The sequence below is a fragment of the Nothobranchius furzeri genome, chromosome 5 (genome assembly GCF_043380555.1).
Source record: "Nothobranchius furzeri strain GRZ-AD chromosome 5, NfurGRZ-RIMD1, whole genome shotgun sequence".
Lineage (NCBI taxonomy): Eukaryota > Metazoa > Chordata > Actinopteri > Cyprinodontiformes > Nothobranchiidae > Nothobranchius > Nothobranchius furzeri.
The window spans coordinates 589,673-661,761 of NC_091745.1; the positions used below are offsets into that span (position 1 = coordinate 589,673).

The 72,089-nt window shown below is 41.6% G+C and overlaps 2 protein-coding genes across 2 annotated transcripts in view; both read left to right on the plus strand.

The window, feature by feature from the left end:
* Positions 1-2,633, plus strand: part of btbd17b (BTB (POZ) domain containing 17b) — a 6,125-nt gene extending 3,492 nt beyond the window's left edge. The window contains exons 2-3 of the mRNA XM_015948380.3: positions 787-1,069; positions 1,417-2,633. Coding sequence (XP_015803866.1) covers positions 787-1,069; positions 1,417-2,491 — 1,358 coding nt within the window. The 3' untranslated portion in view covers positions 2,492-2,633. The remainder of the gene's footprint in view (positions 1-786; positions 1,070-1,416) is intronic.
* Positions 2,634-4,700: 2,067 nt separating this feature from the next.
* On the plus strand, positions 4,701-50,181 carry LOC107378273 (dual specificity mitogen-activated protein kinase kinase 6). Its single transcript, XM_015948381.3, has 12 exons — positions 4,701-4,947; positions 18,899-18,965; positions 24,753-24,801; positions 24,879-24,992; positions 26,509-26,628; positions 26,705-26,821; positions 37,557-37,608; positions 37,701-37,828; positions 37,991-38,068; positions 49,288-49,427; positions 49,657-49,702; positions 49,911-50,181. The coding sequence occupies exons 1-12, from the start codon at positions 4,929-4,931 to the stop codon at positions 49,986-49,988; spliced, it is 1,008 nt and encodes a 335-aa protein (XP_015803867.1). The 5' UTR covers positions 4,701-4,928; the 3' UTR covers positions 49,989-50,181.
* Positions 50,182-72,089: the final 21,908 nt, after the last annotated feature.

A 72,089-nucleotide genomic window follows, 5' to 3' on the forward strand; every position in this document is an offset into this window, starting at 1 on the left:
CACTATCTAGCACTCGTCCCAGGGACTCCAAAAAGGGTGGGTACTCTGAACTGATATTTGGCCCATAAGTACAAACAACAGTCAGGACCCGTTCCCCGACCCGAAGGCGCAAGGAAGCTACCCTCTTGTCCCCCGGGGTAAACCCCAACACACAGGCAGAGAGTCTCGGGGCTAACAAAAAGCCAACCCCAGCCCTCCACCTCTCACCCGGAGCAACTCCAGCAAAGTAGAGTGTCCAACCCCTCTCCAGGTCTCGGGTTCCAGAGCCAATGCAATGTGTCGAGGTGAGTCCGACTATATCTAGCCGGTACCGCTCAACCTCTGCCACAAGCTCCGGCTCCTTCCCCGCCAGCGAGGTGACGTTCCATGTCCCAAAAACTAGTTTTCTTGTCCGGGGATTGGACCGCCATGGCTCCCGCCTTGGTCTGCCACCCGATTTGCATTGCACCGGACCCTTCATGTTCCTCCTGCGGGTGGTGGGTCCACAGTTGGGGGGGGGGAAGGATGTGCAATTCAGAATTATTTTCTGGCACACTCATTTCAGCTGTGGTTTAGCTGTGCTTTTCCAGATCCTGGCGTGTCAAATATGATAAAGAGTTACAGAGACATGTGAATAATGCTGTGCAATCTATCCATTTTTGAGTCTGTAAATTAAGTATTCTTCTCCTATAAGTGCTTTGCAAAAGTTTGAAGCAGTTTAATTACATTCTGCAAATGCTACATCCACATAGAGGTTGTTATGTTTGTGTTTCTGACAAGTTCTCTTTTACACGTTTTTTCATGCAGCTCCACTTAAGCAGGATGTATTGGATAGCGGGTCTACTGTGCTCAATCACTCCATGAGTTTGGTGCATCGGATGGAGACCCTCCTGGCCATTGGCAACAGCAGTGATGTTAGTCTGCGGGTGCAAACCATCAACACAGATGAGATGAAGGTGATCCAAGCCCACAGCTTGGTTCTCAGCCTGCAGAGTGATGTGTTTGAGGAACTGCTGCTCAGCCGCAACAGCAGTGCTCTGGTTTTGACAGAGTCACCAGACTGTGCAGCAGTCTTTGCCAAATTTATCAGGTGAGAGGCATCGTAGGATCTAAATTTCAGTTTGGCGTTGATTTATGAAACGAAACAACCCTGACATCGTAAAAAAAACAAGTGGAGCTGGTTTTAGATAGTTACTTGTCTAACAAATGAATATTGTTGCTATTCACTCAGCATCTTGGACTTTTCTCTTCTATTCCAAGTGGTGCAGTGTTCCATCATGTAAAGTACTCTAAAATTACACTCGATGTTCGGAGCTTACAGTCTACAGGCAGAAAGTGTGGGTTTTGTGCAGTGACTCAGCTGTGACTTAAAAAAAAGCTCAAATGAAGTTTGCCGAACAATTGTTATCTTTTTATTGTTGCTTTTGTCTTTTCTAGGTATTTGTACTGTGGTGACATCTCAGTACGGCTAGATCAGGCTAAATCGCTACACATACTGGCCAGCAAGTACCATGTGTGGGGTTTGCAGCAAGGTCTGACCCAATATATGACTCAGCATCTGTCCAGTGATTCACCCACAGGCCATGTGGTTAGCTGGTACAGCTACGCACTACAAATTGGAGACAATACCTTGCGGGACAGCTGTCTGCAGTTTCTGTCCTGGAATCTGTCCTCTGTGCTGCAGAGTGGAGAATGGATCTCCATCAGCGAAAACCTGCTCCTGTCCTTGCTCCAGCGCTCTGACCTTATTCTGCAGAGTGAATTAGAGCTCTATGAGGCTCTGGAGGGCTGGATTGGCCAGAACCAGCCAGACAGCACAACAGTGGAAAGTGCACTGAGGGCTGTCAGATATGGCATGATCCCTCCACAGCATCTCTTCCGCCTTCAGAAGCAGTCAGCCCTCATGGTAAAGTATTATGAGTCAATCAGTGATCTCCTCTATCTAGCCTTCCAGTTTCACTCTGCCTCACCTATTCAACTGGCCAAGTACTTTGATGTCAACTGTAGTATTTTCACTCCCCGTAACTATCTATCCTCCTCCTGGGGTTCTCCGTGGCTCATCAGTAACCCCACACGAGATGACCGCAGTTTCAGTTTCCAAACCCAGCTTGGCCCCAGTGGCCATGACTCGGGGAAGAGAGTGACGTGGAATGCCTTGTTCTCCCCTCGCTGGCTCCCTCTCAGTGGTAGGTCAACTTACACTGAACTTGGTGCCATGCAGCCCTCTCGCACTGATGGGGGTCGACCTCGCATCATTGTAACCCCAGCCACCTCTAGCCCAGACTTTGCTGGTGTAAGTTTTCAGAAAACAGTGATTGTGATGGCAAAACAGCAGGGAAAAGTGGTTGTTCACGATGTCTACAACTTCCACCAAAGTACGGAGGAAGCTGGGGATTTCCTGAAGGATGCTGACCTGCAGCGCCGGACATCAGAGTACCTAATTGACAGCTCCCTTTCTCTGCACATTGTAATCAAACCTCTCTACCACACCCTTCTAGTTGCCAGAAAGTAAAAGCTGTAACTTCACCTTCAGTTTTTCACTAGCGATGTGCGTTCAGAAGAAGCAGGGGAACCACTGCCTCTTCTGCCATTAATACTAATAAATATTTATAATGACCACTGTCCAATGGCCACCGACTGGCCTACACATTAGTCTTCTGCATGATTTCAACATGTTTGTTGTCAAAATTACTGAATTTAAACATTTACTGTTCCAGTACATGGCAGAAGCACGTGGGGAGACAAAGACAAGTGCTGCCTCTGCTCTGACGGAGCTGCACGGCACACACTAACTGATGATGGTGGAGCACCCCATACACTGATACAGGAAATTTGATGCATGTCCACTGTTGCCTCGCTCTATATTGCAAATATACGTGTTATATTCCACATGTGCTGCACATGCTGGTGTTCCACAGTCTGTCTAATATATTTTGTGACTGAGTGTGACATATTTAGTATTTCTGAACAGCCATAGGTACGCAGAAAAAATGTGCCCGGGGAGGCAGAAAGTACCCTGCCTCACTGATAGGAGCAGTGCTGAGCCTATAGACACAGATGGGCACTACCTGCTTCTCTACACACATGGCGAGTGTGACGCTCACAGGTCTTTGACAGTGAGCTGATTTATAATTGCTCTGACAAAATGGAAGATTATGGCTCACAACTGAAGTATATATTTAAACAGGATTTTCAGTTAAAGAGGAGATGTTAGTGGATTATTTTTGCAGAAGATTATTTTAGAGAAGTTAGGTGCAGAGACTTCATACACATAAAGGAAAAATCATACACAATTTTCAAGTGTATTACAAGAGAGCTCTGCCAGTACATTTTTAAATTACATTTCCAATTAAAATACATTTTTTAAATTCTAATTTGCCCTAACTTTAATCTGTTTTGTTAATGCTAGTGCATTGCTAAATATTATAGAATTGATTAATGCATAATTAAGAAGTTTTAAAGCAACTGATTATTTCACTACGGGTCAAAATTAAGAATAGCTTCTATTTTGGGATCATATATTTGCATGTCTAACTCCAGAGTAGTCAGTAGCTCTGTGATTAATGCATCACTGTCATTCACCCACTCATATCTCAGCACATGTCAGGTCTGTGACGCTCATTATTTTATACAAATTTACTCTTCCAGCAGTTTAGTATGGAAGAATCTGTGAAAATAAATGATTCTGAGGTTATCATAGTATTGATGGTGGGTTTTTTCTTCAGTAGTTTGTGTGCTAAGAAACAAACAAACAAACAAAAAACGTGTTGATTTATTTATTGCGTAATAACTTTCCTTGAACTTTAATAATCTATGTAAGGTTTAATTGTGTTTGAATATTTGTGCTAAAAGTGTTTCACGTTTAAGACAAACATTTGTTGCTATTACTCTTTCCTCTTCACAGCAAAACAGACTTTGTAGTTTATGTAGTTTGTAGATTACTCTATAATCTTCCATTTAAATAATGGATTTGTAAACATGTCAAACATTTTTTTCTACCCTGGGAAATAGCCTAGTGCAACATCCACATTTCAAGCTGCAATTTTATTGCTTTCTTTCCATATGATATTTTATTTGCTTTTGCAATTGCATTTTATGTTATTTTTAAGTTTGTATAATACTGAAACAAAGATGTAAAAATAAAGCATTATAAAAAGAATACTATTGTTGACTTATCAAATGTTAGATATGCAGTATGAAAGAAGGAAGAAACAAAAATATATGATTTATTATTAAAAATCATCTTCTTTGCTGATGGAGAAAGTTGTTTTCAAATCTTTACACGAGTACAATTTACAAAACACAAAACCAATTTAAACTGGAGTCAGATATAGATTTTGTTCTCCCATCAAAACGAATCTGCCTTCAGACAAAAAACCACAACATGTGGTCTGGTTTTCAGATATAAATATTTTGTGGACAAAGTGTTGTCAAAAATAATCAGATCACGTTGCTTGTCCTCCAAAATCAGCACGTTTAGTACTGGTGCTTGATATCCAGATACGAAAATGAATCTAAAACAAATTGATGAGCTATTTTTCTTCCATTCAAAGACCAACCAAAATCAAAAGGATTTGTTTAAGTTGACAGAGAAAGTTCTGGTACTACACTTCCCACGAGCCTTACCGCTTGACAGGAAGTACGTCAACACGTCGACGACGCTTCAGCTGTCAGACTTTGGCCACCCAAGAGGGTTTTGTTAGCAAACTAAAACGCGAACTGTTCGGCACTACTTCAAAGTTGTGCATCCTTTTGTTAATCGAGCTTTGAGCGCGTTAGCTACTTATTGGCACACTAACCTTGCAGGAGGCGCCCTGTTGTTTTAATCGCTGTTAGATGTTGCTCTGCAGAGATCCTGAGCGGGTGTGAGAATAAAGGCAGCTAGGGAGGGAGTAAAAAAGGCAAAAGTCTTTGTGCTTCCCTTCCCCCTCATCAAAGCAAAAAGGGAAATGTCTGGCCCTAGAGCGGGTAAGTGTCTTTATTTTTTACTATTGTAAAGCCATCCTAAATACTTTGAACTAGCGAGGTGCAACACGGGAGAAAATAGGCGAGCTAGCTTAGTGTGAGAAACGTAACCTTGCCCGGGGGAAACGTGCATGTTTTAAGAAGGAAACGAAGCTACCCAGCATGCGTTTCCTGATCAGTACACAAAGTGTCCAAACAACCTGATTATCGGGCGTAATTCGTTAATTACGCGTATGTTGTTCTAATGGTTAGTTTGAAGTGCTTTTAGATGAGCGGTGGGGTGTGCTTGCACCACTTCGCCGAGGTTAGCTTAGTCCGTTCCCACAGCAGTTAAAGCTTTTTGCCGAACTAATTTGAGCCAACTTGTTCCTCAGACAAGACTTGAGTTACTACCCCTATACACTGCTGTTTGAAGGCTTACCCCAGAGTCGTTAACTGTACTACATTTTCCACGTTGGATTTCATATATTTTTTAAATATTTTCAGAGTTACAGCAACACCACTAAAACAGTGTTAGTTACCATGTTACTTTGTTACATGCACATTTCTAAAGAAGTCAAAGAAAAAGGAAATGAAAACAACACTTCTTGGAAAATCAACGTTTCTTCCACTGCGTCACACTCCATGATTATGATGATGTCAATTTACATTTCAAGTTCACCGCTTGTGATGTTACACAATCATACTAGCGTTACCATGGTCAGGAGGACTCGCTGCTTTCAAAGAGCTGGGCAGGCACCGGCAGCCTTTGGCCTACCGTGGCATGTTTTGACATGCAGCTCGAATGCCGACAGCTGCCTCTCTTTGTTGACGGGTTTTTGGCTGCCACACAGGTTCTGCTGCTGTTATAACAAAGCATGTTTTAATGAATTTTCCGGAGTGTTTGTCTTCATTTGTCTCTGTCTACATGTGATCATAGCATTGCTGCAGCATTTTAGAAGATTGGGTTATGCCTAACAGCTCTGATGAGATGGCGTGGAAGATTATCTTCATGAGTGCCTTGCCTGTCTGAATGTGGACATCCTCTAAAACCTGATTTACTGTATACTTCTCATTGAGTTCCGCAACGGAGAGTCGCCAAGGCTTTCACCTGCGAACTTCTGCGCAGGCAGCTGTGCGCAGGCAGCTGTGCGCAGGCAGCTGTGCGCAGGCAGCTGAGTGTTGCAAAGCAATTCCCCGTCAGGACAACAGAGGGCAGAGCGCTCTTCTGTGGTATCCTGCCACCATAACACTCAAGTATCCAGTCCCCAATAGTGTATTTACTTATGTGTTCTTATGTGTATATGTCAGAGACTTTATAACATGGAAAAAATAGGGCTTGTGATCACACGTGATTACGCATAGCACTCTGGGATGTGAACGGACACATTGGAAGCTTGACGAGTGTAAACAAACCATGAAACAAACGGTACTATCACAGAGAAGAAGCTGATTTGGGTGAAAGAAAGTGTTAAACAACATTATGAAATCCCAGAAAGGATGCGGAATATACAGGGATATGTTAAATAAAGAGGTTGGGGACTGGTATGTGGACAAAATTAGTGTTCGAAATGGTTTTGATCCATATGAAAAACCCAAGACTGGAGCACCAATCACATATCCTGCTGCAGTTCTGCATAAAGGACATTTTCGTCTTTCTTGTTTATGTTGTGAGCAGATGTAAACGTCCTGATGATGGGTAAATGTTTTATTTGTTGGTTTTTCTAGTAAAAATCAAAATTGCCATCCCACAGAAGTGTAGGAGCAGACGTGTGGTGTGTGTCAGCACGCCCACATGTGTGTGTGTGTGTGTGTGTGTGTGTATTTTGTCTGCATGTCGCAGTTGAAGGAAAGAAACGAAGTATAAAAACGTACACCATCTGTAACTTACCCGAATGAAAATACTTCGGATTAGGGCTGCACGATATTAGGAAAACCTGCGATATTCGATAACAGTGCTTAATATTGCGATATCGATATTACTCACGATAAATGAACAAATACTAAAGTATGCAGTGTTGATGTCGTCTGGCGTGTGACGTCTGCTCTGGGTTCAAAGCAAACAAAAACTAATGCATGAATTCCATTACAACATAACATTTTTATTGCAAAAATATGCAGCTGCACCTGCTGCTGTATTAGCAGCTGCACCTGCTACTGTATTAGCAGCTGCACCCGCTACTGTATTAGCAGCTGCATCTGCTACTGTATTAGCACCTGCATCTGCTACTGTATTAGCACCTGCATCTGCTACTGTATTAGCACCTGCATCTGCTACTGTATTAGCAGCTGCATCTGCTACTGTATTAGCACCTGCATCTGCTACTGTATTAGCAGCTGCACCTGCTACTGTATTAGCAGCTGCACCCGCTACTGTATTAGCAGCTGCACCCGCTACTGTATTAGCAGCTGCACCCGCTACTGTATTAGCGGCTGCACCCGCTACTGTATTAGCGGCTGCACCCGCTACTGTATTAGCGGCTGCACCCGCTACTGTATTAGCAGCTGCACCCGCTACTGTATTAGCAGCTGCACCCGCTACTGTATTAGCGGCTGCACCCGCTACTGTATTAGCGGCTGCACCCGCTACTGTATTAGCAGCTACACCCGCTACTGTACTAGCAGCTGCACCCGCTACTGTATTAGCAGCTGCACCCGCTACTGTATTAGCAGCTGCACCCGCTACTGTATTAGCAGCTGCACCCGCTACTGTATTAGCGGCTGCACCCGCTACTGTATTAGCGGCTGCACCCGCTACTGTATTAGCAGCTACACCCGCTACTGTATTAGCACCTGCACCTGCTACTGTATTAGCAGCTGCACCTGCTACTGTATTAGCAGCTGCATCTGCTACTGTATTAGCAGCTGCACCTGCTACTGTATTAGCACCTGCACCCGCTACTGTATTAGCAGCTGCACCCGCTACTGTATTAGCAGCTGCACCCGCTACTGTATTAGCAGCTGCACCCGCTACTGTATTAGCGGCTGCACCCGCTACTGTATTAGCGGCTGCACCCGCTACTGTATTAGCAGCTACACCCGCTACTGTATTAGCAGCTACACCCGCTACTGTATTAGCAGCTGCACCCGCTACTGTATTAGCAGCTGCACCCGCTACTGTATTAGCGGCTGCACCCGCTACTGTATTAGCGGCTGCACCCGCTACTGTATTAGCAGCTACACCCGCTACTGTATTAGCAGCTACACCCGCTACTGTATTAGCAGCTGCACCCGCTACTGTATTAGCAGCTGCACCCGCTACTGTATTAGCAGCTGCACCTGCTACTGTATTAGCAGCTGCACCCGCTACTGTATTAGCAGCTGCACCTGCTACTGTATTAGCAGCTGCTACTGTATTAGCAGCTGCATCTGCTACTGTATTAGCAGCTGCACCTGCTACTGTATTAGCAGCTGCACCTGCTACTGTATTAGCAGCTGCTACTGTATTAGCAGCTGCATCTGCTACTGTATTAGCAGCTGCACCCGCTACTGTATTAGCAGCTGCACCTGCTACTGTATTAGCAGCTGCTACTGTATTAGCAGCTGCATCTGCTACTGTATTAGCAGCTGCACCTGCTACTGTATTAGCTGCTGCTACTGTATTAGCAGCTGCATCTGCTACTGTATTAGCAGCTGCACCTGCTACTGTATTAGCAGCTGCACCTGCTACTGTATTAGCAGCTGCACCCACTACTGTATTAGCAGCTGCTACTGTATTAGCAGCTGCACCTGCTACTGTATTAGCAGCTGCACCCGCTACTGTATTAGCAGCTGCATCTGCTACTGCATTAGCAGCTGCACCTGCTACTGTATTAGCAGCTGCACCTGCTACTGTATTAGCAGCTGCACCTGCTACTGTATTAGCAGCTGCACCTGCTACTGTATTAGCAGCAGCACCTGCTACTGTATTAGCAGCTGTACCTGCTACTGTATTAGCAGCTGCACCTGCTACTGTATTAGCAGCTGCACCCGCTACTGTATTAGTAGCTGTACCTGCTACTGTATTAGCAGCTGCACCCGCTACTGTATTAGCAGCTGCATCTGCTACTGTATTAGCAGCTGCATCTGCTACTGTATTAGCAGCTGCATCTGCTACTGTATTAGCAGCTGCACCCGCTGCTGTATTAGCAGCTGCACCCGCTACTGTATTAGCAGCTGCACCCGCTACTGTATTAGCAGCTGCACCCGCTACTGTATTAGCAGCTGCATCTGCTACTGTATTAGCAGCTGCATCTGCTACTGTATTAGCAGTAAAACAACAAACTGCATGCATGCAGTTTCTCAGTGACTTTAAAACATCACCTCCACCATAAAACTTTTTCTGATGCTCCAAATACAGAAAAACATCCCTTACCAGGGTTTTCTGAATAAATAAAAAAATCTGAAAATAAGTTTAGGCTACAGCCCTCCCATCCCAGTCCCACCCTGCTAAAGAGGGCGTGGAAAAGTTCCCCCACACATCAAAGTGATTTTTCATTTATGAGCTTTTATAACCTTGTTAATCAGGATAGTTGATTTGCTGCTGCACATAAGCTGTCAGTCAGAAGCTCTGCTAGCCGCTTATCTTAAGAGGAGCTAGTTCAATTTGTTAGCTTGTTATCAGAATCATAGTTGCAGTTTCATCATCTGAGAAACTGCATCATCTTTTGCCTTGGCCCCCAAAATGTCTTGAAACGGCCCTGGGTGTGTGACTGAGTTGTGAAGGTGATCTGAATTGTATCAGATGTATAAATATTACATGTGTATAACTTATTGTTTTTACCGGTAAAAATGTGGAGTGGAGATAAATCTACCTACATTTTACTTTTCAACACTTTGTTTTGTTTTCTTGTTTTTATTGAACTATTTTCCTGTCCTGTCTGTCTCTCATCTTCCTGCATCTCCTCTTAATTCTCCAGAAAATCTGTTGCCTGGATTCTTACCTTTTCACCTCATCAGTTACTTTTGAGCAGATCAAAGGGATCTCCTGACCGCAAAGCGGAGTGCGCGTTTTCGATGCTGCGTGAGTGAGGTGACATCACCACAGCACAGGTGATGAGCTCCGCAGTAGCGTGCTTCAGGCACAAATAAGACAGAAAATAGAGAACATGTGCAGACATGAACGATCGTGTGCTAATTATAGTTTTTTGGTTGCGCCACTTTGAGAATGGACCGTGCGCTGAAAGCAGCTGCCTGGATCGCTGCGCAACAATGTGCTGTGCCGCTCTCTGCTCAAAAGAGTCCAAAAATGATATTAATGTTGGGGGTTATTAGGAGCGAATAATTAGTAAGTTTTAACTTACTTTTGGATTCTTCAATAAATTCTGTAAATATGGGAATATTTACTGATTTATTAATTAAGATATTCTTAGATATCTTCGGGGCACCACCCTTTAATTAGAAAGGGAAATGAATCCAAAACTCTTATCAGTCTTTCTTGAAATTCGTATAATCCTTGGAGCAGAGACTTCTCTTCGACACAACAAAGCTACTGGACACAAAAATCTGAATTTTATAACATTTAATTAACAATTTGTCAAATGAATAAACAGTGGAATAAATGAATAATAACCGTGTGATATGATTGAAGATGGATGTGTTTGCGTGTGATGGAGGATTTATGAATGGGGTCCTTTGTTCTCACAAAGGAGTAGTGTGTGTGTGTATGTGTCCCTGTGTATGGATTCAAAATGGAGTCTTGAATACAAGATGGCTGACCCCTTTGTCTGGCTAAAGTGTGGGTGGCAACTTGCACTTTAACTTCCAAAGCACTTAGAATCAGTAGTAACTTAACCTTAAATCACTCAAAACATTTCAAAGGATCATGAAACAACACAAAAGATTAATCACAAGTTAATATCTTTTAGTTTCACCACTTGGCCATAGTAGGAAACATTTAAAGATATTCAAACAATGATAAATAAGCAGTTTATTCTTTCAAAATGACCCGACGGACGTGTTTGGGACGAAAGAGGAAAACACGAATTAATATCTTTTAAGCAATAGCGCGGTTTTATTGCTTATTCTGGACTATAGAGGAAACGGAAGAAGGAAAGAGAGAGAAGGAGATGAGTTTCTGATCACCAGAACAGTGAAGCGTCCCTCACTGTTTGATTTGACGGTTCTCCGTGTTTCTCCGCAGTTTGGCGTCGTCCGTCGGTTTGATGGTTTTCTCTGTTGTTTCTCCCCACGTGTGTTTCTCCAACGGGCTGGACACAAAGAGAACGACGTTTCTTTTGTGCTGAGTTTGACAACTTACAGCGTCTCTGAGAGCTGGATGGAGCTCCGCTCGTTCCCAGTCAGGTCCTGATGGAGTTGGAGTGTAGTTTCCAGCAGTTCCGTGGGCTCAACTTGGGCACTTAGAGCTTCCGCGTACTCAAGGGAGTCGGAGCGTTCGACAAGCGTGTCCTTACCGCCAGGTATCCTGGGCAAAAGAACGAAGTTTCTTTGTCTTTGTTGATGATTTATAGCTTGAGTTCACGGGAAAGCGTCCATGAGCTCCCGCAGAACGTGTTTCTGGTACTAGGCGGTGACATCATCCCAATGCTTCCGTGTGCAAAGCATCATGGGAAATGAAGTTTCTTGGCGCTGATGTGATTATTTGCTTTTCAGAGCAATTTAAGCACAGTCATTTTGGAGAAAATCACTGCATAGTAATTTCCTCATGAGGTCAGACCCTCAACATAATATAGAAAACCTTTTTTCCGGCTCCCCGGATGTGTAGGATATACAGCTCCCCCATAATTCGATCCCTGCTCCTGGATGAAAAGCCGGACATTTTCATCAATACAAGAACCCGCATTCCGGACACCCGGACAGAAAGTGAAAAGTGGACAAGTCCGGGGAAAACGGAACGTACGGTCACCATAGTCCTCATAAAGCGGGAAATTGTAGATAAAGTATTGTGCTCGTGCCCTGGGCCCTTTAGAGTTCGTGGGCCCTGGGCAATTGCCCAGTTAATCCGGCCTTGGGCGGAACCGGTTCGCAGCAGCGCGAACCTTGCGCTGATCTGCCGGCTCTCCCTCGCGCTGATCTGACTTGATCTGCGCGCAACGGCGGGCGGGAAGGGGAGGCGCTTTTGGGAGAGTTGTGAGACACAACGAATCGATGACGCAATCCGTTGCCAACGCTTTTAGTAATCGATTTTCATCGAATTTATCGATTCGTTGTTGCAGCCCTAGATTTAAGCGATGTTAACTGTTATTTAACATTTAAACTTATTTTCTGATTTTTTTATTTATTCAGAAAACCCTGGTAAGGGATGTTTTTCTGTATTTGGAGCATCAGAAAAAGTTTTATGGTGGAGGTGATGTTTTAAAGTCACTGAGAAACTGCATGCATGCAGTTTGTTGTTTTGCTGCTAATACAGTAGCAGGTGCAGCTGCTAATACAGTAGCAGGTGCAGCTGCTAATACAGTAGCAGGTGCAGCTGCTAATACAGTAGCGGGTGCAGCTGCTAATACAGTAGCAGGTGCAGCTGCTAATACAGTAGCGGGTGCGGCTGCTAATACAGTAGCAGGTGCAGGTGCTAATACAGCAGCAGGTGCAGGTGCTAATACAGTAGCAGGTGCAGCTGCTAATACAGTAGCGGGTGCAGCTGCTAATACAGTAGCAGGTGCAGCTGCTAATACAGTAGCGGGTGCAGCTGCTACTGTATTAGCAGGTGCAGCTGCTAATAAAGTAGCGGGTGCAGCTGCTAATACAGTAGCAGGTGCAGCTGCTAATACAGTAGCGGGTGCAGCTGCTAATACAGTAGCAGGTGCAGCTGCTAATAAAGTAGCGGGTGCAGCTGCTAATACAGTAGCAGGTGCAGCTGCTAATACAGTAGCGGGTGCAGCTGCTAATACAGTAGCGGGTGCAGCTGCTAATACAGTAGCAGGTGCAGCTGCTAATAAAGTAGCGGGTGCAGCTGCTAATAAAGTAGCGGGTGCAGCTGCTAATAAAGTAGCGGGTGCAGCTGCTAATAAAGTAGCGGGTGCAGCTGCTAATACAGTAGCAGGTGCAGCTGCTAATACAGTAGCAGGTGCAGCTGCTAATACAGTAGCGGGTGTAGCAGCTGCTAATACAGTAGCAGGTGCAGCTGCTAATACAGTAGCAGGTGTAGCTGCTAATACAGTAGCAGGTGTAGCTGCTAATACAGTAGCGGTTGCAGCTGCTAATACAGTAGCAGGTGTAGCAGCTAATACAGTAGCGGGTGCAGTTGCTAATACAGTAGCGGGTGTAGCAGCTGCTAATACAGTAGCGGGTGTAGCAGCTGGTAATACAGTAGCAGGTGCAGCTGCTAATACAGTAGCGGGTGCAGCTGCTAATACAGTAGCAGGTGCAGCTGCTAATAAAGTAGCGGGTGCAGCTGCTAATACAGTAGCAGGTGCAGCTGCGAATACAGTAGCGGGTGCAGCTGCTAATACAGTAGCGGGTGCAGCTGCTAATACAGTAGCAGGTGCAGCTGCTAATAAAGTAGCGGGTGCAGCTGCTAATAAAGTAGCGGGTGCAGCCGCTAATACAGTAGCGGGTGCAGCTGCTACTGTATTAGCAGGTGCAGCTGCTAATAAAGTAGCGGGTGCAGCTGCTAATACAGTAGCAGGTGCAGCTGCTAATACAGTAGCAGGTGCAGCTGCTAATAAAGTAGCGGGTGCAGCTGCTAATACAGTAGCAGGTGCAGCTGCTAATACAGTAGCGGGTGCAGCTGCTAATACAGTAGCGGGTGCAGCTGCTAATACAGTAGCAGGTGCAGCTGCTAATAAAGTAGCGGGTGCAGCTGCTAATAAAGTAGCGGGTGCAGCTGCTAATAAAGTAGCGGGTGCAGCTGCTAATAAAGTAGCGGGTGCAGCTGCTAATAAAGTAGCGGGTGCAGCTGCTAATACAGTAGCAGGTGCAGCTGCTAATACAGTAGCAGGTGCAGCTGCTAATACAGTAGCAGGTGCAGCTGCTAATACAGTAGCGGGTGTAGCAGCTGCTAATACAGTAGCAGGTGCAGCTGCTAATACAGTAGCAGGTGCAGCTGCTAATACAGTAGCAGGTGTAGCTGCTAATACAGTAGCAGGTGTAGCTGCTAATACAGTAGCGGTTGCAGCTGCTAATACAGTAGCAGGTGTAGCAGCTAATACAGTAGCGGGTGCAGTTGCTAATACAGTAGCGGGTGTAGCAGCTGCTAATACAGTAGCGGGTGTAGCAGCTGGTAATACAGTAGCAGGTGCAGCTGCTAATACAGTAGCGGGTGCAGCTGCTAATACAGTAGCAGGTGCAGCTGCTAATAAAGTAGCGGGTGCAGCTGCTAATACAGTAGCAGGTGCAGCTGCGAATACAGTAGCGGGTGCAGCTGCTAATACAGTAGCGGGTGCAGCTGCTAATACAGTAGCAGGTGCAGCTGCTAATAAAGTAGCGGGTGCAGCTGCTAATAAAGTAGCGGGTGCAGCTGCTAATAAAGTAGCGGGTGCAGCTGCTAATAAAGTAGCGGGTGCAGCTGCTAATACAGTAGCAGGTGCAGCTGCTAATACAGTAGCAGGTGCAGCTGCTAATACAGTAGCGGGTGTAGCAGCTGCTAATACAGTAGCAGGTGCAGCTGCTAATACAGTAGCGGGTGTAGCAGCTGCTAATACAGTAGCAGGTGCAGCTGCTAATACAGTAGCAGGTGTAGCTGCTAATACAGTAGCAGGTGTAGCTGCTAATACAGTAGCGGTTGCAGCTGCTAATACAGTAGCAGGTGTAGCAGCTAATACAGTAGCGGGTGCAGTTGCTAATACAGTAGCGGGTGTAGCAGCTGCTAATACAGTAGCGGGTGTAGCAGCTGGTAATACAGTAGCAGGTGCAGCTGCTAATACAGTAGCGGGTGCAGCTGCTAATACAGTAGCAGGTGCAGCTGCTAATAAAGTAGCGGGTGCAGCTGCTAATACAGTAGCGGGTGTAGCAGCTGCTAATACAGTAGCAGGTGCAGCTGCTAATACAGTAGCAGGTGCAGCTGCTAATACAGTAGCAGGTGTAGCTGCTAATACAGTAGCAGGTGCAGCTGCTAATAAAGTAGCGGGTGCAGCTGCTAATAAAGTAGCGGGTGCAGCTGCTAATAAAGTAGCGGGTGCAGCTGCTAATACAGTAGCAGGTGCAGCTGCTAATACAGTAGCAGGTGCAGCTGCTAATACAGTAGCAGGTGCACCTGCTACTGTATTAGCAGCTGCTAATACAGTAGCAGGTGCAGCTGCTAATACAGTAGCAGGTGTAGCAGCTAATACAGTAGCGGGTGCAGGTGCTAATACAGTAGCAGGTGCAGCTGCTAATACAGTAGCAGGTGCAGCTGCTAATACAGTAGCAGGTGTAGCTGCTAATACAGTAGCAGGTGTAGCAGCTAATACAGTAGCGGGTGCAGTTGCTAATACAGTAGCGGGTGTAGCAGCTGCTAATACAGTAGCGGGTGTAGCAGCTGGTAATACAGTAGCAGGTGCAGCTGCTAATACAGTAGCGGGTGCAGCTGGTAATACAGTAGCAAGTGCAGCTGCTAATGCAGTAGCAGGTGCAGGTGCTAATACAGTAGCAGGTGCAGCTGCTAATACAGTAGCAGGTGCAGGTGCTAATACAGTAGCAGGTGCAGCTGCTAATACAGTAGCGGGTGCAGCTGCTAATACAGTAGCAGGTGCAGCTGCTAATACAGTAGCGGGTGCAGCTGCTAATACAGTAGCGGGTGCAGGTGCTAATACAGTAGCGGGTGCAGCTGCTAATACAGTAGCGGGTGCAGCTGCTAATACAGTAGCAGGTGCAGCTGCTAATACAGTAGCGGGTGCAGCTGCTAATACAGTAGCAGGTGCAGCTGCTAATACAGTAGCGGGTGCAGCTGGTAATACAGTAGCAGGTGCGGCTGCTAATACAGTAGCAGGTGCAGCTGCTAATACAGTAGCAGGTGCAGCTGCTAATACAGTAGCAGGTGCAGCTGCTAATACAGTAGCGGGTGCAGCTGGTAATACAGTAGCAGGTGCAGCTGCTAATACAGTAGCAGGTGCGGCTGCTAATACAGTAGCAGGTGCAGCTGCTAATACAGTAGCAGGTGCGGCTGCTAATACAGTAGCAGGTGCAGCTGCTAATACAGTAGCAGGTGCAGCTGCTAATACAGTAGCGGGTGCTGCTGGTAATACAGTAGCAGGTGCAGCTGCTAATACAGTAGCAGGTGCAGCTGCTAATACAGTAGCGGGTGCAGCTGCTAATACAGCAGCAGGTGCAGCTGGTAATACAGTAGCGGGTGCAGCTGCTGATACAGTAGCAGGTGCAGCTGCTAATACAGTAGCGGGTGCAGCTGCTAATACAGTAGCGGGTGCAGCTGCTGATACAGTAGCAGGTGCACCTGCTAATACAGTAGCAGGTGCAGGTGCTAATACAGTAGCAGGTGCAGCTGCTAATGCAGTAGCGGGTGCAGCTGCTAATACAGTAGCGGGTGCAGCTGCTAATACAGTAGCAGGTGCAGCTGCTAATACAGTAGCGGGTGCAGCTGCTAATACAGTAGCAGGTGCAGCTGCTAATACAGTAGCAGGTGCAGCTGCTAATACAGTAGCAGGTGCAGCTGGTAATACAGTAGCAGGTGCAGCTGCTAATACAGTAGCGGGTGCACCTGCTAATACAGCAGCAGGTGCAGCTGCTAATACAGTAGCGGGTGCAGCTGCTAATACAGTAGCAGATGCAGGTGCTAATACAGTAGCAGATGCAGCTGCTAATACAGTAGCAGGTGCAGCTGGTAATACAGTAGCAGGTGCAGCTGCATATTTTTGCAATAAAAAAGTTATGTTGTAATGGAATTCATGCATTAGTTTTTGTTTGCTTTGAACCCAGAGCAGACGTCACACGCCAGACGACATCAACACTGCATACTTTAGTATTTGTTCATTCATCGTGAGTAATATCGATATCGCAATATTAAGCACTGTTATCGAATATCGCAGGTTTTCCTAATATCGTGCAGCCCTAGCCCAAAATGATGTTCTCACTTTGATGAACGCAGTAGCGGGTGCAGCTGCTAATACAGTAGCGGGTGCAGCTGCTGATACAGTAGCAGGTTCACCTGCTAATACAGTAGCAGGTGCAGCTGCTAATACAGTAGCGGGTGCAGCTGCTAATACAGGTGCAGGTGCTAATACAGTAGCAGGTGCAGCTGCTAATACAGTAGCGGGTGCAGGTGCTAATACAGTAGCAGGTGTAGCAGCTAATACAGTAGCAGGTGCAGCTGCTAATACAGTAGCAGGTGCAGCTGCTAATGCAGTAGCGGGTGCAGCTGCTGATACAGTAGCAGGTGTAGCAGCTAATACAGTAGCGGGTGCAGCTGCTAATACAGTAGCGGGTGCAGCTGCTAATACAGTAGCGGGTGCAGCTGCTAATACAGTAGCAGGTGCAGGTGCTAATACAGTAGCAGGTGTAGCAGCTAATGCAGTAGCGGGTGCAGCTGCTAATACAGTAGCGGGTGAAGCTGCTAATACAGTAGCAGGTGTAGCAGCTAATGCAGTAGCAGGTGCAGCTGCTAATACAGTAGCAGGTGCAGCTGCTAATACAGTAGCAGGTGCAGGTGCTAATACAGTAGCAGGTGTAGCAGCTAATGCAGTAGCAGGTGCAGCTGCTAATACAGTAGCGGGTGCAGCTGCTAATGCAGTAGCGGGTGCAGCTGCTAATACAGTAGCGGGTGCAGCTGCTAATACAGTAGCGGGTGCAGCTGCTGATACAGTAGCAGGTGCACCTGCTAATACAGTAGCAGGTGCAGGTGCTAATACAGTAGCAGGTGCAGGTGCTAATACAGTAGCACTTGCAGCTGCTAATACAGTAGCGGGTGCAGCTGCTAATGCAGTAGCGGGTGCAGCTGCTAATACAGTAGCGGGTGCAGCTGCTAATACAGTAGCGGGTGCAGCTGCTGATACAGTAGCAGGTGCACCTGCTAATACAGTAGCAGGTGCAGGTGCTAATACAGTAGCAGGTGCAGCTGCTAATGCAGTAGCGGGTGCAGCTGCTAATACAGTAGCGGGTGCAGCTGCTAATACAGTAGCGGGTGCAGCTGCTAATACAGTAGCGGGTGCAGCTGCTAATGCAGCAGCAGGTGCAGCTGGTAATACAGTAGCGGGTGCAGCTGCTAATACAGCAGCAGGTGCAGCTGGTAATACAGTAGCGGGTGCAGCTGCTGATACAGTAGCAGGTCCAGCTGCTAATACAGTAGCGGGTGCACCTGCTAATACAGTAGCAGGTGCAGGTGCTAATACAGTAGCAGGTGTAGCAGCTAATGCAGTAGCAGGTGCAGCTGCTAATGCAGTAGCGGGTGCAGCTGCTAATACAGTAGCGGGTGCAGCTGCTAATACAGTAGCGGGTGCAGCTGCTGATACAGTAGCAGGTGCACCTGCTAATACAGTAGCAGGTGCAGGTGCTAATACAGTAGCAGGTGCAGCTGCTAATGCAGTAGCGGGTGCAGCTGCTAATACAGTAGCGGGTGCAGCTGCTAATACAGTAGCAGGTGCAGCTGCTAATACAGTAGCGGGTGCAGCTGCTAATACAGTAGCGGGTGCAGCTGCTAATACAGTAGCAGGTGTAGCAGCTAATACAGTAGCAAGTGCAGCTGTTAATACAGCAGCAGGTGCAGCTGCATATTTTTGCAATAAAAATGTTATGTTGTAATGGAATTCATGCATTAGTTTTTGTTTGCTTTGAACCCAGCGCAGACGTCACACGCCAGACGACATCAACACTGCATACTTTAGTATTTGTTCATTCATCGTGAGTAATATCGATATCGCAATATTAAGCACTGTTATCGAATATCGCAGGTTTTCCTAATATCGTGCAGCCCTAGCCCAAAATGATGTTCTCACTTTGATGAACGCTGTCCAAAAATAGTGATGTCTATTTGAAATGTTTTGACTAGACCTGTAACATTAAATGAACTGTCCTGTCTTATTGAACTCTGATGATTGTTTTGAAACGGCAACAAACATGGTGGTATTAGTTTCTTATTTTTATTTCATTAATTTATTTTATTGTCTTCCAGTGAAGAAGAGGAACCCTGGGCCAAAGCTGCCCAGAGATGCGTTTATACCTCCAGAGGCAGTTCCAGCGTAAGGATTGTTGCTCTTCCGGGGAGGGGGGTTCATACGCTTGCACCACCCACCTATTTATATACATCACTTTATATTGCTGATGCATATAGTGCTCAGCAACGAGTACACACCCCTTTAAGAAGTATGAATTTAATCAGTAGCTCAATGAAAAAAGAACAATTTGCAGAAATTTTCAAGGCTGGGTTTTATTGAACACTTGTTTAACTCCATTACATGAAATTAAGGTTAATAATATACTTGGGTCACAAAATCTTCAGTTTTACTACAGTTGTTTGAAGCAAAAATGAATACACCCCACAACTAAAACTACTATATTTAGTATATTGTATGATACTGGGATTTTTAAGGACAGCACCAAGTCTTCTAGGGATGGAATGAACAAGTTGGCGACATAGTGCAACATCTCTTTTTCCATTATTCAAGATTAACCTCTTTTCGAGCCTTGATGCTGGATGGAGCATCTTCTCTTTCAGTAAAGAGCAGGACATTGTTGAGTTCAATGAAATGCAGCTCCCCAAAACCAGCAGCAATCATGCAGCCCCAGAAAAGGACACCACCATGTTTCACTGTAGGTGTAGCCAACCCCTCCCTTGTCGCGTTGTATTCTGCGTTGTGTGTCGTGGACCAAGAGACCGGCAGACAAGAACCACCACAGGGTTGCAGCTAGTCAGGCAAGTTTATTCTGTTTAAAACAAGATTACTTTCAGCACAGCACTTTGGTGACACAGGTCTCCTCACAAACACCTCTCCCAAGCACAGCTAAGTGCAAACTGTTTTCAATTCTCAATAAAATCAAATCACTATTTTACTGAAAACCTTAAAATGAAATACAGCACTTAAACAAAAAGTCTGCCTGATAACTTATTTTTGTACATAATTTATGGAACAAACTACCATCTAAACTTTGCCATTAAAACACATTCATATGTGACACAGCTCATCTCACTCACAACAGCGCCAATACGGAAATGACATACAGTAGGGTAAGAAAATAAAAGCTTCCCCACTAAAATAAAATACAATCTGTATGTCAAGAAAATAAATGCACACAGAAAGGAACAACAGATTTTGGATGGAATATAAAATTGCTTCTCTTGTTTTACACACCTGTTACATTCACCCCTCCTCAATTCCACCAAAATCCAAGCCAACCCCACAAATTGTACAACTCAAGTACTGGGGAAATGGAAAAATTACCGAAAGACAGGAACAACACTGCTATAACCAAGAACAACCTTTAGCTAGAAAGCCACCCGCAAAGCAGGTTCAGAAATGACAAGAAGTTGATCAGACCTCTGCCCTTCTCAGAAAAATATGTTGCCATTTACACCATACATGTCTGTGCCACTTTTAAACCTATGGATCAAATACAGGATCCATGCAGCACATACCAATTACTCAGGTGACGCTGCCATGTGTCCAGCTGTAAGCAACAAAAAAACTTAAAACCAAGTAAGAGATGACTGAGATTTATTTATTTATTTATTTTTACTCACAAAGTGTGCTGAGATTATGAAATCACAAGGACTTTGGGCCATGGATTCAATGAGTCTGTTCACTCTTTTACTGACCCTGCCCACCCGAGTCCTTACAACCTGTTCAGTGTCCCCTTCAGGATGGCAATGTGCGTCCATGCCAGCATTTGAATCCACAGGAAGAGTTTCTGTGTCTACACAATGGACTTGATCCACTGCAGATGGATTTCCGTGATGTCCAGCTATATCGTGAATGCCATTTAAAGCCCTTTCCTTGAGGTTATCAGGAAGAACAAATTGGTGTCTCCTCTATTTACTAAGGGGATCCCGGGTGACCCTGAAAAGGGTCCCGTTCTGGATCTTGAGCTTATCCCACTGCTTGATGATCACCATAGCCCCAAAGTCAAGTCCTACTCTTTCATGCCTGGACGGGCACCTCCCTTGAATGATTGACGGCAAGATCTTAAAATATTGGTATCGAGCATTTGCGCTTGCTGTAGTTCATCCAAAGTAAACACTGGGAGTGAGTCCTGTCCCGGCATAACCAAATCTTGGGCAGCCTGGATTAGCTCTACTGCCCATGGCTCAGTGACCAGATCCCCTTGGTCGTACATCTCCAAAAGAGCCTTGACTGCCACTGCATCACACTGGTAAGATGAAAAGCTACTGGTAATATCTGAACCATCACAAACCGACTTCCTCACTCCTCGACTCAAAGTGTCTCTGACTCCATCTTGGCTAACATCATCAGCTTCAATGAGGAGGCGAGTGTATCCCTCATGAATGTTTCTGTGACTAACAGTAGTTGCAAATGGATTTCTGCTGAGGGCATTGGCCACAGTGTTCTTGGAGTTAGGGATGTGTTTCAAGTCAAATGTGTAGGGTGCTAGCTTGACCACCCAACGCTGCTCACATGCGTCAAGCTTAGGTTTAGTCAGGATGTACATAAGTGGATTGTTATCAGTAAAACGGAAAAAGTCTGACCTCTCAACCAATGACTGAACTTCTCACATACACTCCACTTCAAAGCCAGAAATTCAAGCCTGTGGGCCGGGTACTTCTTTTGTGAGCTGCTCAGCCTCTTACTAGCAAATGTGATAGGGCGAGCCTTCTCCTGACCAGCTGGCACTTGGGTCAGCACAGCTCCCAAACCATCCAGAGAAGCATCAACAGATAAAATCAAAGGTTTTGAAAAATCCAGGTGTGCGAGGACAACACAGTTTAGCAGCTTATCCTTAAAAATCAACAAGGCTCTATCACACTCTTCAGTCCAATCAGATGGTTTCAACTTCCTGTAAGATCCAGCACTGGTTGTTGTTTTGGCTCTGCCCTTCCTCTTCTGCCCACCAGTCAGAGACAACAGTGGCTTGGCTATGGACGAACAGTTTGGAATGAAGTACTGATAGTAAAACACCATGTCGCTAAGTTGTTAGCGCCGCACGCTAACACGTCAATAGAGCAGCGTACCGACCTCTCAGGCTGCTCACACATCGATCTTAAGTTGTCGCTGTTGCGCTCACGCCGTAATACAGTATTAGATGCGGTTAAAGTCAGACACGAAAAATTAAATAAATTTTACATGAATAAGTGATGCTTAGCCTGGTGGGGGAGGGAAACCTGGCCTAATAAGCACTGGAGGAAACTCTGTCAAGATCGTCAACACTCATTTATCTTAATGCTGCTGAAACATGTAAACGTAAAAGCATTATATCCACTGCTACCTTTTAAACTCAGTAACTTATGCTGTAACTGCACCTTGCCCTGCCTGCTCCTCCTTGCTGCTGCCGGCTGTGATCACAAGCGACAACATAGTAGTTCCCTCTGCTTCTTCGGAAACAGCGCAAAAAATAAAATAAAATAAAAACTTGGGATCTTGTAGGCGTGGCGGTGGGATTTCAGCCGTGGCGGGCCGCCACGGCTACGCCTATGTAAAGAAAACCCTGGGGGTCACACCATTAGGACAGTGGGAGGATTAAACATACAAAGGGAAGGTGCCTGATGCACATAGAGGGGCAGAGAGTTCCAGAGTTTGGGGGCAGCGTGTGAGAAGACATGCGCACCCCGAGATTTATAGCGAACCTTTGGAACAATTAGCAGGAGCTGAACGAAGGGCACGAGTGGGTGTGTAGAGGTGCAGCAGGTCGGCCAGGTAAGAGGGTGAAGGGCAGTTAAAAGCCTTGTAGACAAACAGCAGGATTTTGAATTTAATCTAAATTTGACCGGGAGCCAGTGTGTCTGCAAGAATGGGAGAGATATGTGCGTCTGTTGGTGTTGGTTAACAATCTGGCAGCAGCATTTTGAACCTTTTGTAGTGTGCCGAAGTCTTCATCTCTTTCAGCATGGGCTCTAGCAAGTCCAAGGTATGCTTTTTTGTGCATGGGCTTTAGGAGAGGTTTTCTTCTTGGACAATACCCATGCATGCCATTCCTCTGCAGTGTGTGCCGTATGATGTCACAGAAAAGGGTCACTCCAGTGTGGCTTTCTACTGCGTTAGCTAACTGCAATGAACTTGCATGGATATTTTCTTCAACCCTTCTCTTCAGAAGACACTCCTGTCAAGATGTTAACTTCCATGGACGGATGTCTTTGTAAGATGGCTGGATTTACATCTTTCTTAAAATCTTGGATCCTTTTGCTACAGTATTTTGACTGATTTGGGAAGCTTTGCTGATTTTCTTGTAGCCCTCACCCTTTCTCAAATTTTGTGACACTTCTCTTCCATGTGCTGACAGCATGAAATGGGTAGGGCTTTTCTTTGTTAAAGGCCCCATGTGTGAAATCCATTGAAATCACGAGGAAAAAATGCGACTCTTCAGCGCCATGCAGTTCAGAGAAAGTATTGCAGCTACGGTGGCTCACTCATGAGTTTGACTGTATAATCAATTTCCAACCTGTCTAGCCTAACCCACACAAAGCTTAAAACAAGCTACTCAACCTCTTTAAAAAGCATTTATAATTATGACTGTTTATCAATCTACCAGTTCTGAAGGAAGCAAGCTAGTTCTGTTGGATCTTGAAGCGGTCACAATTCACACACGGAGGAAGGGTGACATCAGATGTGAGATATTGTGTTCCCCTGAAATATTCTGTCCCCCATGTTGGGAGATCGCACTTCTGGCTATTTTCACACCATTTGTGATAAACTTTTATGAGAAAATAATGTAATGTAATAATGTTATGCTTGTGATTTTTTATCTGTATTTCCTCCTAAAAACAATAAAAAAGATACAGTAAATACATTCTTGTTCACTCTTTTGCAGCAAGCTTATTTATCATTTTTGAAAGTTATATAAAAGGATGTAATCTCACTCAGTTTAACCATCTTTTATTTGAGGTAGTTGAATTAGCAGACTTAATGCTCCCAGGGCGCACTGCTTCCTTCTGCTTGTTCTTTCAGATTACAGTCATAGTCCAAATGGGTAACGTGGAGCTCGTATGTCCCTAAACAGCTACTGTATTTTAAGATGGTGGATGACCATGGAGCGTCCACCACAGTTTATATATTAAGAAATGTATAATTTCAAGTTGAGAGGATTATTCAGAATTGATGTTGGTGAGAAATATTAGTGAAAAGGGACAAGTTTGTGAACTGGAAACAGGACAGGTAAAAATATTACACACTGGGCCTTTAAGTAATGCCCTTTTATAGTCACCTGTCTGCTGGACACATCTTAAATGAATCGTTAGACTCACCTGTAATTGAATGCCTGTTAATTCTAATTTTGTAGTTTTAAGTGTGGCTTTTCTCCTAAGACTACAATTGGGGTGTACTCATTTTTCCACCAGGTGCTTGATTGGATTTGTTAGGAAAATCACGTTTTTGTGTGTGAGCAAATTAACTAATCAAGCTTGCAATCAATGGCGCACATTTGTGGGAGTATTTTGTAGTATGGTATCTCATATAAAATTTTATTCTGAAAGGAAACTAAATGTTTCCTAACAAATATAGTGAGGTTTACTCATTTATGCTGAGCACTGTATATTATTGCTGTTAAGCAAAAACCTTATCTATGATTAGTAACGGGCTGCTCTCCAGTCTGGGAAAATCAAATGAGTGTGTATCATCTGCAAAGATTCTGATTGAAAGATTTAATCTTTCTTGGAGGACACCAAAATGATTTTTGGCTCAAATGAGCAGAAAGACTAGACTTAGTGGTCTAAAGGCTCCGACTCTGTCTGTGATGTTTACCTTCCTTTTATACAAGACAGTTTTATGGTTATTTATGAGTTCATCATAGATGATTGCAACGTTCTCTCTGACTTCTTTAATTACCTAATTTTTTTCCTATTTAATGCTGTCTGTCTCTAGGCCCCCTCGAGATCTCGACACAAAAGCGCGTGTCAAAATCGGAGATCAGGTAAAGTTTTGTTCCTTTAAAAGATTAATGTTTGCGCTGGATAAACCGTTGTTTCATTTTCTGCTTCTTGTGTCCAGAATGTAGTAGTGGAGGCAGATGACTTGGAACAGATTGAGGAGCTTGGGAGGGGAGCTTATGGTGTGGTGGAAAAGATGAGACATGTGCCCAGTGGTGTCATCATGGCTGTGAAGGTAGACAAGCATGCTTCTCTTCTGGTTTATATTAAAGTGACGGTGTGTATTTTCCCTTGCGATAGGGGGCAGTACATACCTAAATTATTGCAAGCAAGCATTATTTTTTTGTTCAAGTAAGACCTTACCAACGATGGCCATTAGGGTCAAATATTGCTGGGAGTGCAACCTCCAGCAAAGTAACAAGAACATCAGATTCCCTTTCATCACTTGCAATGAGTGAAGAGGTAAATGTGTAAAAGAACGTTTATTAATGCTGAAATTTTGTAACCATTTGTTACAAATCAGTAAATGTATTTTGTCCGCTTGGGCTTCCATAGAAGGAAACATGGCAATATGGCGTCACCCAGAGACTTAGGGTGTTTCTCAGTGTCAAGGTGCCTGACCTTGCGAGAGAATGTCTTGAGAGGCCAGGCAGCTTGCTTACAAGGACACGGTCCTTCCTTGGTCAAAGAAAACGGTTAAATGGAACAGACTTGCATCAGGTGACCACAGCTTCTACGGCGGTCACATAACGTCACGTGACACAGGAGATAACTTTGTTCTACACGTATGAGTTTCAATATAAATATATAACTAGCCTTTTACTTTTTAAATAATGTATATGTTTCCTCAAATTAAATATATAAGTGAGTTACTACCCGCTAGCCACCGAAGCTGCAACTACTAAGCAACTAACCAACCGTGGATAACTTCTTTGGATCTAAAAAAGAAAAAAACATTTTAAATTAGTTGACTTACTTTTAAACTTGAAGTAGCTGCCGGCTTCTTATCCGCTATCCTTTTGAAAATACCGCTGTCTATTCTGGCTAATTTTTGCCTAAGGCTAGGCTACAAGACAACTCCTGTGTATCCTTGTTCAGCTAGCTAAACGGCTAACAAACAGAGAACACACATCTTAGGTGTGTTCTTGCTGTGTCTTGTTTCTAATTCCATGCTATCGTTCTTTTTTAAAACACAGAAACGGTTTTGTTACCTGTTGTTTCGCTACGTTTCGCCTGCGGCTGCAGACTTCCTCAAGTTGACAACGTCCTCTGCTGCAGACTTCCTCAAGTCAACAACGTCCTCTGCTGCCCGCAGACAAACGGAGAAGGAAGCGTTTGTCTGCGGGCAGCAGAGGACGTTGTCGACTGGAGGAAGTCTGCAGCCGCAGGCGAAACGTAGCGAAAAAACAGGTAACGAAACCGTTTCTGTGTTTTAAAACAGAACACGCGCCTTGGTAGAACATGAGCATTGGAACACGTCTTGGCAGCTTCTGATGATGTATCTCCTAGGCAACCGGGGTGGGACCAAGACATCAAGGCGAGGTTCCTTGGCATTGAGAGACTCTTTGACCTGCTCCCATGTAGTTTAGAACAGATTTTTATGGTTATATGTTATGAAACCGCTAATATTTTTCAACAACTGGGTATCTTTTAATTCATTTACAACAACATTTCGATTGATATTTCTAGAGATTAATGGTAAAAACTACACATTGTCACTCTAATGCAGTGTTTCATGCTTATGTCTGCAGCGAATTCGTGCTACAGTCAACACTCTAGAACAGAAGAGGCTTCTGATGGACTTGGACATCTCCATGAGGACAGTGGACTGCTTCTACACCGTGACTTTTTATGGTGCCCTCTTCAGAGAGGTAAAAACCAGTTTATAAATCCCATTTCTGCCACAGCCATTTTCCAGTAGAAGTATTTATGTTAATAATGTTTCAGGGTGATGTTTGGATCTGTATGGAATTGATGGACACGTCTCTGGATAAGTTCTATAAGAAGGTCATTGAGAAGGGCAAAACCATTCCTGAGGACATCTTGGGCAAAATCACAGTAGCAGTAAGTTGTGTTTCTCATAGGATTATCAAGTCATTTTACATTTAGCTTGTAGAGCTTAGATCTATTTTTGATTATACCCACATAATATTTGACATAAATACAAATTTGCGCACAGCAGACTCTACCATGTTGTTGTAAGACTTTTCAAGACTTTACAACAAAATGTTGTAAGACTTTGCAGAGTTAACATTTTGTTGTCATGGTGACATTGTCAGAGCCATGGAGGTGCTCTGCAGTATTAGGTGTACCTCAGGGGCAGTTGCACTGGATTGGCAGACTGGGGTGGGGGGCCCCCCTATTTAAAAAGGGGGCCGCAGGGTGTGTTCCAAGTACAGGGGGATCACTCTCCTGAGCCTCCCTGGTACGGTCTGTTCAGTTCCGAACAGGAAGGTCCATCAGATAGTCAAACCTTGGATCCAGGAGGAACAATGTGGTTTTGTGGGAGTTCAACCAACCAATTTACTGCCACTTACACATTAGGGTCGGTATGGTCAAGGGAGGATAGCGTCAGTTCTGTCTCGAACAGCGGTGTCATTTCTCTGAGTTGTTGGAGAGGATGCGCAACTTGTAGCAATTCCAGTGAGCCAGTCAAGCTGGTTTGTGGGTCGGATCCAGCGCACATGAGCTCTAGAACCGGATGACAGGTGTCTCTGTCTCAGCTCAGCGGGTCAGTCAAGCTGGTTTCTGGGTTGGAACCTGAGCAGAACTGCCGTGGACCTTCAGGAGAGGATTATGTGCAGCTTTTAAAATTACCAGCTCGACTGGCTCACTGGTGTCTGGGTCAATCCAGCTCACAGAATTCCACATGACCTCTAGAACCAGATCAAAGGCATCTCTCTCCCTCTCTCTAAGCACTAAACTACATTACGTGAATGGATATTAACGAGTACGAGACTGCTGACAGACACTCATTGATTTATTATTGTCAAGTAATAATATTATATTAACTGACTAATACTATTTTAATTGTCTGGTACATGATAGCAATCTGTACAATATTGTGATGTTAGCACACGAGTTTAAGCTAACATCGTTAACTCACAAGACACCTGCTGCTCCCCCGTTGCTTTTCCTCACATTGCAGCACAATCTCTCTGCTTTTTCTGATCGTTTCTCCCTTTGGTTTGTCTCTGCTCTGTGGGACGTGCAGCAAACCCATAACTTTATGGTTTTGGTCCATCATAGGTATAATTATCAAGTTTCCTCTGTGTCAGAGCCAGCATTAGAATCCATATTTTTCCCCGGATTAAGCTAATGCGACTCCCTCAGCTGACGTCACTAGGTTTAGCAAAAAAAAAAAAAAAAAAATCAATTTTCTCAAAAAATGACCCTAAAAGCCCAAATAATGTATGTATGTTGAAAAAACAAACATTTAAACAAGTTTCTATTATGTTTCTCTAAATATTGGTTCATGGGAGTCTCTAACTTGCAATTTGCTCCTTAATTTCAAATGGAATTTCTAAAACGTGGAACCTTTGTCATTGCACGATATCCGGGTACGCCGATTTCCCCCACAGATCACAACATGCCCTATAGGTTAAAAAAAAAATGTAAGTCGCTTTGGGTAAAAGCGTCTGCTAAGCACAGAAACATAAAACATAAACATATATATGTGTGTGTGTATATATATGTATATAAAGTTGTGGTCAGAGGTTTACATACACTTGTAAAAAATATAATATAATGGCTCTACTGAGTGTCCCGTTATTTCTAAAACTCTGATTTTTCTCTGATAGAGTGATTGGAACAGATACTTCTTTGTCACAAAAAACATTCATGAAGTTTGGTTCTTTAATGTCTTTATTATGGGTTAACAGAGAAAAGTGATCACATTTGCTGGGTCACAAATATACATACAGCAGTGCTAATATTTGGTTACATGTCCCTTAGCCATTTTCACTTCAATTAGACGCTTTTGGTAGTCATCCACAAGTTTCTGGCAAGCTTCTGGTTGAATCTTTGACCACTCCTCTTGACAGAATTGGTGAAGTTCAGTTAAATTTGATGGCTTTCTGACATGGACTTGTTTCTTCAGCACTGTCCACATGTTTTCAATGGGGTTTAAGTCAGGACTTTGGGAAGGCCATTCTAAAACCCTTATTCTAGCCTGATTTAGCCATTCCTTTACCACTTTTGATGTGTTTGGGGTCATTGTCCTGTTGGAACACCCAACTGCGCCCAAGACCCAACCTTCGTGCTGATGATTTTAGGTTATGTTGAAGAATGTGAAGATAATCCTCCTTCTTCATTATCCCATTTACTCTCTGTAAAGCACCAGTTCCACTGGCAGCAAAACAGCCCCACAGCATAATATTCCCACCACCATGCTTGACTGTAGGCATGGTGTTCTTGGGGTTAAATGCCTCACCTTTTCTCCTCCAAACATATTGCTGGGCATTGTGGCCAAAAAGCTCGATTTTCGTTTCGTCTGACCACAGAACTTTCCTCCAGAAGGTCTTATCTTTGTCCATGTGATCAGCAGCAAACTTCAGTCGAGCCTTAAGGTGCCGCTTTTGGAGCAAGGGCTTCCTTCTTGCACGGCAGCCTCTCAGTCCATGGAGATGCAAAACACGTTTGACTGTGGACAATGACACCTGTGTTCCAGCAGCTTCTAATTCTTGGCAGATCTGCTTTTTGGTGATTCTTGGTTCACTCTTTACCCTCCTGACCAATTTTCTCTCAGCAGCAGGTGATAGCTTGCGTTTTCGTCCTGATCTTGGCAGTGATGAAACAGTGCCATGCACCTTATACTTACAAACAATTGTTTGCACTGTTGCTCTTGGGACCTGCAGCTGCTTTGAAATGGCCCCAAGTGACTTTCCTGACTTGTTCAAGTCAATAATTCGCTTTTTCAGATCCATGCTGAGCTGCTTTGACTTTCCCATTGTAGCGTTTCTGGGCGTTTGTATCCAATGAGCCCTATTTACCTGGCCTAAGAGAAGTCACCAGCTGTAGTCACTCATAATCACTCACAAGAAGTTAAGAGGCCATGCTATGAAGCTCAGTTCACTGACACGTTTCTAAGTCACCAAAATTGCTAGATCATGTTGCTGTATGTATATTTGTGACCCAGCAAATGTGATCACTTTTCTCTGTTAACCCATAATAAAGACATTAAAGAACCGAACTTCATGAATGTTTTTTGTGACAAAGAAGTATCTGTTCCAATCACTCTATCAGAGAAAAATCAGAGTTTTAGAAATAACGGGACACTCAGTAGAGCCATTATATTATATTTTTTACAAGTGTATGTAAACTTCTGACCACAACTGTATGTGTGTGTATATATATGTATATGTATATATATATATATATATGCTTCCAATTGGTAAAACCATTAGATAGCATGGGATGAACTTCCACTGTTATGCTGACGATACTCAGTTATATAGGTCCTTCTCAAATAATTAGCATATTGTGATAAAGTTCATTATTATTATTACTGCTGCAGATTTTGCAGCTGTTCTTACTCTGAATTCAGCTCCATATGATTCTACTGATGCATTTACTGTAGTTGAGGGATCACTTTTTGCGCTTGATTCATCCTGCCTGGCTGGTATGAATATTGTCGCTCCATTAAAATCAAGTCGAAAGAAATCCAAGCCAGTTTATTTATATAGCCCCAAATCACGACAAGAGTCGTCTCAAGGCACTTCACATAATAAACATTCCAATACAGGCCATTTCATTAAGCCAAATCAGTAAAAAGTTTCCTATATAAGGAACCCAGCAGATTGCATCAAGTCACTAAATAGTGTCAGAGTCTTTACAGCAATCTTCATACTAAGCAAGCATGTAGCGACAGTGGAGAGGAAAACTCCCTTTTAACAGGAAGAAACCTCCAGAGGATCCTGGCTCAGTATAAGCAGCCATCCTCCATGACTCACTGGAGATGGAGAAGACAGAGCAGACACACACACACACATAACATATACACCAAGAAGTGTTTCTATGGTTACATTGTGATTTCTTAGTAAATATTCTATTTGGTGAGATAAACTTTATTGTATTTATCCTAGTGAATCTATAATTAAACGGGTAAACTAGTGGTAGCACATTCATTGTCAAAGAAAGTAAAAAGTTATTATCAGGAGAGGGAGAATGTTTAAGTGGTTAGCAGCAGTGTTCAAGACGATGGCCCCCTCCATGAGGCCACCACAGCTCAGCAGAACATTGTTGTTGCTTCTTCTGGAGAGAAAAACACTTAAGAGAAAAAATAAAGTTAACAGCTGAAATAGCAAGAAATAATACAGTTAAAGAGCAGATTGTAGAAGAAAGTAGTCGAGTGTGGAAAGTGGTCAGTGTGTCATCCAGCGGTCTAAGCCTATAGCAGCATAACTACAGAGATAACTCTGGATAACCTAGTCTTTTAGATGAAGGCATGTTGGAGGCAGGGCAAGGGAGAGCCGTCTTTACCGACTGTACACTCCACCTCCCTCTACTCCCCCACTTGTCCAGATCTGGGCTAACATCAGATTTTAACCATAAGCCCTATCAAATAAAAATATTTTAAGCCTAGTCCTAAAAGTAGACAAAGTGTCTGCCTCACTGACTAAAGTTGGGAGTTGGTTCCACTAGAGAGGAGCCTGATAGCTAAAAGATCTGCCTACCATCTTATTTTTAGATATTCTGGGAACCACCAGTAAACCTGCAGTCTGAGAGCAAAGTGCTCGGTTAGGAACATATGGAACAATCAGATCACTGATGTATGATGGAGCTTGATTATTAAGAGTTTTATATGTGAGGAGGAGGATCTTAAGCCTCTGGAGGTAGGCGTTGCAGATTTGCAGAAGTTAAAACCTACCTACGTGGTTACTCCATATACGTACTTCATGAGCATTTTTTAACTCCGAAGTACCCCTGAAGGTCTTAGTTGTTCGTCCTTTTATCAAAACTTATTTTGAGCCTGAGAGGGTTAAAATCTGTTCTAAATTTAACAGGCAACCTATGCAGGGAAGCTAAAACAGGATACATATGATCTCTCTTTTTAACTACATTCTGTGGACTTCCTGAGAGTAATGAATTACAGTAATCCAGTCTTGATGTAATAAATGCATGAACTTGTTTTCAGCATCACTCCTGGAAAGGATGCTTCTAATCTTAGCAATATTCCGAAGGTGGAAAAAGGAAGTCCCACAAACCTGTTTAATGTGGGATTTGAATGGCATGTCCTTGTCGAAAATAACACCAAGGTTCCTTACTTTGTTCTCGGAGACTAATTTAATGCCGTTCAGGTCAGGTGATTGACTATGCAATTTCCTTTTCTGATTTTCAGGTCCAAAGATGAGAACTTCAGTCTTGTCTTGATTTAAAGGCAGAAAGTTTAGAGTCATCCAATTTTTTATGTCTTCAAGACTAGCCCGTAATCTACGTAACTGATTAGGTTGATCAGGGTTAATGGATAAATGCAGGTCCTTCTCAAAAAATGTGCATATTGTGATGAAGTTCATTATTGTCTGTAATGTACTGATAAACATTAGACTTTTTATTAAATTTTTTTAATTCAGCACATTCATTGAGCAGTTACATTTGTTGTATTCTTTCAGATTTCACAACATTACAACAACAATGCTCAAATGGAGTAGGCTGAAGCAAAGAAGCTTATGTGCACCTACCCCACATTACAATATTATACTATTTACAATATTAGACTTTTTGACAGTAAATGTTTTGTTAATAAACCTTTCATGCATATTTTGTTATTCAATTTTATATTTTGTACAGTTTTTTATAGAACAACACATAGTCAGAACAAAACCAAGAAGCTTTTCCATCACATATTCTCAACATATTTCTCAATAACAGTCACCTTATAGTGTCTTTTAAATAGTAGTAAACTAGTAGCACTCTGTAAGTTGTCAACTAAACCATTCCAAAGCTTAACACCTCTTCTGGATATGCAGTGAGTTTTGATGTGCGGGCGCATACCACCTTGAAATTATTTGATCCCCGCAAATCGTATCCACCCTCTCTATCAAAAAACAGCTGTTGAATATCGATTGGTAATTGATTCGGTCTTGCTTTGTACAAAATTAGCACTGACTTTAGGTTAACTAGATCTTCAAGTTTTAAGATTTTAGACTTCATGAAAAGTGTATTAGTATGGTCTGTGAAACCAACATTATGTACAATCCTAATAGCTTTTTTTAAGTCTAAATACTGCCTCCAAATGGCTGCTATAGGTATTACCCCAGACCTCTGCGCAGTAGCTAAGATAGGGGAGAATAAATGCGTAATACAAGATTAGTAGAGCTTTGTGGTCCAGAAGGAATTTACATTTTCTCATAATTGCAATGTTCTTTGCCAATTTCTTTTGTATGCTATGTATATGAGATCTCCAGCTGATATTTTGAGTAAGAATCACTCCCAGAAATCGATACTCATTTACCTTTTCCATTTCATTGTTGTCCATTTTGATTCTGATGTCAGTGTCTTGAGTTTGTTTACCAAACAGCATCATTTTTGTTTTTGATATATTTAAAGATAATTTGTTTTTGTTAAACCAGTCTAAGTTTTTCTAATTCTGCTGTCATCTCTGTCACAAGTAATTGTAGATCTTTACCTGAACATAATATTGTAGTTTCATCAGCAAATAAGATTATTTTGAGTTTTGATAATACCCTGCATATATCATTTATATATAGAAGAAACAGTATTGGTCCTAAGACTGAACCTTGAGGGACTCCACAATTTGTATTTCTGAGTCTTGACCTGTGATCATTTATCTGTACGTATTGCTGTCTGTCGGTTAAGTAAGATTTCACCAAGTTATATGCAATCCCCCTAATCCCATTTTGTTGCAATTTATTTAAAAGTATTTAATGGTCTACTATATCAAAGGCCTTTTGGAGGTCTATAAATATGCCAATAGAATACATTTTACGATCCAATTTTTCGGTTACCTCTTCTATGAGATCTATCAGTGCAAGAGCAGTTGATCTATTTTGTCTAAATCTATATTCATATTGACTATTATTAAGTTGTATTTTTCAATGAAACCGTTCATGTTTTCCACATACAGTTTTTCCAGTACCTTTGATAACTGAGGAAGAATAGAGATCGGCCGATAGTTAGTGATCTGATGTTTTTCTCCACTTTTATAGACTGGAGTGACTTTTGCTGTTTTCATCAGTTTGGGAAACTCTCTGCTTATAAAAGATACATTGCAGATATGGGTTAAAAGTGTTGCCATATTAAGTATTACCTGTTTTATTATAGTCATGTCAAGATCATCGCAATCAGTAGACTTTTTATTTTTACAATTATTGACTATTTTGATCATTTCATTTTCATTTGTTGGTGATAGAAATAAAGAGTGTGCATTATTATATGTATTTGTACTGTCAACGTCACTATTTGATTTTGATACTTTCATATATATTAGATTCATTACACACAACTGAAGTAGTTCAAGCCTTTTATTGTTTCTAATATTGATGATTTTGGCGTACAGCTCATGAAAACCCAAAATTCCTATCTCAAAAAATTAGCATATCATGAAAAGGCTCTCTAAACGAGCTATTAACCTAATCATCTGAATCAATTAATTTACTCTAAACACCTGCAAAAGATTCCTGAGGCTTTTAAAAACTCCCAGCCTGGTTCATTAGTCAAAACCGCAATCATGGGTAAGACTGCCGACCTGACTGCTGTCCAAAAGGCCATCAGTGACACCCTCAAGCAAGAAAGTAAGACAGAAATAAATTTCTGAACGAATAGGCTGAAGGGTGTTCCTTCTGTGAGTTTACACACTTAAACAGTTTATCATCTTTTCTGCTCCGCAACAGAAGGTCAACAGTTCAGTTTTCACCAAATAAGGTCACTTCCCCTAACCTGTACTGGAACATTTTAGTAGCATTATGTGTATCTGTTTTCTGCTTCTCATTTACATCTACTTCAGACATACGTTTCCTGTTATTCTACTCTGAACATTAACTTTATCACAAGTTATGCTCAAGTCTGGTTGTTACTATAGCAACCTGTGTCCAGCACGCTTGCTGTCTGGAGGGCCGTTTCTGCTATTCTGCAACATTTCTTATTCCATCCTTCAGTTCTTTTTAAAACACAGAAAAGGTTTATTTACTTGCAACTTTTCGTTTGTGGCTGCAAACATCAGGCTGACGCCGATGGTGGCGTCACTTCCCTCGTTTATCCGCGGGCGGCAGGGAACGTTGTCGCCCTCTGCTGCCCGCTCTCCCCCTCCAATGATGCAGTCCCATGCACGGTCCAACGTGTAAACTCCATCGTCCCTGTTCATGGTCCCACATCCACGTCTCCTTACCTCGATTGCTTCTTTTATCCATCTTTTTATTTTTGTTGTTCGGTGTTTATGATCCTTGTGTTGTCCCAGTCCATTATATGGTTTTCTCTTGTGCAGTGATCTGTTATGGCTGACGTCTTTATTGTGCTTTCTGCTTCTTCTTTTGCTGTTCTTTTGTGTTTTCGACTTGCCTCTTTCTCGCACTCCTCTCTATGTTCTATTGTTCGTGTGTTGAGTTGGCGTCCGGTTTCTCCTATGTATGTTTTATTGCAGAGTTTGCATGGGATTTCGGAAACGACTCCACATTTAGTCCAGCTGGTATCTTGTCTTTTGGATGTACTAGTCTGTTTCTAACTGTTTTGTATGATTTTGTTGGTGTATTTATGTTGTGTTTTTTCATTGTTGCTCCTATTTTCTGTTATGCCTTTGATGTATGGTAGGGTTATCACTGGTTTTGGTTCTTGTCTTTCTGGGTTTCTGGTTCTTTGCTTTGGTTGTTCTTTCCATTCCTTAATTTTAGTTCTAAATCTGGGTTTTGTAAACACATCAGTTTCTTTCAGCATGTAATTACTAGTTCTCTTTTCAAATATCCCCTGAATGTTTGTTGGCAGAGTACCTAAATTGGCTTTATACATGCTTTGCTAGATTTTCCAGTCTTTTAAATCATGAAATTTCAGTAATTTATATTTAATAAACAATGGGTTCGATAGATCTCTACAGCCACTATAATTGATGATTCTTAGAGCTCTTTTCTGTAAAATAAATAAGGGTTGTGTATAGTTTTTGTATGTTGCTCCCCAGATTTCTACACAATAAGTCAAGTATGGACCAATCAGTGAATTGTACAATGCCAACAAACCAGAATTAGTCAGTAAAAACTTGACTCTATGTAATACTCCTAAGGATTTGGCAATTTTACCTTTTATGTAACTAATATGGGATTTCCATGTCAAGTCTTCATCAATAAGAACTCCAAGAAATTTAGTTTCTTTTACTCTTTGAATTTCAATCCCATCTATTTCCAATGACACATCACTTTTCTTTTTATCATTAAACAGTATAACATTTGTTTTATTAAGATTCAGTGTCTATTTATATCAAACCAGTTTTTAATTTTAGTCAGTTCATCATTTATCACTTAAGCCACCTCCTCAATATTTAATCCTGAGTAAAACAGTGTTGTATCATCTGCAAATAGAATGGTACCGAGTGTCTTAGATACATTTACCAAGTCGTTAATAAACAAAATGAACAGTTTTGGTCCGAGGACCGACCCTTGTGGCACTCCACAATAATTTCACATAGTTTTGATTTATGGTCCTTTATCTGAACAAACTGTTTCCTTTTTTCTAAATAAGTTTTAACCCATTGATGAGCCACACCTCTTATTCCATACTGACTTAATTTTCGAAGTAACCTTGAATGATCAATGACGTCAAAAGCTTTTTTCAAATCAATGAAAACACTAACAAAGTAATTTTTATTGTCAATTGCTGTTGATATTTTATCCGTTAATTCCATTATTCCATTGCTTTGGAATGTTTAGTTCTAAACCCATATTGTTCATTGTTTAAAATATTATTTTTTTCGATGAATTTATCCAACCTTGATACAAATACTTTTCCCAATATTTTAACCACAGGCCATATCAAATAAAAATGTTTTAAGCCTAGTCTTAAAAGTAGACAAGGTGTCTGCCTCATGTACTAAAGTTGGGAGTTGGTTCCACAGGAGAGGAGCCTGATAACTAAAAGATCTGCCTGCCATCCTATTTTTAGATATTCAGGGAACCACCAGTAGACCTGCAGTCTGAGAGCGAAGTGCTCGGTTAGGAACATATGGAACAATCAGGTCACTGATGTATGATGGAGCTTAATTATTAAGAGCTTTATATGTGAGAAGAAGGATCTTATAATCTATTTTAAATTTAACAGGCAGCCAATGTAGGGAAACTAAGACAGGAGAGATATGATCTCTCTTTTAATTCTCATCAGAACTCTAGTTACAGCATTTTGGACAAGCTGAAGTCTTTTAACTACATTCTGTGGACTTCCTGGTAGTAATGAATTACAGTAATCCAGTCTTGATGTAATAAATGCATGAACTAGTTTTTCAGCATCACTCCTGGAAAGGATGCTTCTAATCTTAGCAATATTCCGAAGGTTGAAAAAGGAAATCCTACAAGCCTGTTTAATGTGTGATTTGAATGACATGTCCCAGTCAAAGATAACACCAAGGTTCTTTACTTTGTTCTCAGAGACTAATTTAATGCCGTTTAAAATTTCTTGTTCTGTATTCATGTAAAGATTCTAATCTCAGCTTGATCTCAAATGATGAATTACTGATTTTTTATATACAAAATGTGTATATGAATGTTTAATGTTAGTCCGAAATAAAGATATTCATTAATTCCGTCATTCATTAAAACTTGTTATCTCAACATTTAACCCAATTTCGTTTGAATCTGCTCCTCAGATTGTCAAGGCATTAGAGCATCTGCATCATAACCTGGCAGTGATACACAGAGGTAAACAAGTAGGTCACTGAATGGCCGGTTGCTACTGGTAATGTTGAATTGTTCCAATTTCACTGACATTTCCTGGTAATGTTCACCTCTAGATGTAAAGCCCTCCAACGTCCTGATCAACACAGAGGGGCAAGTCAAAATGTGTGATTTTGGCATCAGTGGCCACCTGGTGGATTCTGTGGCCAAAACGATGGATGCTGGCTGTAAGCCCTACATGGCTGTGAGTAGGGGGAGTCCTGGACCCAGCTAGTTTAGATTTACTTTAATCAAGAAGGATTCAGAATTATGGTCAAATGTAGACTTTTTAACTTTTTTTTTTATTTATTTTTATTATTATTGATTTAAACAACATATGTTGTGTTGCTGATTCTTTATCTTTCAGCCTGAGCGGATCAACCCGGACCTTAACCAGAAAGGTTATAGTGTGAAGTCAGACATCTGGAGTCTTGGTATCACTATGGTGAGCACACTTATCTTTGTTTCTTTGATCTTCTACCTACACAATGTAGTAATATATACCATGGAGGAAAATAGAGAAACCAGCAAAGGCAAAAACCATTGTAAGGGTCAGAAATGATTCAAAGTTTGGGATCCAGCGTGAATCCATGACAAGTGGGCTAATGCTAATATTAGCAGGTAGCATGTTCACGATCATGTGGTGGCCGGAAAAACACGTTGATCATGTTCATGTTAAACTAAGAATTAATAAACTCCACAAATGGAAGAACAATCTCCACCATCCTATTTATTTGTAGATGGCTGCAGCCTGCAACTGTATGAGGCTGACCCTGAGCAACGTGACTCCAGGTAGTTGCTGCGAGTCAGCCTCATACTGCTGCTTTTCTGTGGCAGTATGTAATTTTCTATCTTTGAATAGAATAGAAAAAATGCTATCTTTGTATTTTTGTAGAAATTAAATGTCATTAGCATTTCCAGTGGTAATGATCTGTATGTTAATTAAATATACTAATTTCTATTTATCATAGTTTAACTGTAGATGTATTTAGATAGCCTTGTTAATCTTCATCATTTTCCTGTATAAATCGTTGGTTGTGTGTGTGTATGTGTGTGTGTGTGTGTGTGTGTGTGTCTGTGTGTGTGTGTGTGTGTGTGTGTGTATATATGGGACTGGATTTAAAATTGTTATGTAATTAAGTAGAGGCTTTGTAATTAATTAATCTTGATTAATCACATTTAATTGTTCATGAAAATTTGCCACGAAACTATTTTTTTTTAATTAAAAGTATTGAGGCAGAGAATCAAATGTTAGACATGGATATTGTTTTTGTAAATTCAAGCTCTTAATTTCTGGAAAAAAAAAAAATAACAATGCTTTTTAATTATTCAAATGTCACTATGTGATATGAAACAAAACTCCACTAAACTAAAATTCATATTTGCAAATAGAAAACACCTGCAAAGGGTTCCTGAACCTTTAAATGAAGAAGAAGAAAATATCATTTCTATAGCGCCTCTCAAGATAAAAATCACGAGGCGCTTCACAAAAACAAAAAAATAAAAAAATTGTAAAAATATAAAAAAGCATTTCGAAAATGTTTAAAAATATATTTAAAATGAGCAAGAATAAGCAATTGCGATTTAAAAGAAAAAATGTTAAGAAAGAGAGAGAGTGAACAGGAAAGAGGGAAATCAGTGGATCCTGAGGAAGGTGGAATAGGTGGGGAGAGCAGAATAAAGAGAGAGAGGTGAAGAAGGTCATACAAAAGCCAGCTTGAACAAGTGAGTCTTCAGCTGCTTTTTAAAGGAGACCACTGAGTCCACTGATCTCAGGCTCAGGGGGAGAGAGGTCCAGAGTCTGGGGGCCACAGCAGCAGATGATCTGTCACCTTTGACCTTTAGCCTGGTGCTGCACAACCAGTAGGCTTTGATCGCTGGACCTCAGGGACCTGCTGGGGGTGTAGGGACTAAGAAGATCACCAATGTATGATGGTGCTTGTCCATGTAAGGCCCTATAGACCAGAACCAGGATCTTGAAATGAACCCTGAAGTTGACTGGCAGCCAGTGAAGCTGGAGGAGAAGTGGGGTGATGTGGGTGTGTTTGGAGGACTTGGTCAGAAGCCGAGCACAGGCCTTCTGAACCACCTGTAGACGGTTCAGGGAGGTTCTGCTCAGACACGTGAAAAGAGAGTTGCAGTAGTCTAAGCGTGAGGAGATGAAGGTGTGGAGAACAGTCTCAAGTTCAGAGCGGGACAGAATGGGACTCAGCTTAGCAACGTTCCTGAGATGGAAGAAGGAAGAGCCAACAAGAGAACTGACATGAGAATCCAGGGTGAGAGCTGGGTCAAAGGTCACGCCAAGATTCCTGACAGAAGGTTTGTGTGAGAAGCAAGCTGACCAAGAGAGTCTCTGACTTTGGGAACCAGCTTGTCTGGGGCACAGATGAGGATCTCAGTCTTATCTTCATTCAGCTGAAGAAAGCTCCCACCATCCAGGTTTTGATAGAGTCTAAGCAGGTGTGTAACAGCTGCAGCTTAGACATCTCATGGGGCTTAAAGGAGATGTACAGTTGGATGTCATCTGCATAAAGGTGGTATCCAGCTAGATAGCAACCCTTGAGGACCAGTGCTGCCCACCTTGCTGAAAAAATTGTAGAACATAATGGTTACGTTCTCTACATAACTCAGTGAGGTTCACAGCAGTGTTAAATAAAATTCTTCTTTGGTCTGTTGTAGCACACAGTTTAAGGAGATCCTTCCAACTAGTAGCCATCACCCTCTGGGACATTGGTACCTGTGCATCAATTATTTTTTTCAAATATTGTTTTTTCATACCACCATCATTATGAATTTGAACGAGTTCTCACTTTTGCAATAAATGTTTAATTATATCACAAAAAATATAAAAAAAAACTCAAAAATATTTCTATAGTGTGTGTGTGTGTGTGTGTGTGTGTGTGTCTACAGATGTACATGTGAGTGATGCCTAATTAATTTACCCACTGGTCACTTTAAATTCAGGATTAAGAGCTGTTTTAAGTTAAACGATGAGGACAGATTCAGCCACAGCAACAGTCTGTTGGAACATATCTTTCCACGAGTTGCAAGAGCAAGTTGAAATGTTTGTGTCTGTATGCATACTGAGCATTCAACATGCTGGAAGTGACAGAGCTCCATGATTTGCTGCCTTCAAAAAAGCTACTTTTGCTGTCGGCTTTTCCCATCAGGTATCAACAAAGCAAATCTCAAGTCTCCAATAATCCCGTTTACCTCTAACAGTCACAGATGTAGTGTCAGGCTTTATAGTGCAACTACTGCATATTTAATTATGAACAATAAGATGTGATGATTCCATATAAATATGAAATATCAACCTGATTGATCTTTGAATGTTTATTCAGAAGAATTTAGGATTTTTTGCTTATTCAGGGACCAGAAACACACTTCGTATTAATTCAGGCAGAGTCAAGTATATAGTTAAAAATGAACTTTATTTTCTAAACTAATTATAATACATGACAAGCTATGAATAATGATATGTGATGGAGTGTATGTGTGGTGCTGTTTATTAGAACCTTTGTATCTGAAAGAGATTGTGAATTCTGGGTGCAAAGGAATTTTGGTCTGCTATAAACTAGAGAGTTGATTATTCATTAAACAGCATCAGACACCAGTATGCAGGTCCACGATACCCTTGTATGGGTTGCTCCCGGCGGTTCGGAGGTTTGCGGTCAGAGTGGTGAGGTCACTGGACGTCGAGACCACGATCCTTAGAGAGTAGTAGCTTCCCCTGAGTTCAGCTTTCCCGGCCATGAGATGCAACCTGGGGTCTGCAGATTAGGTGTCCAAGATGGATGTCTGAGAGTTGTAGTTGCTCTGGAAAGAGCTGTCTGTGATCACTTGCAGCTTCGTGGCGAGGTTTTGACATAAGGTCAAAGGATGTTGTTTTAAAAAAGGCTTCTTTCCCGATTCGGCCGAATTGAGGTGTCAACTGGAAACTGAATAACTCGGGAAGTCATCCTAGTTGTATTAATCCACCGTGTTATGACTCTGGCGAATCAGAATTTGACATGTTGTAGCTTTACCAAACATCCCTCAGAAACCTCACCTTCCAGATACAAGATGTTCTAATTCTGTGCATAAAGAGTCTTTAAACTTTATGTGATTTGACTGTAATTTGCATCTAATGAACATTGTGTATGAGTGTCGATAATGATTAACTTGTTAAATCAAACAGTACTGATCACAATATATAAATGGTACATTGTAATAACAATATTCATTTCAACTTCACTGAATTAGGCACAGATTATTCAAACATTATTATTATTATTCATATAACATCTGGTTCATTCAACCATATGATTATTTAATGATTATTTTACTTAAGTTCACTTTTTATTCAGAGTGGAATCATCAGTCTGAGATAAGAGGAAAGCTTTGTTTGGAGACGTAGGCTGACAATCTTGTCTTCATGGAATGTCAACAAGCACTGCAGTATCTTCTGGGTTGCAGAAGATAGAATATAAAATCCACCTAGTAAATGGAATTATTTCTGTAGATGGCTGGTCACTATGTAGGTCAATATGTAGGTCAGAATTGACCCTTTGTGGACGTTACACAGATCACAGCGAAGTCAAACAAAAACGTGGAGCCAGCTGACAGAGAAAGTTACGCTAATAAACGAAGAGAAATCGCCAACAGACTGCAAAACATCAGGGCTTTTACCTCTCCAGCACCGGAGCTGCGCACTGGAGCTACAGGTGTCATGAAGAGAAAATCACCCTGCCTGCTGAAGGCTCCGTCTGCCTGCTCCGGCACATGAACACACTTTGCTCAGTACAGTTGCATAACACTGGCAGGTGAGTCTGCCGTACACAGGCGCCACCAGTCTCTCCAAACACCACCAGCAGGCAAGGTGGGTTGTGTCTTCTCCAAGGAAATGATGACAGAGACTGACTGGGTGGAACTTGAACGTGCAACCTTCAGATTACGTGGCGAGCATGTTCTGTGCCTCCATTAGATCCAAAAACGGTGATCTTTATCTCATCACACCAGAGTGTAGAGTCACAGTTGTCTTCATCTCTTTCAGCATGGGCCCTAGCAAGTTCTAGGCATGTTTTTTTGAGCATGGGCTTTAGGAGAGGCTACTTTCATGGGCGATACTCATGCATGCCATTCCTCTTCAGTGTGCACCGTAGGGTGTCACAGGAGCTAGTCTAGTGTTACACAACCAGGGCGAAAACTACACTGTTCCTACAGATTCTAAAGTTCAACAATCCGACGGACTCTCCTCTCCAGAACCCCTGAATAGACCTTACCAGGGAGGGTCAAAAGTGTGATCCCTGTGTAGTTGGAACACACTCTGCGGTCCCCCTTTTTCAATAAGGGGACCACCACCCCAGTCTGCTAATCCAGTGGAACTGCCCCCGACGTCCACACGATATTGCAGAGCCGCATCACCCAACACAGCCCCACAACATTCAGAGCCTTAAGGAACTCTGGGCGAATCTCATCCAGCCTTGCCACTGAGGAGATTTTTGACCACCTCAGTGACCTCAGCCCCAGAGATTGGAGAGTCCAACCCAAAGTCCCCAGACTCTTTTTTTTTCTCACAGGAAAATGTGCCAATGGGATTGAGGAAATCTTTGAAGTTTTCCACCCACCGATCCACAACTTCCTGAGAAGAGGTCAGCAGCACACCGTCACCGCTGTAAACAGTATTGGTAGTGCACTGCTTTCCCCTCCTGAGACGCCGGATGGTGGACCAGAATTACCTGCCTCTAGAGTCCCACAGGCCAAAAAGACCCGATAGGGCTCTTTCTTCTGCTTGACAGCATCCCTAACTGCTGGTGTCCAACAGTAGGTTTGGGGGTTGCCACCACGACAGGCACCGACAACCATGTGGCCTCAGCTACGGTCAGCCGCCTCAAGAATAGAAGCACAGAACACCCGGATTTGATGTCCCCCACCTCCCTCGAGATGTGTTCAAAATTCTGTCGTAGGTGGGAATTGAAGCTGCTCCTGATAGGAGACTTTCAGGCATTCCCGGCAAACCCTCACAATACGTTTAGTCCTGCAAGGTCTGACTGGCTTCCTCCCCCACCATCGAAGCCAACTTGGTGGTCAGTTGACAGCTCTCCACCGGCTTGGAGTACATCCAACAGTCCTAGAGCACCGGTCGTTCTTGGATTCCCCAGAACTCAGATTGCCAGTCCACTTCTGCTCCGTCTATAACCTTCACTCTTTTACTCCAAAGGCCCAACAACATGAGGACTATTGACTCCGATGGTCAGTGCCACCCCAAATGTTACAACAAGGTGTGCTTTGTAGCCTACCAGTGTTATGAGTGTTAAAGAGAAAATGCCAGGGAGAGAAACAATGTTTAATATCTTTTTTTTTTCTGGAAATAACACAAAAGCATTGTTTGTACCATCTGTCAGTCAGCTGATGGTTTCACATATGAAGGGGTGTCCCCATCACTAGTGCTGCAGGAGCACATCTGCACACCGCTTAGGGCAGGCTCTTTAAACAGTTTTTATGAAGATATACATTCAAAATATCTAAAAATCTATTGTTTCTATTAAAAACATTCCAAATAATCCATAATAACCTTCTGAATATACACAAAGATCATTTCTGATATATTAAAGAGTCATTCACCCCCCTAGCATCATATCCACCCACACTTCCTGTTTGAAAAATGCACTTAAAGGAGATGTCAGCTGGTTGATCAGGAGAGCTGTGGTGCAGAGGAGGTGACTGACAGCTGACTGGGTCTTGGTACGTGGCATGTCACCTCTCTGGTGGGGAAAGAGTCTGACATGGTGTATGAGGTTGAGAGATTCCAGCTTGATACAGTCTGTTTCACCTTGATGCATGGCTCTGGCTCAGGAACCAATCTCCTTCATAGGAGTAAGTCAGTAGCCTCCCTCCGCTTACATGTGGGATTGGTCCTTACTGTCTGTGCTTATGCACCAAGCTGCAGGTCAGACTACCCACACTTTTTGGAGTCCATGGAGGGTGTGCTGGAGAGCGATGCTTCCAGGGACTTTTTTGTTCGTATAGAACACCACGGACAGGGTCCGGTGGAACCAAAAACCAGAACAATTGTTCCCTCTGTAATTCACCACTAGATGGGGTAAAAGAGTCAAATAAAAACTACCTCAACAAAATTTAAAGTGAAAGACTGTTACTATATTATATTCAGATTTTGCTTTTCTGATTGACTGGGTACATTTCTATAAATATGAAGGATTGCCTGTCCCTGATTTTCTTGGATGTCTTTGCTCTGTGAGATGGATGTTTTAGACAAATCAGTTCTGAAAGTTCAGTGTTGATCCAGGGACTGGTCGCCGGCCAGGTGTATGAAGAGTGTTTTAAATAAAAATGACGCAGAAGTATCTGATGTTGTCTCTGGTTTTCTGTAACTCCCTCAAAATCCTCTTTTCCACCTTCCTGGTTCTTGAGATCTCTGAATGGACCAAAAGTAAGCCACCAAGTCGCCTTGTATTTCAATCATCCACACTTTAGATACCCATATGCATTTAGGGGAGATTCTCTCTGCATTCACTCCCTTCTTCAGATAAGATGGGTGACACTTGGCCCTGATCTGCTTCCTATCCTATGTTCCTGTGCTAAGGCTGCAATGACCTTTGCCCTTGCCCTCTCCCTTTGAACTGCTTTTAGATGATCTAATCTGGCCTGGCTTTGCCTGTTGAGAATCTCCTTCTGACACTTCTAGCAATATAAACCTGCATAATTCAGATTTAGGTCTAAATTAGTGATTAGGTTTGTACCAGACACAGGTGAGTCATCCATATGTGTATCATTAAGTTTAAGGGACAGTTACACACTAACATTGAAATGTTCAAGGGGGGGGTCTAAAGAAGTGACAGTAAGGAGGAGGTGTCAGTAGAGGGGGAAGTTAAAGACGTGTCAGTAGGGTTTGTAAACTGAAGTACTAGAGGCTGGCCCTGGGTTTGGTTGAATGTTCCCAGAGATTAGTAACGATAGACAAATCATAACCCTCTTTTCAAAAGGTTTAGAAGAGGAATGTGTCTCCCATCTTTTTGTCAGTGTCAGGAAAGTCATTTAGAGGTATGAAAGCCATAATACACATTAGTTGGACTAAGTCCGGTAGTTCAGAAGGAGGAGGAAAGGGAAATGGCGACACTTTATTTCCAAGCATCCAGTTACCTGCACATGTTCCTCCACAAGGTCTAGTAAAGTTTGTAGGGTCTTTGCTGCAGTCTTGGGGCTCGTAAGGAAATTTAATATTACATTTTTCCACTCTCAGTTCATGCAGGTTCTTGATAAACATGCTCCTTGGGTCAGTGTAAAAATTAAGGGCAGCCATTTGCCTTGGATTTCTCATGATTTAATTGCTTTATTTAAGAAGCGCGACAAAGCGTGGAAAGTAGCAAAACTTAGCAATCTGCATGAGCATTGGACAGTTTATAGAATACTAAGGAACTTCTGTACTACCCAGACTAGGAATGCTAAAGCTAATTTTTATAAGAATGCTTTGCATAAGGATATCAATAACCCTAAGCGCTTCTGGGATAAAATTAAAGACCTGAGGGGGAAAACTAATGTTAAAATCTCACATCTGAATGTTAATGGGAGTCTTATTAATGACCCGGCTGAAATTGCTGAAGCATTCAGTAAGCACTTTGCTTCCTCTCCTCTCCTTGCCTCTGCAGAACATCATGGGTCTTACACCCTGCCTCAATGTTGCTCCAGTGGATTTTCTTTTTCTGAAATTCATTCTGAGGAAGTGCGTAAAGTTATACTGTCTCTCTCTAGTGGGAATGCTGCAGGTCCAGATGGCATAGAGAGTCGCTTTGTTAGGATAGCTGCTGATGTTCTAGCCTTACCATTATCTATTCTTTTTAATCATTCAATTAACTCATGTTCTGTTCCAAAAGCTTGGAAATGTACTAAAATAATACCACTGCATAAAGGAAACGATACATCTGAACCTAATAACTATAGACCCATTGCTATAATTAATACAGTTGTTAAAGTATTTGAAAAACTGGTTTTTATCCAACTATCTAAATACTTAGAGGATAACAACCTACTATCACAGTACCAATCGGGGTTCAGAAAAAACTTCTCGACAACTACTGCACTGCTCAAATTTTCTAATGACATCTATTCTGGTTTTGACAATAATTTCTTTGGTGGTGCGATTTTTCTTGATTTAACAAAAGCCTTTGACCTCGTCAATCACTATCTACTTTTAGATAAATTATATGCTTTTGGTCTGTCAAAGCCGTCTCTACTGTGGTTTAGTTCTTTTCTTCATCATCGTTCTCAATTTGTTTCCTTTAATGGTTCTGAATCAAACACGCGTGGTGTCATCAGAGGTGTTCCCCAAGGCTCCTCACTTGGGCCATTATTATTTTCAATTTTTATTAATGATTTACCACAGTGCTGCAGATCCTGTTCTGTTCAGTTATATGCAGATGACACAGTCTTATACTGTTCTAAGTCGAGTAAATCCGAATTACAAGAAGCTATTCAGCCTAATTTTGACGAAGTGCAGCTCTGGCTAGCGCAGAACAAACTTCTTTTAAATAAATCTAAGACTTACTCCATGCTGTTTCACAGATGTAGTACTCTATCTGACAGTGACAGGACTCTTAATCTTTATTTTTTGGATTCCTCCCCGGTTCAACCGTCTGTTAAAATGAAATATTTAGGAGTTTGGCTAGAGCCAGAGCTGTCTTTTAAATTTCACATTCACACAACATGTCTTAAGGTCACACGGTGTTTACGTATCCTTTATAACTCAATAAATTGCTTTGAACCTATTGTACGAAAGCGCATCGTCACTCAGCTTCTGTTACCGATCATTGATTATTCTGATATTTTATACCAAAACTCAACAGTTTCTAGCCTGCGGTCTCTTGATGTTGTCTATAACAGTTTGTGTTGTTTTATTTTGCGGTGTTCATTTAACACTCATCATTGTTATATGTATGATCTTCTTGGTTGGCTTCCTTTAAAAGCTAGACGACAATTTCATTGGTTGATATTTATGTTTAAGTGCATTTATTTTGATTTTCCACTTTATCTAAAAACACTTTTGGTTCCCATTGATTCCTTGTATTCCACCCGCTTAACTACTCTTCCATCATTTGTTGTTCCTCGTTTTAAAAAGGAGGTGGGTAGACTCGCCTTTTGTGTTAAAGCTCCTCAGGACTGGAATAAATTACCCACTGAATTAAGATCCATCTCAACAATTCATCAATTCTCCCGCACTGTTTATGCTTATGTAAAGCCAAGCTGTAGTTGCTTTGTTTAATCTTTACTATGATGATTTTGTGCATTCAATGGCTAACATGCTGTATTTCGTTGCCAAACTTTGTATTCAGTTGGGATACTACTTCACTTTAGGTTTATTTACAATGTAATTTCTTGCCCTTATTTCTCTTTGAGTGCCTCACAGCAGTTTTATTTAATTTAATTTGGTACATAGGTATGTATGTACATATGTACACGTGTGGGTATCTATGTATCCATGCTTATGTGTTTATATTTACGTGTGTATATATATATATATATATTTATACATATCGTTGATTTTACTATTATTTACTTTCCCTTTTTTTTTTAAGTCTGTTACAACTTTCTAACTCTGCCACCTTATTTGTTATTGGTTGTGTTGTAGGAGGACCTGCTCGAAAACGAGATGTTACATCTCAAGCAGTTTATCCTCCTGAAAAACATAAGTTAAATAAATAAAATAAATAAATAAATAATGTTAGCAAACACAGGGCGGTGATAAGTGGTGACATTTTGTGTTTCAAGCTATAATGTAGGTTTAGGATTGTGATCCAGCAAGGGTTTTTTGTGTGATGAAATCCACCTCAGGCTTTACGCCCTCGAGCCGAGCCATCTCCAATCTTACAAAATATCAAATCGGCAGAATAATGGTTGTGAGCAGCTCAGCAGTTAATCCAGGTTCCAGGAAGGTGTTGAAGGCTCTGTCTCCAGGAGGTTGTTGCAGTTAGCACCCACTCAGCAGCAGGCAAAGTCCAGGCTCCCGGTGACTTCACACAGGCCCGGCCCGGAAGGTCAAGCAAAACCAGCCTCTTGGGGAGTGCAGCAGGGCTAGTCTCCGGGAGATGTAGAAGAACCAGGATTCACACGGGCACAGATGAAACAACAAAGTCAATCATCAAACTGTGGCCTAAGGTGTCCTGGTGCCGAGAACACATACCTTTATGCTTAATCATGATGTTATTTGGACAATCCATGACATGCAGAGAAGTCCAGTAACAAAGCACAGCTCAGATTCATCATCTGAAACTACCACACATCAGAACTCCTCCAGGCTTGTGAGTTAAAACATACAAGTAGCAAGTCAGTGGTCGCATTGCTGTGATCCAGTTGGAGGCAAGATGTCCAAATATCAGGAAATATGACTTTAAAACCTGCCGTCTGTAGCTCAGCTGCGATGTGGCTCTCTTCTAGTTCCTGGAAACAGTGGACCGATATTCTTTGCTTGTATTTTTGCATTGTTTTATTAATGCTTTAATAGAAGACAAACAAAACTGAAGAATGTTTGAAAATTATAGCAGTGTCTACGTCTTTATTGTCCTTTAAGATTTCCACCAGTAATTTACTAACATTTTTATGTTTCATTGTGCAGTCATGTAGAGGAGTCTGTAAATTTCCTTTTGGACCAAACTTTCCTCTATTTCCCAGGTCGAGCTGGCCATTCTGAAATTCCCTTACGACTCATGGCGTACCCCATTCCAGCAGCTCAAACAGGTGGTGGATGAACCTTCTCCACAGCTGCCTGCAGAATGCTTCTCCCCGGAATTTGTAGACTTCATCTCCCAGTGGTGAGCCTCGCTCACTACCATCATCCCTAAACATACTTATTTATGAGTTATAAATATAAATATTACTAATGTCCAACAGGGGGTAGTTTTAGTTCTGGAGTATAGTCTGAACTTGCTTGCAGGTTTTAGATGTTTTTGTGATGTTTATTATGAATTTGAAAAATGTAAATGGTCCATAATGGCTGTTATTTTTTGTTTTATTTTTTACTGTTTTTGTCTTGTTTTGCAGTTTAAGGAAGACACCAAGTGAAAGACCAGCTTATACAGAATTAATGGTTAGTTTCTTGTTTCCTGTTCTCAAAATCATGGAGTGCTGCAGTCCTCAGTGAGCCTGAACTCCCTGTTTGTGTCCACAAGAGGGCAGACTTATTATTTAAACAAATTGGTTAATGTGTATAGTACATGTAGAAAAAAGTACAGTTTCAATTTAATTGTTTTCATTCAAAAACCATTTTCCTGTCTCTTTTCTTTCTTTTCATACAGAAACACCAGTTTTTCACCCTGCATGACTCTAAAGAGACAAACGTGGCCAGTTTTGTCAAGGACATACTGGGTGATTGATGGGCATCCTTCATCATCCACGTAAGTGGGAAGGACTTTTCAGCAAGCAAACCAATGACCCTACTTTTTCAAAAAGGAAAAACAGACCCTCTCTGGAATGTCAAACTTTTGTGCACCCACGCATCAGGGACATAATCCGAAGACTGACCGGGTCTCTGGCCGGCAAGATGATTGAATTTCATATGCAAAACTGGTAGTTATGTACGTGTTGGTGTATCCTGAATGCTATCTTTGCATATATTTTTGTATGATTGCTGATAACCACTTTTGATACAGTTTTCCTTTGATAAGTGTGAATTTTACAGACTAGAGCCAACATCTCACTTGCCTTTGCCCTGATGCTATTGGTCCAGCGGGGGGGGAGGGGGGGGGGGGGCACGAACACGACTGTCGTATATAGTCGTCTCGAGCAAAGCTAAAGAAAACTGTCTAAGGTCACTTTCTGGGCAGGAGGAATCATTCCTGGAGTGCTGATTGGCACGAGGAAAGAATGTCTTCTGTGATCTGTGACCTCCATGCTGTGAACACTGAGTGTTCTTTCTTTATTTTTTTCTCTCTCGGGCATCATAAAGTCAGCTCCTGTCTTGTGATTGTTACTACCTGGAAAAGTTCAGGATTTTTCCAATCGAGCGTATTGCTTTATCTGTTTATGGGTAACAATTTGTGCAGTGTTCTTCTGATTTGCTGCAATATTGCATTTTTTTTCCTTCTTTTGAACTTGTTCTGGTTTGGAGTTTGATTAAATTACAAGAATGTTTTAACCTGCATCATCTTAAAGCTGAAGTAGCATTGTCGGATTTTTCAAAGGAACTTGTGTTTTCCCTGTGCAATTGAATTGGAAAGTTTTGCATGCCTTACAAAGAAAGTAAACTAGGGAAGTCATTTATGTGTAAAATATATAAATGTTTCCTATTTTCCAATGTAATTTGGCAGCATTTCTACCTGTCACAGTGTAACCAACCGCTGGAGTGGTTGATGTTAGTTTTAATGAAGAGTGACACGCAGATGTTCCTATTTCTGATTTGATTGAGTACCCGCAGTCCTTGGAAAAGTCAGCAGGTGATGAGCCCCTCAGCGTCGGGAGGCAACGCGCTGTGCCAGAGCATCGGTACCTGACGCCCACCGTAAAACAGACATTTGACCGAATTGTGACCTTTACCCTCTTGCAATTTAACCTTCCCTTCACCCCCATCCTAACCTTAACCAGCTTGCGCATGCAGAGCTCTGATTGTTGACGCGCTCCAGACACCTGCGTCCTGATCACGGCCAAAGTAACATTATCAAATCAGGTGTCGCCACCTCAAAAACTAATTTAACACGCGATCGTTCATGTCGGCTCATTTCCTTTTATGTTTTCTGTCTTTTGTGCCTGATGCGTTTCACTGCTGTGGAGCGGAGCGCATCACCTGTTTTGTCCTCGGGTGACGCACCTCACCGGTGCAGCCGGCACGCAGCGCACACTCCGCTGTTTTTGCGGTCGGTAGATCTTTTAGAACTGCAGTTCAAAGGTAACTCATGAGGTGAATATATATGAACCCAGGCAGCAGTTTCTCTTTAGGACTGAGAGGAGATGCAGGAAGATAATAAACAGACAGGACAGAAAAACAGTCAAATAAAAACAAGTTAGTTTTTGTACCTGCTGGTTGCAACAAACAGACACCATTGAAGGTAATCAGAAGTGAGGAACAGAAAATGAAATAATTATTTTAATGTTTAGAGCTGCAGGAACTCCGAGAGGCTGCAGGCGCATCAGTGAGTTTGTGGCTGTTGCGCAGGGGGAGGGGGGAGAGGGCTGAAGCAAGATGCAGAAACTACCGTTAAGAGATGTGTTTAACGTAGAAAATGTGGGTGCAATTTTAATTGTCAAAAACTCCAGCGAACCAACCAACGTCGGAAAAAAACGCTTGGTCATCCATTGTCGGTTTTAGCCGTTTCAGGTGTATGACGTCATCAACGACTAGTCGAAGTCGACTCGATTTTCATCACTTGACGGTCGACTTTAAAAAAAAATTAAGTCATGCAACCCCTATATTCAACAATAGGTTATTAGCATTGTATGGGTCAAAATCGATATCATTTGTGTCAGCTCAGTCGAATGATAGCCACACTAAATGTAAACTCAACTGGTTAAAAAACATTCGGTAACATTTTAAAATGTTTACCGATGTTTTGTTATGAAACGTTTGTCATTAGTAAGTCATGAATAGATTATTTGCAAGGTTTTACATATATCATTCATTTATAAAGGGTTGAGTTGACATTTACAAATGCTTAAATAATGATTAAACATTTACAAACAACACATTTGGCAATTTTCATAGATATTTATCTTTCTAAAGTCACAATTGTCATCTTTTATATATAAAGTTATGATGCACCAGAGATTATAGTGACTAAATATTTGTAAATAATCATGACCACATTTGATTAATTAAAAACAGCTTTTTTAAAATATTGGCGAAATGTAAAAAAGTAAATAAAAAATACCCGACATTTTAAAACTTTTCAGATTAATTACTTTCTTTCGAAAACGAGGAACTCTAACTTTTTTTATAAACCATCAGTTTGTCAAGAAAGTGAATGCGTGATGGTTTGGAACCTTTATGGGAAACCCCTGATCTGATGTAGATGTGAACACTTCAGCCATAGAAGACTAACCAGGAAACATCTGACAGATGAACAGGCCCATTCCATCATGTGCTAGATTTCTATCTGATGATCAGATACCAGAACTGAGCATCTACAAGCACTTAACTGTAAATGTCCTGATTCTCTTCTGTCCCAGAACACATATCCTTGTTAAATGTTCTGCAACACCTCATTAGTTGTAAATGTTTTTAAAATCATTTGTAGCCTTAAAAAACATAGCGCCCGCATCACTGGCATTTTACTGATCAGTCGTGGTGAAGAGAGAGCTGAGCCGGAAGGCAAAGCTCTTGATTTACCGGTCGCTCTACGTTCCTACCCTCACCTATGGTCACAAGCTTTGGGTAGTGACCGAAAGAACGAGGTCACGGATACAAGTGGCCGAAAAGAGTTTTTTCTGCAGGGTGGCTGGGCTCCCTCTTAGAGACAAGAGAAGCTTGGTCATCCAAAAGGGCCTCGGAGTTGATCATCTCCACATCAAGAGGAGCTAGTTGAGGTGGCTCGAGCATCTGGTCAGGATGCTTCCTGGATGACTCCCTGGTGTGGTTTTCCGGGCATGTCCAACTGGGAGGAGACTCGAGGAAATCAACCAGGACACGCTGGAGAGACTATGTCTCTTGGCTGGCCAGGGAACACCTTGGGATTCCCCTGGAAGAGCTGGCTCAAGTAGCTGGGGAGAGGGAAGTCTGGATGGATGGAAAAAACATTAATACATGACACGTGTACATCTACAAGTAATCTATTACACTTTTGCTTCCCGTAATTTAATGTGTGACAACCTCATTACTTGTAAATGTTTTAAGAATCATTTGTAGCTCAACAAAAAGATTTACAAAGGATATTTAGGTGTAACATTATTTTAGGGCCACAGTATTCCATCAATAAATCGAATAATGGGATAGGCATTTATTTTTCCTTTCCTTGGAAAATATGGTCAAATTGTAACAAAGCAGTACTAGTGTGGTGGTGTCTGAGGTATCTCAGTAAATGCTCACATTAAACTTGTAAGCTTTTGATTTGTCCAAATTGGTAAACAATTAAAAGTGTTGACACTTCCTCACTTCTTTAGTTCTAGCAAGTTGTCCAGTTCGGTCAAACTAGGTCAGTAAAGCATAAGGAACCCTCATTTTCGAGGTCAAACTTTCTTTGCAAAACTGCAAAGCTCCATCAGATGCAAAACTTCATCTGACTGCCAGCAGTCGCCCTGAGGGTGTCCCTTGACCAGCGTTAAAGTATTCGAGGTGGACCTACATAGTTTGTCATACCATTAAATATACAGCCATACTTATTTTACTACCCAGACATCAAAATTTTCTAAGACACTTAATTAGGTTTCGTTAACGTAACATCTAAGCTTACATTCCATCATTTCATTCATTGTCTAAGTTATTTTGTTTCAACCATCATTTATCATCATTTATTCTGTCATCATTAGTAGTAGAAATATAGTATTAAATCGATTTTTATAGACTATATTTTGCCTCTGTCTCAAATGATTACAAAGGTGTGAATTCCCTGCACTACCAAAAAGACTTGGATAGAGATCTTGGATCAAACATCAACAGATCAATAATATTGATAATTCATATTTTTTATGGAATGTCACATCTTATATAAAAGGTAACCAATTACATCACGTTGTAACGATTTCTGATTTGTGCTTTATTGATTTGGATGAATATTGTTTAGGGTGCTAGTCAGGTCTCCTGACATATAGGATTTTTGGAGAATTCTATTGTTTACAAGTTGGATGATATAAAAAACCCGTTACACAAGGACATACATTTCCAGACATATTCCCTTATAATAATTAAAATTGCATGGCAATTGAGTGAGTTCACTCAATAGTTCAGAGTAAACAATCAGGTTTTGAAGTTTTCCACAGGTCCAGCTTATCGATGTATCTTTATCTGTTTAAGGAGGAAGTTGTAGAGTCAGGTGTTCAAGCCATTAGCTCTTCGTCTGATAGGGGATTAAGTGCTAGTCTTCACGTCTTTCCAGATAATGAAGACGATCTGTGTTGTCTTCCCTCTTCCCATAAGTTGGAAACTGTAGCTTTATAGGACTTTTTTCCAATGCATCTACGTCCTGCAGGTAAAGTAGAGAAATCAGGCATGGTAGTTTGGACTCCAGGTCTTGTAGTAGACTCCAGCCGGGGTCTGCGCAAGACACCTGTGGTATCTGGTAAGTCATAGTAAACAGTCTGAGTGGTTTGATCCAATATGGCTTGCTGCACTTGATGTAATGATTTTACTTTCCCTGAAATTTCTTCACACATTTGTTTTAATGTGGATTTTTGGTCCAGCAGCTCCCTCTGCAGGTAGGTAACATCTGTTTGTAGAAATGCAACACTGGCAGTGATTGGGGCTAACAAGATTTGAATTTCCTGTAATACTTCAGTTTCCTGGTGTTTCATTTTCCATCCAAATGAAGCCCTTATTTGTGACAGGATGTATTCAAATTGTACATCAATGTGCCCATACAATTCCTGTATTTGCTCTTTTGTTTAATTCGTCCATCTTTGATTCCATACTGCTTAGTTTTATCTCCATGTTTTGTTTTAAGTCTTCCATCCTTGAGCTTAGGTCTGACTTCTGGGTTTGAGCTCCAGGTTGGCCTTGTGCAGAAGGTGGGGAACAAGGCTGAATAGTGGGAGGTAGTCTTGAAGGTGAGGAATATTGGAGGGTAGGAAATGGCTGTTCAATCAATGGAGGTCCAAGCAAATCCACTCCTGTCAACTCCATGTCCAAAAGAGTGTTGTAGTACAATCGGTTGAAGGTAATGCAGGAGAGGAAGTCTGTTCGGTAAATTCCCTTACCTCTTTGTTGTCTTGCGTGCTCATTTTTATTGTTTCTCTGATGTTTACACTGTTAATGTGTTCTGAAATCAACCAGGGTCACGACTTTATTCCACAGTCACAGATTTCGGGCCCCACGTTGGGCGCCACTATTTTATTTAACGGTTTCTGTTTTTCGCTTTATTGATTTGGATGAATATTGTTTAGGGTGCCAGTCAGGTCTCCCTCCTGACATATAGGATTTTTGGAGAATTCTATTGTTTACAAGTTGGATGATATATAAAAAAACTGTTACACAAGGACATACATTCCCAGACGTATACCCTTATAATATTTAAAATTGCATGGCAATGGATTGAGTTCACTCAATAGTCCAGAGTAAACCATCAGGTTTTGAAGTTTTCCACAGGTTCAGTTTATTGATTTATCTTCATCCATATAAGGAGGAAGTTGTAGAGTCAGGTGTTCAAGGAACACACACACACATGACAAAAAGAGCTATAAACACACAAAATAAAGTATTTACAATAGTCATTTTTTCATATATATATATATATATATATATATATATATATATATATATATATATATATCAACAAAAATATAAACGCAACACCTTTGTTTCTGCTCCAATTTTTCATGAGATGGACTTAAAGATCTAAAATTCATTCCAGATACACAATATTACCATTTCTCTCAAACATTGTTCACAAATCAGTCTAAATGTGTGATAGTGAACACCTGTGCTTTGCTGAGATAATCCATCCCACCTCACAGGTGTGCCACATCAAGATGCTGATCTGACATCATGAGTAGTGCACAGGTGTACCTTATACTGCCCACAATAAAAGGCCACCCTGGAATGTGCAGTTTTTGGCTTTATTGGGGTCTAGGGACTCAGAACCGGTCAGTATCTGGTGTGACCATCTTTTGTCTCATGCAGTGCAACACATCTAGCATAGAGTTTATCAGATTGTCAATTGTGGCCTGTGGAATGTTGGTCCACTGCTCTTCAATGGCTGTGCGAAGTTGTTGAATATTAGTGGGAACTGGTACACACTGTCGTATACACCAGTCAAGCACATCCCAAACATGCTCAATGGGTGACATGTCCGGTGAGCATACTGGCCATGCAAGAACTGGGACATTTTCAGCTTCCAATAATTGTGTACAGATTCTTGCAACATGGGGCCGTGCATTATCTTGCTGAAACATGAGGTGATGTTCATGGATGTACAGCACAACAATGGGCCTCAGGATCTCATCACGGTATCTCTGTGCATTCAAAATGCCATCAATAAAATGCACCTGTGTTTTTTGTCCATAACAGATGCCTGCCCATACCATAACCCCACCACCACCATTGGCCACTCGGTCCACAACACTGACATCAGCAAAGCGCTCATCCACACACGCAGTCCGCCATCTGCCCTGAACAATGTAAACCGAGATTCATCTGTGAAGAGAACACCTCTCCAACGTGCCAGACGCCATTGAATGTGAACATTTGCTCACTCAAGTCTGTTACGGCGACAAGCTGGAATCAGGTCAAGACCCCGGTGAGGACGACGAGCATGCAGTTGAGCTTCCCTGAGACGGTTTCTGGCAGTTTGTGCAGAAATTGTTTGGTTATGCAAACCAATTGTTTCAGCAGCTGTCTGAGTGGCTGGTCTCAGACGATCTTGGAGGTGAACCTACTGGATGTGGAGGTCCTGGGCTGGTGTGGTTACTCGGGCTGGGGTAAACGATTATTTTTAAAACGATTATTCTGACGATTATTTTTTCGAATAGTTGACTATTCTAATTACTATTTAGACGATTAATCTAGTGATTATTTTCTTATTGCACATTCAATAAAAACAAGAAAGTCTCAAATAAATTCCTCAAAAAAAATTGATAAATTGTTACTGTAAGAGAATAAACACTGCAGGCCTTCCATTTTGTATAACACAGCTTTTATTGTGTTGGTTGGTTATGTTCTGGTGACGTGTAGAACTTGGGAGTGCAGGCTGCTGCCTGAGAGGTGGTTGGAGACGGAGTGTCTCCATGCTGCTTTGTTTTGGTCACTTATGAGCGTGAGGCGAGTGGTGTTACGACTCCTCCTGGGGAGTTTGGCTCATGTGCAAAAAGGAAGGGACAATAACGGTATTTAAAAGTTAAAATGATGATCAGGTTTATTTACAACTACAAAAAAACATAAACCTTTCCATCCACAGGTTGGGAATAATAAAACTAATTCTGCCTGTGGGGAATTAAAACAAAGTACAAATAACTAGGGATGTCCCACTGGGCAAAGATTACAGGGTTCTGGACCAAAATATGGATCTCCAAAGGTCCAAACTCTTAACTGGGTGGTTAAACCAAACTCAAGGCAATATTTTAAACTAAACCGAAAACCCACAACACTCTAAATGTAATAAAAGAGAGATCTACACCACAAAAAAGATCAACTCTAAATCAAAACGTAACAGCTTATCCAAACGCAAGAAGCTGTTAGCGAAAATGCTAACAGTAGCTTTACAAACGTTAAATTCAAGTTACCATGTTTAAATAAACCAAAAATACTCAGCAAACAGACCAGCATGGAGGAGAGACTGCTACCACAAAAACAGCTCTCCTAATGTCTGAAAGAAGCTCCTTTGTGAAGGGAGAAACGCTGCCGGTGATTTTCTACATCTGCAGTAGAGACGAAGCAGCGCATTTGACCTCAGAAGTTGTTGTCCGTTGCCGGGAGACGAAGGCGGGCAAAACAGGAAAGGAATCTAGGACATTGTTCCGGGTCTTCGGTATTTGGCAGAGATGTTAGTGAAGGCGGAGAAGAGGGCGAGCTAGAGGAGGAAAAACTTGCAGGTTCCTCCTCTATTTACAAACTTCTGGGAATGCAACAAGTGGGCGTTGTGCGTCGACTACTGAATCTGACGTCGACGAATTTTTAGAATCGAGCCGTAACTCTAGTGGTTACCAGTGGCGGTTCTACATCGAATTACTCCCCGGGCGAGGCCCCCTTTGAGCACCCCCCCCAACCGCCCCCCCCCCCCCACCACCACCACCACCACCACACCACCCCACCTGCATGAACACACGCATGTTTTCTACAAACAGGCATGTTTTATTAGAACGACTATTGAACATTCATTTTTCTAAGTTGCACATATTTACATTAATTACTATGAAGTTGTCAGAATGTAAAGCACTGTACATTATACACTGTATCACAATATATAGAATCAAATATACAAAAACAAACAATAACTAAATATTAAGAATATATGAACATAATAGATAATAAATATTCTAAATAGCAAAAATATTTCACACATAACAAACTAAAGATAATCACTACAGCATTGCACTTAGAACAGAAAACACAAACTAAAATTAAAACCTAACCTTGATGCAACATCATCAATAATGTCATCATATGAAATCTGCTCCCCAACTGAGTGATTGATACTAATCAGAGCCAGGTTAGTGAGCCGCCCCTGAAACACAGGTGACCTCAGGTATGACTTGATCAAGTTTTGAAAAGCTCCTCTCAGCTTGAGCCACAGGGACTGGCAGAGCAGTCCAAAAGTTGGGGTAGATCTCCAATAGATCTTTATCATGATCCATACTATTTTAGAATTGCCTCTGAAATTGTAATTTAAACTGACATAAAAACTGTAGACTACCAAAAATGCCAACTTCTACAGAACAAATCATGTAAAAAATAATCAGTGCAACCATCTGCAATAAATAAACAGGATAGTTAGTGGTGACTGGGATGTTTTCTTCTGCTTGTACAGTTGTTTTATTTATTATTATGTGAACATGATCAACATGTTTGTTGTTGTTCAGGCAGGCCACAGGCTGCAGTGAGCATTTAACAAATCCTAGTTTGAATCAGTAAAAAACTATTCAAGGACTTTTTTCGAACCATTTGAATATTCGTTTCAATATTTCAGCCCTATTAGCTCTGTTAGCAATTAGTTGACCGCATTTAACCGTTAAAATCCCAGTTAACTGGTTCAAAAAATTGAAAACATGCATCATGAGAGCTACATACCTTTATCTTTCTCCTCTTTTTTCTTTTTTTCCCCCCTGAATGGGGCACCTGGTGGTTTTAGCCTTTTTATGTTCCATTTATGTGACCACAAAAACGTTTTGTTTTTCCTTTTTTTATTTTGCCATTTCACACAATTCAGAGAAACCTGAAAGAATGATAGGCCTGTGTTTATGATATTATGAATGAAATATGGAAGAACGTTAAGATGTGATTGACTTTAGCCATGTTAATACAGTTGATTCAGCCCCTGCACGCTCATTTCATTTGGGAAAGACGCAGAGGTGAATTCCCCCGCCGCACCCCTCCCCTTCCCCTTCTTCATACACACACGGTGCACGGAGCGCCTGCAGCTGCAGGGGGCACCAACTTGCTGTTTCCAATCCAGACACTGTCAAATGACAGATAATAGAAAACCTCGGTGCGGCGCAGATTTCCTTTTTTTTTTTACTCCGCGCTTGTGCGCCCCTTTTGTGTCATGAAAAAATGCCGCCCCGGGCAACTGCCCTGTCTGCCCGTGCCTAAAACCGCTACTGGTGGTTACACATCGTCTGCGGTTGTGAGGCTGGTTGGATGTACAGCCATATTCTCTGAACACCTTTGGAGATGGCTTATGGTGCAGAAATGAACATTCTATGCACGAGCAACAGATCTGGTTGACATTCCTGCTGTCAGCATGCCAATTGCACGCTCCCTCAATGCTTGTGGCATCTGTGGCATTTTGCTGTGAGACAAAACTGCACATTCCAGGGTGGCCTTTTATTGTGGGCAGTATAAGGTACACCTGTGCACTTCTCATGATGTCGGATCAGCATCTTGATGTGGCACACCTGTGAGGTGGGATGGATTATCTCAGCAAAGCAGAAGTGCTCACTATCACACATTTAGACTGATTTGTGAACAACATTTTAGGGAAATGGTAATATTGTGTATCTGGAATGAATTTTAGATCTTTAAGTCCATCTCATTAAAAATTGGAGCAGAAACAAAGATGTTGCATTTATATTTTTGTTGAGTGTATACACACACAATACAACTAAACTTACTTGACAGGGTGTCTTTTGGTGAAATCAAAGTGATGAGCAGTTTGACACAAACACAGTCTCACTACAACACAAAAAGTTTTAATCCTTTTAATTAATATTTTTTATATTCATCCCGTCATTAAGCAAAAACCAGATTCTTAGTTTATTTTTTGAATGCACGTTTTGTGGATCGGCTGCGTGGCGGGAGGATTCTCTTCAGTTGGCAGTCCAGGTAAGTTTCGCCTTTCCTTTAAAAGATTTGTCAGGTAAGTCTGGGTTTTTATTTACTTTTCTTTTCAACAAGGACGGTTTAGAACTTACATCCATTGTAAAGTTGAAATGTGTAGAGCGCATCCGTGTGATGATGTTACTGTTGAAATTGCGAGCGTTTAAACTTGCTTTTGAGTGTTTCTTCCATTTTTCAGGTCTGGATCTTAACATTGAGAGATTAACAGCCTCGTTGATTGGTAGAACTGCCTGTTTATGTGGTTGAAATTGATTTTTCTCTACAGGTTTCATGCCGCTCTGTTCACAGGTGAAAATGAGAAAGTGAGTAGAACTTGGAGGATTTTTAAAGGGTATGGTGGAGCAGTGTGCACAGGTGCTGCAGATTTGCAATCAGGAATGAAGGTGAGGGAACTGGTGGAGCACTTGGCCATGTGTTGTCATGACAACTGCGGGTTGTTACACCTGTTAATTTAAGGATTGATTTTAAGATTTTGTTGCTGGTCTTTAAATATATGCACAGGCAGGCTCCACCAAACCTGAGTGACCTCATTCAGCCATATGTCCCATCCAGGGCACTTAGCTCAGCTGATCTCCATCTGCTAGCCACACGCAGATCTCGACTCAAAACCAAGGGTGCTAGAGCCTTCTCTGTAGTAGCTCGTACCCTGTGGAACAGCTTGCCCCTGGATGTACATCTGAAAACATTTGTACTTTCTGGCATTTTAGAAATAATCAGGTGGCTGCAGGTTTCTCTTACATCTCTTTTTTTTTTCTTTTCTTTTTAGCTGTGATTTTTCATTGTTTTATGATTTTTAAACTTGTGCTACATATTCTGTTTCAGGTGCCTGTAGATTAAAATCTGTATAATGCTTTGTTGGCTTTTAAGTTGATTTGTTTTGATTACTATTACTGTTGTACAGGACTTTGGGGTAATGATGTTGCCATTTAAATGTGCTATATAAATAAAGGTGGACGACTTAATTTCTACAGCCTTGCTGTCTCGGAGGTAACGTATACTGCCAATTGATGAAGTGGAAAACAAAACAACACAATACAAAAAAATAAAACACACAAAAGAATATGAGTGTTTAAATGTTGATTGTGATGAAGTCTTAACTTTATTTTATAAAGTCTTAAAAGGTCATTAAAAGTCTTAAATTAAGTTTTGAGATTCATGCATATACCCCGTGTTTCTTACGGCAGCATTTTTTCGACATGTGTAGTCATTATGTAACACATGTCTTGGTGGGTTGCTATCCATGTGGATGTGTGATGAATACATGAATCTCACATCTAACTCATGTCTATTTTAGTTCCACTTTTCTTTTTGTCTGTGAATGTTAGCAGTGGAGACCATCAAAGCTCAACCTGAGCACACTGTGTTTTTGAAAGCCCAATGACTTCATGCCAGGATGAAAAAACTCAATGACAGCAGGCTTCAGGCCCAGTAGAGAAGATTCTCACCAAACAAAGCTATTCTTTTTATGAAAGGCAACCTTTGACAACTGAGGACTTGTATAATATTCTTCAAAGCTGGCTGCATAAAAGGGAAATGTGCCAGCATCTATTTGAATAGCTGTCCTGAATTTGAACAGCACAGATCAGATTTATTATTATTATTTTTTCAAATCCGACCCAGGTCACTTTCATTTGTGGTACTTATTCCATTTTTGAAAGCGACTGCAGTCAAATCAGGTATGTTGCATTAAATCAGCCTCCTACATCACTGATCAGCGGAAGGGAGTGTGGTGTGTTGACGTTCCTGAGGAGAAGCGTTGACGGAGAGATTCCAAGGTCTGTCTGGACGTCCCGTCTAGTTTTGCAATTGATAGAAATCAGATAGAAATCTAACACTCGCAGGCTTGTTCATCTGTCAGATGTTTCCAGGTAAATATTCAATGGCTGAAGGGCTCAGATCAGGGATTTCCCACAAAGATTACAAACCTTCATACATTCACCTTTTTGACAAACTGATAGTTTATACAAAAAAGTTGCAGAGTCCCTCTTGTATTCAAAAGAAAGTAAAAAAAATAAGTAACCTGAAATGAATTAAAATGTCTGGATATTTTTTACATTTCACCAATATTTAAATTACATCGTCATCTTATATGTTTATGTTTATTCATGTAGCAGATATACACTCACCTAAAGGATTATTAGGGACACCACACCTATAGAGCTCCGGGAGTTGACGTCACTTCTCCCGGCATGCAACAGTTCAAATCGAAACGGCGCCATATTGGCATGCAGAAGCCCGCAGCTGGACTATTTATTGTCAGAAAACTCAATCAAACGGGAAATATGGTAGATTCCTGTTGCGTCCCAGGATGCAGAACAGACGCGACAACATAAGGAATGAGCCATCTACAGGATTCCCCAAGATCCGGAGCGCCGCAAACGTTGGATCATTGTAATAAAACGTGCTAGTGACCGGGCTAAAATGAAACTGTGGGACCCCGAGAGTAAAGGTTTTCGCTTATGCAGCGACCGCTTCATATCAGGTACTTAAACCAACGTTTCCTCAACTGTGTATGGTATTTATTTTAAATGCTTTTATTACGATTCTTAGTGGACTTCCTAAACTTATTTTGGCGTGGCTTTTTCTGTCTTATTACTCATAGCAACAAGTAAACATCACGTAAAACGTTGCCTTGTGAGTTCTGCGTGCTGCCGTTTACGTGTTTTATGATCACAGCAATTAACCGGCTAAGCTGTATTTAATTTTTAAGCAATGGTTGATCAATTGTCAGATCACACATAAAAAGCACTTTGGATCGCTGTTATCTGTCTCACCGAGACAGATCTCAGACAGATCCTGAGACGCTCCTGCCTGACATATTTATGTTATTCATGGAAAACAATCAGACTAGTGATTTCTCTTGGCGTTCAGTTTATACATTCAAACAGTACAGCACTCTAAACTACTTACGTGTAAATCTGTTATTTGTCCATCCATCCACCCATTTTCATCTGCTTATCCGGAGTCGGGTTACGGAGGCAGTAGCGTTGAGAGGCCCAGACTTCCCTCTCCCCAGCCACTTGGGCCAGCTTCTCCAGAGGAATCCCAAGGCGTTCCCTGTCCAGGTCCGGTAAGTTAGTCCGCTCCGACAGCTTCTGGCATTTTTATCCCAGGGGCACGGTAAGGGTCGGAGATGTTGAGTCTATTTAATTTCTGACTATATAAAATGATTTCTTCGGTTTTAAAGTGTGAAGTAAACTCCGACAGAGTAAAATCCAAGCCGATCCCGTTCATATTCATGTTTACGATCCATGTTTGTTTACATTTTTTCCCTGCCAATATGGCGTCTACTAACTGAGAGTCACGTGGGGTCCGGAGCTCTATATGGTGTTTGATCCCCTTTTGCCTTCAGAACTGCATTATATCTATGTGGCATTGATTCAACAAGGTGGTGAAAGAATTCTTTAGAAATGTTGGCCCATATTTATAGGATAGCATCTTGCAGTTGATGGAGATGTGTGGGATGCTCATCCAGGGCATGAAGCTCCTGTTGCACCACATCCCAAAGATGCCCTAACGAGGTTGAGATCTGGTGACTCTGGGGGCCATTGTAGTATGGTGAACTCATTGTCATGTTCAAGAAGCCAAATAGAAATAATTGGAGCTTCATGACATGGTGCATTATCCTGCTGGAAGTAGCCTTTGGAGGAAGGGTACATGGTGGTCATGAAGGGATGGACATGGCCAGAAACAATGCTCATGTAGCCCGTGGCATTTAAACCATGACCAATTAGCCACCGGCCTGTCTGGCTCCAACAACCATGCCACTGTCAAAATAGCTTAAATCACTTTTCTTTCCCATTCTGACATTCAGTTTATTTATAAAGCGCCAAATCACGACAAGAGTCGTCTCAAGGCACTTCACAAATTAAACATTCCAATACTGGTCAATTCATTAAGCCAATCAGAAAAAAAGTTTCCTATATAAGGAACCCAGCAAATTGCATCGAGTCACTGGCTAGTGTCAGTGACTTTACAGCAATCCTCATACTAAGCAAGCATGCAGCGACAGTGGAGAGGAAAACTTCCTTTTAACAGGAAGAAACCTCCAGAGAATCCTGGCTCAGTATAAGCGGCCATCCTCCACGACTCACTGGGGATCAAGAAGACAGAGCGTGCGCACACACACACACACACACACACACACACACACACACACACCAAGTACAGGTGCTGGCCAGTAAATTAGAATATCATCAAAAGGTTGAAAATATTTCAGTAATTCCATTCAAAACGTGAAACTTGTACATTATATTCATGCAATGCACACAGACCAATGTATTTCCGATGTTTATTACGTTTAATTTTGATATTTATAGGTGACAACCAATGAAAACATCAAATCTGGTATCTCAGAAAATTAGAATATTCTAAAGGCCAATGAAAAAATGTTTGTTTCTCTAATGTTGGCCAACTGAAAAGAATGAACATGAAAAGAATGTGCATGTATAGCACTCAATACTTAGTCGGGGCTCCTTTTGCCTCAATAACTGCAGTAATGCGGCGTGGCATGGACTCGATCAGTCTGTGGCACTGCTCAGGTGTTATGAGAGCCCAGGTTGCTCTGATAGTCGTCTTCAGCTCCTCTGCATTGTTGGGTCTAGCGTATTGCATCCTCCGCTTCACAATACCCCATAGATTTTCTATGGGGTTAAGGTCAGGCGAGTTTGCTGGCCAATCAAGGACAGGGATACCATGGTCCTTGAACCAGGTGCTGGTGGTTTTGGCACTGTGTGCAGGTGCCAAGTCCTGTTGAAAGGTGAAGTCTGCATCCCCATAAAGTTGGTCAGCAGCAGGAAGCATGAAGTGCTCTAAAACTTCCTGGTAGACGGCTGCATTGACCCTGGACCTCAGGAAACAGAGTGGGCCAACACCGGCAGATGACATGGCACCCCACACCATCACTGACGGTGGAAACTTTACACTGGACCTCATGCAACGTGGATTCTGTGCTTCTCCGCTCTTCCTCCAGACTCTGGGTCCTTGATTTCCAAAGGAAATGCAGAACTTGCTTTCATCAGAAAACATAACTTTGGACCACTCAGCATCAGTCCAGTCCTTTTTGTCCTTGGCCCAGGCGAGACGCTTCTTGCGCTGTTTCTTGTTCAAGAGTGGCTTGACACACGGAATGCGACACCTGAATCCCATGTCTTTCATGAGTCTCCTCGTGGTGGTTCTTGAAGCGCTGACTCCAGCTGCAGTCCACTCTTTGTGGATCTCCCCCACATTTTTGAATGGGTTTGTCGTCACAATTCTCTGCAGGGTGCGGTTATCCCTAGAGCTTGTACACTTTTTTCTACCACATTTTTTCCGTCCCTTCGCCTGTCTGTTAATGTGCTTGGACACAGAGCTCTGCGAACAGCCAGCTTCTTTAGCAATCACCTTTTGTGTCTTGCCCTCCTTGTGCAAGGTGTCAATGATTGTCTTTTGGACAGCTGTTAAGTCAGAAGTCTTCCCCATGATTGTGGGGCCTTCAAAACAAGACTGAGGGACCTTTTAAAGGCCTTTGCAGGTGTTTTGAGTAAATCAGCTGATTAGAGTGGCAGCAGGTGTCTTCTATATTCAGCCTTTTCAGAATATTCTAATTTTTTGAGATACTAAATTTGGAGTTTTCATTAGTTGTCACTTATGAATATCAAATTTAAATGTAATGAACATTGGAAATACATTGGTCTGTGTGCATTGCATGAATATAATGTACAAGTTTCACGTTTTGAATGGAATTACTGAAATATTTTCAACCTTTTGATGATATTCTAATTTACTGGCCAGCACCTGTAATGTTTCTATGGTTACATTGTGATTTCTTAGTAAATATTCTATTTGATGAGAGATAAACTATATTGTATTTATCCTAGTGGATCTATAATTAAACGGGTAAACTAGTAGTAGCACATTCAATGTCAAGGAAAGTAAAGTGTTATTATCAGGAGAGGGAGAATGATTAAATGGTTAGCAACAGTGTTCAAGATGATGGCCCCCTCCATGAGGCCACCACCTCAGCAGAACATCATTGTAGCTTCTCCCTGTCTTTTGAGTTTTCCCTCCGCAGGTGGCCGTGTCTGGAGGTGACCAAGCTGCAACAGATCTGCTCATCAGCTGGCCAGGGGTATTTAAGCAGCTGGGAGACTCCTACACTTCGCTGGATGATTACTCTACCTGGGTACCTTCTAACAGCCACTTGTGTAACTTATTCGAGCTCTTTAACCTCTTGAGATTTGTTTTTGGATTTTGGATTTTGAGATTTGATGTGTTTTTGGATATTGGATTTTTGCCTTTTGACCTCCTGCTCTTGTCACCAGATCAAACCTCCACCTTCATCCCCGACTGGCTATTCTCTGGAACTCCTACCTATTTGTCTCTCAGCTTCTCCCTGGCCAGAACCACCTCCAGCTGCCCACCTAAGCTCCCTGGATCTCCGCATACTCAGCTCCCTCCACGTCTCCCCTTCTGGATCTCAGCCTCAAGAATCTCCTCTCAACCCAGACCGGACCACTCCTCCCTCTAACCAGTTCCCTCCTCTCCAGACCGTAAGTCCTCCGCACAAGTCCGATTCCTTGTTCCCTCCGCAAATTGGATCTAACTCCGATCTGTCCTAAGATTTCCCACACCAGCTTCCTTGTGCCAGAACTCAGCTACGTTTACGCTGCTTCCTTGGTTTCCCTTTAATAAATCCTTATTTAACCATTTTACACCGTCTCAGATCTGATTCTGTATGTCGTGGGTTAGATTTCTTCACCACAACATGACATTTGGTCAAGCTGAATACTTTAAGTACATTCTGTGGACTTCCTGAGAGTAGTGAATTACAGCAATCCAGTCTTAATGTAATAAATGCATTAACTAGTTTATCAGCATCACTCCTGGAAAGGATGCATCTAATCTTAGCAATATTCCGAAGGTGGAAAAAGGAAATCCTACAAACCTGTTTAACCTGGGATTTGAATGACATGTCCTGGTCAAAGATAACACCAAGGTTCCTTACTTTGTTCTCGGAGACTAATTTAATGCCATTCAGGTCAGGTGAGTGACTAAGCAATTTCCTTTTATGAATTTCTGGTCCAAAGATGAGAACTTCAGTCTTGTCTTGATTTAAAAGCAAAAAGTTTTGAGTCATTCAATTTTTTGTGTCTTCAAGACAAGCCTGTAATCTACCCAACCGATTAGGTTCATCAGGGTTAATGGATAGATGTAACTGAGTATCGTCAGCATAACAGTGGAAGTTTATCCCATGCTGTCTATTGATTTTACCAATTGGGAGCATATATATAATAAGAATTGGTCCAAACACTGAACCCTGTGGAAGCTAATATTTTTGATAACTCTGAAAGCTCTACTGGATAAAAACGATTCAAACACAGATGAGGTTCTACAGTAACCTCAGATGCTGCCTCACTTACTGAGGAAGAAGAAATTGCATTAGGGAGGATGCTAATGATTTTGTTTCTAATAGAATTAATTTTACTTGTGAAAAATCCCATAAAGTCGTTGCTGCTGAGGGCTAAGGGAATAGATGGTTCGGAGCTATGATTCTGTGTAAGTTAGACAACTGTACTGAAAAGAAATTTAGTATTATTCTTCTTCTCCTCAATTAGCGATGAAAAATAAGCAGTTCTAGCTTGTTGAAGCTTGTTGAAGCTTAATTTTATAAAGCGCAAGCCTATTTTTCCAGCATAAGTAGGATTCTCCCTGGTGTGTAGAGCACCATGTTCTCTCCAATTTTCTAGTTTTGTTTTAAAGTTTGTAGATAAGAATTAAACCAGGGAGCCAACTTCCTGTGCCTAATTACCTTTTTTTTAAAGGGGCAACCTCATCTAATGCCACACGTAAAGAGGAAGTAACATTATGAACTAAAGCATCAATTTGTGAAGGGCTAGAAATAAAAATATTACCCTCTGCTACGTTCCTCTGAGATGCTGAAGATACTAAAGATAGAACAGTTGATTTAAAAGATGCAACAGCATTGTCAGATAGAGACCGAATATAGAGAAATTTACTTTCATGTCTCGAGAACTCAGTTATAAAAAAACTCAAAGGTTATCAAAAAGTGGTCCGAGAGTAGTATACTTCTGAGTCCAGTAACTAGCAATGAAATAAGAATCATTGTAAATAAATGCATCAATAAAAGAACTACTGACTGTAACGATCTAGACATAACATTAATAAAAAATATAATAGAAAATATCATCCATCCCTTCACGTACATATGTAATTTATCTTTCACAACAGGGACATTTCCAGGTAACATAAAAATAGCAAAAGTCATACCAATATTCAAAAGTGGTGAAAAACACACTTTTTCCAATTACAGACGAATATCCTTATTGACGCAATTTTCAAAAACATTAGAAAAACTATTTATTACTAGGCTAGATGAATTCCTGACAAAAGAAAATATATTAAACGACAGTCAAAATGGTTTTAGAACTAATCATTCAACTTCCATGGCACTAATGGAACTTTCAGAGGAAATATCAGAGGCCATTGACAAAAAGAACCATTTCATAAGTATTTTTATTGATTTAAAAAAAGTGTTTGATACAGTAGATCATGAAATTTTTCTTTAAAAACTTAGTAAATATGGTATCAAAGCAATGGCTCTAAAATGGTTAACAACTTATTTGAATAATAGGAAACAATATGTACAAATAAATGACATTAAATCAAATCTACGTGGTATTACTTGTGGGGTACCACAAGGGTCTGGGTCCGAAACTATTTATTATGTATATAAATTATATTGCCTCTATATCAAATATATTAAAATGTATTCTATTTGCAGATGACGCTGCCTTTTATTATGCAGGAGATAATATCAAACAGATGGTAGAAACAGTACAAACTGAGATTAAAAAAATAAAATTATGGCTTGATGGGAATAAACTCATTAAACACTGATAAATCATGTTTCATGATATTTAGTAAAAGTAATTCAAATGATACAAGTCTATTAAATTTAGATGATATTAATTATACAAGAGTAAAATAATAATTTTTGGGAGTTATAATCGATGAAAATGTATCTTGGAAGCCACATATAAACAATGTGAAAACTAAAATAGCTAAAACAATTGCAATGTTACATAGAGTAAAATGGTCACTGGATGATAGCTCCCTATATTTATTATATAATTCACTTATTGCACCATATTTGAACTATTGTATAGAAATCTGGGGCACAACATGTAAAACTTATACAAATTCTATCTATATATTGCAAAAAAAGCAATAAGAATCATTACAAGGAGTAATTACAGAGATCCATCTAACCCGTCATTCATAAAAACAAAAACATTAAAATTCTATGACCTAGTGGACTACAATATTTCTAAATTTATGTATGATGCAAACAAAAAAAAACCTTCCTAAAATTTTACTTAGAAGATTTATAAAAAGACAAAGTAAATATAAACTAAAAAGACATGAATTATTTACAATACCTATGCATAGAATAATTATAAAGGAGCATGTCTCTATATATGGAGTTAAAATAAGGAATAAGCTAGGTAATGTAATCAAGGATGCGAAAACGATATTTACTTTCAAAAAAGTCATTATAAATGAAATACTGGAATCATATATGTGCAAATCAATTATATTGAAATAAATAAATAAATAAATAAAGCTATAGAAGATGTGTGCAGGGTCCGAAATTAAATTTTTTACTCGCCGGCCAAGTTGGCCGGTAGATGATGAAAGTCTACCGGCCAAGCATATTTTTTATCGGCCAAAATCCTAAATGATTTAGATCTACCTAAAGCATGTTATTCTATATTATGTTGATTCAAAACAGAGTGACAAAATAAATAAAACATCAATTAATAAGAAAAACAACTCTTTTGTCATTTTTACTATTTATTTATTTATTTTTAGAGATATTTTTATGAACTCTTTCATTGAAATCTAGTCAGACTCCTTGTTTTCTCTGTCCATGAAGTCTGGCCTCCTGCTTCTGACACCGTCTTTGTGCCAAAGCATCACAGCCTCATTTGGGTCATAGTCCTTGATCTCTGGAGAACACAGCTGCACCATGAGAATATCTGAAAGTGTGTCAGGGCTAGGGTTGTCACGGTAACCGGTGTAGCAGTAAACCCCGTTAAAAAGGTTGACAATAATAATAACCGTCTTGTTTTTAAAAAAATATATTATCTCGGTGGATTGCCGTGGCTGCGGTGTAGGCGCGGTGACCCTTACCAGCCACCGTATCATCTGCTGAAGTTGCCGGCGGCACATGCGCACTTTGCTGTTTTCGACCAAAACTTTCTTCAAGCTAAAGCTGAAATAATGGCCGGAGGAGATGGCAGCACTCGGGACATTTATTATCCCTCAAAGAAGACAATGTTGGAAGTACGGGCATTTTTTGGATATTTGAAGATTGTCGAGGGACAGTTGATAGAAGACGGCTATCCTGTTTGCAGCACAAGCAGAAAAAGTGTCTGTGAAAGGCAGCAACGCTACGTGGCCATCATAATGTAGCCATTGTCTCACGACTCCACCGTCTCCAGTTCACCACTTTTCACAAAATCTTCTGGTTGCCACTGGTCCTGGTGGTTTTTCTTGCAGTTCGACGAGTTTTCTTTTGGAAGGCTGGCTGACTCCAGTTAAAAACCGCCACATTTCACCGCTAGTTTTAACACGAAGCTAACTGCTAACTTGATAAACTGATTGAATGGGATAGTGTTGTGAGCTGGGAGGTGAGCGCTCTACACACACCATTACGTCACCTGTTTTTGGGAGCTTCTCTGATTTCAGGAGAGAGAGCAGCAGCTGTGGTCAATCAGCTGATCAGCGGGTGGCCTTCATAAGGAGGACGGAGGACACGGCTAAACTGCCGGATGATTACGCCTTACTGGTAGAAATCCCAGCCTCTGTGATTCCTAGAACCCTAGTTTTTGAAATCTCGCTTTTTGTTACGACTGTGCTCAGACTTTGTTCATGTTTTTCCTCATCTCTTTAGGCTCAGTCATCCCTTTCCATACACCGCATCCCTGCGTGATTTTGGATATACAACTGCCCGACCTTACAGCCTCTGGATTCATCTCTCGACTCCCCGTCCTCCCAACGGCTCGACTTGCTCCTGGTAAACCTGCTCTCTCTCTCTCATCACCTCCGGTTGGAACCCCGTCATTCTGCCTCAACCCTGGACATCCGCTCGCTCTCCCAGCTCACCCCTCCCCGGACAAACTTCACCACGCTTCACCCGTAAGTCCTCCTCCCAAGCGCATCCTCTACCAAATTACATTATCAAGGTCTCACATCTGCTCCTCTTCCCCTCAGACGCTGCTCCCGTCACTCATTCGCTGATTACCAGTTACTCCTGGAATCATCATTTCTTAATAAATCA

Coding starts and splice junctions, on each gene's coding strand:
- LOC107378273 (XM_015948381.3), top strand. Junction 24,802..24,878: donor GTGTCAAAATCGGAGATCAG/GTAAAGTTTTGT, acceptor TCTTGTGTCCAG/AATGTAGTAGTGGAGGCAGA. Junction 37,609..37,700: donor CCTGGCAGTGATACACAGAG/GTAAACAAGTAG, acceptor GTTCACCTCTAG/ATGTAAAGCCCTCCAACGTC.